The 72,089-nt window shown below is 42.9% G+C and overlaps 1 protein-coding gene across 4 annotated transcripts; it reads right to left on the bottom strand.

Annotated features, from left to right (window-relative positions):
- Positions 1-20,034: 20,034 nt before the first annotated feature.
- ELOVL5 (ELOVL fatty acid elongase 5) lies at positions 20,035-59,545 on the bottom strand. Of its 4 annotated transcripts, none has more exons than XM_066547305.1 (8): positions 59,468-59,545; positions 36,652-36,720; positions 34,625-34,812; positions 27,843-27,920; positions 27,031-27,202; positions 25,374-25,498; positions 23,404-23,538; positions 20,035-21,934 (listed from the first exon to the last, which is right to left on the bottom strand). In XM_066547305.1, the coding sequence occupies exons 2-8, from the start codon at positions 36,707-36,709 to the stop codon at positions 21,803-21,805; spliced, it is 888 nt and encodes a 295-aa protein (XP_066403402.1). In that variant the 5' UTR covers positions 36,710-36,720; positions 59,468-59,545; the 3' UTR covers positions 20,035-21,802. The 4 variants fall into 4 exon arrangements, with proteins under 4 accessions (XP_066403402.1, XP_066403405.1, XP_066403404.1 ...); XM_066547308.1 differs by having other exon boundaries at positions 36,652-36,717; positions 59,468-59,490; XM_066547307.1 differs by lacking the exon at positions 59,468-59,545 and adding an exon at positions 58,230-58,303.
- Positions 59,546-72,089: the final 12,544 nt, after the last annotated feature.

Below are 72,089 nucleotides of genomic sequence, written 5' to 3' on the forward strand. Positions count from 1 at the left end.
CACACAAAAAATGTTCAAGAGAATCATACATATTTAACTACTTGCAGGCAAAGCCTTCCACTACTTATTTCTCTAGACTCTTGTGCTACAGCATTGCTACTAGTGTTGCTGTGATATGTCATGGAAGATGAACACTAGGGAAGACAAAGTCAAAAACATAGGAAAGAAATAATATTTGAAGTTCTGCTATTTAATTCTTATTTCTATATAACATCTGAGATGGGTTACAATACATTTAGAAAGATATTTAAGCCATATATTCTCTAACTTAACTAGCAAGGATTTGGAAAATTTCCTCTATCTTCCTTACAAGTACTTGGTGCTGACCATTTAGGAAAAGGATTATGAATTTTTAAAACAAATGATGTGTATTACCAATTTACATGAGCCTATAGGTTAAATTAATTCAATATCATCTGTGAAATCTTATTTGGAAGGACAGTCTGGCAGACCATAAGCACAGATAGATTTCAGCAGTTCTTCAGCAACCATCTACAGCAAGAGACTGAGGACTGAAAAAGCCCTGGAGCTGTAAAAGGCCTCTTGCACTCAGGCTCCTGCTCTGGAGAGGGCTGTGCAAACCCTGAGAGCAGCCCCGGAGGAAAGCAGCTGTGCCTGTCCAGCTGCCAGCTCTGCAGTCCTGCTGGCTGGCAGCAGGAACACGGGGATGTCACCTGTCACAGGGCAATCTCCAGGTCAGGCTCCTTCCTTGCATCGTTTCACCAGCACACAAAGAGGGTTCTTTAGTCAGTGCTTCCATCAGTCTTCCTTTTGCTCTTTGGTGTCATCTTTCAGTCATGACAACCTTTAAGTGACGTCAGGTGCAGTCAGTGGAGCTTTACCTGGGCTGAGTTACCTGTCCCACCAACAGCCTATGTTGCACTATCATCCATGGCTGCCTTTGTGCCTTGCCTCAAGTTCATGATTTTCTCTGACACTGCAAGTTTCACCCTGCTGTGGGAGCTCTCCTGCTTCACTGCTGCTGTTTGCCTTTGCAAGCTTCTCATCCCACTTCTATTACTGCAGAGTTTCATGGTGCTGCTCCACAGGAACCAAGGAATGTGCATATTTATATCAAGATGCTACTGATACTCCTTGAGGAATATTGCTCCAGACTGGCCTGACTTTTTTTCTTTTTTTCAAATACATTCTGTAAACTTAAAAATAAAAACAAGTTTATCTTCCAGTTCAGCCTTTTGTTTGATAACTGTGGCAGCAGGATGAAGCAATACAATTATCCCCAGATGTGGAGTATAAACTCACTGCAAACAGATGTGTCATTTAAAATGAGAAGACAGTTTCTGCCTGTGGAAAAATGCACTCACTGGGGATGCTGTGTATTTTCAATAAGGCAAGGAGACAAACTTTTGTTTTCAGATTGTCCTGACATATCCTCAAGTTGGCTGCCTCTATATTCAACATCATTGGAAATGCTTATGCTATCTTCACCATTCAGTATCCAAAAGTGGAAGCTTCTCCCCTGTGATCTGGGTCTTAGAAGGAAGATGGACGTATTTTGAGACAGAAATACTTTTAAATCCTTGATTTTGTTTATACTTTGTTTCTCTTTAATTCTTTTCTCAAAACTGTTATTTTAATGGCCCTTGAGATCTGTAACAGATGATGAGCTCATATTTTTGTTCGGTTACCATACTTCTGAATTCTGGACTGCTCTGGATAAAAAGTCAGTTGTAGGTGGTGTAGTTCTCCTGGCTTTGCTACTTCAGTCACATTCAGTGAACAATTTTTAAAAAATGCTTTTAAAAACAAGTTTTGGTTTCCTACCTTTTCCAAACATCCTCTTTCTAGAGCACTGTCTCAGGTGACATAGTCTGCAGGCTTCTCTGGTTGTGACATCATGTAACAGAGACATATCTACACCACAGACTGTAAACCAGACAGATTAGCACAGAGTTCATCTCAAAGCTCAACCATTGATTCATGTCTTGGCCTCCTTTTTCTTACATCACTCCTGCCCTCATGGGCTCAGTCTACTACTCAGGCACTCAGGGTGTCTCTGCCAGAGTGCTTGGGAGGTGCTGTGTGTTTCTGCCTGTACTGCACAGACCAAGGATGGACACATGGACCATCTACGGAGGGCATATTCAAATCCTGCTCTTGGGATGGTAATTTCTTGAACAGCTCTTACTCAACTGCCGGCAACCATCTTAGTTTTTCCTCTGTGTCAACTGAACAGTCATTTGGCTGCAATATTCTCATTTTTCATTTTCTATTTTACTTTTCTGGCTATTTCCAGAGAGATGCAGCTGGGGGCATGATTTTTCAGAGGCTCTGCCACATGAGGTTCATGTCCACACACTTGTATTGCATAGGGTAAATATTTTTGCCAGGCTTCTCAGTCAAACTGATATCCATCCACATCTGAATTAGCTTCCAAGCTGTGTTCACATGTTCTCAGCTGAGAACCCAGTAGTTGAACAACTTACTATTGAACAGAATAGTATCAATACTCTGTTAATATTTTTTTCTTTTTCTCCAGGACAGTGTTTTCCTATCAAATTCTAGGAATGTGTCTTTTTCTGCTATGTGAAGAACATAGCTCCAAGTGAAAGGTTTGAGGCCTGAGCTCATTTTAATCATTGTTTGTAATGCTTGAGTATATAAAAATACATATTTCACTTTATTTCTTGATATCATGTTATTAAAGCTGTGTTCTATAAATCTTTGGCAGTGAAGTCTAGGTTTTTATTTACTTTATTGATCTCTTTAATTTTTCTGTATTAACATATCAGACACTCTGCAAAATGTGTGATGCTCTAGACATCATATTAACTTACTGGGATAAAATTAATGATAGCTATTCCACAGAAGCAAAATCACCAGGGCAATATATCAGAATTAATGTTTTGATGCTGTAAAAAATGTAGGTCTGGGTAAAATTTTGGCTTAACTTGTTCATCTGTCTGACCATATAAACTATCTGTCCTCTTTTGTGGGGTTTGTTTGTTTGTTTTTGTGAGGTTTTTTCACTAAGATCATAAATTCACATGCTTTAGCTGGAATCGCTGGTTTCTATGCATCTAAAATTTTAGTTGGAATACTTTTTGTAGGTCATGTTTAAAAATTACAATCTCTTAGCGACAGTATTATGATGCAATTTAAAAATTACCTTAGTTTATGGACATTCTGCTTTCTTATTTTGCTAGTTTCAAAGAATAAGGCATTCAGTCCTTTTGTTTCTTGATCTGATATTCCATTTCTTATCTTGCCTTTGCATCTGGTATAAATACATTTAATTTTGCAGTTCTGCCTGGCATGAACATCACGTGCATGCAAAAATCTCATTTCAAGGATTGACACTCACTTACTGAATGCAGTGCTTTTCCTTACAATTCTGTGATTTTCCCTTTTGTGATTTAAAGAATGTGTAATTGCTAAATGAGTTGTCTTTCACGTCCCTCTGCTTCAGAACAGGAATTTGATATGTCACTGTGATTGCTGTTTTCTGTGTTCCCACTCTGTTGCTGCAATATGCATTCTAATTTTTGAGTTGTTGGAGCTGACTAATTTCTGGTAGCTCTGACAGCATGCTCTGCTTTTCTCCGTGGTCAGGAGGAGTAGCATATCTACTAAATCCATCCTCAGCTGCCGGTAATTCCAAAATAAATTCCTATCAGTTAACCATGCCCTAGCTTCAAACAGCCAGATTCTGGGATAATCAGCTGCTGTGGAGATCCTGTGTGTGTTCCTCTTTCTACTAACCATGTTATCTCACAGATTCAACTGTTCAGGCAGAACTGTAAAAGTTTAACTAATTTGGTCTGCCATACTTTCAAGAATGAGAGGCACTTTTCCACAGCCTGAGCACTGGAAGGAGCTCTGTGTGGGGAAACTGAGCTTTGTTCTGGTCACTTCCTTTGCAACAGAGCACAGCTTTCTTTACTCCTGAGAAATCACAGCTACTCTTCCTATCGGGCTGGGCTCAGTATACAGCAGGCTGGTGGAAATGTTAACAGAGACACAAGATCAGATCTTTTACAATTTGAGAAGTGCCAGATTACACTTGATTATTTATTTGGTTCCAGGTCCTATCTCTGTTCATTTTAGGAGAGAAGAATCCCAGCTATAAGCCCAGGTTTGCCTGTCTGGTGTAGCTTCCTGACACTGTCACACCCTGGAATTTCTCAGCTCCCTCCATGCCATTGGTCTCATCTGCTGCAACCCAACAAAAGCTCCTCCAATACCCTGTATTCAAAAATTTTTTCCTTGGCCTTCATGGCAGTCCCCAGCAACTATTTTTGTAGATTGTTCACAAACTTGTAAAGACCAGCTACATTTCTGCCTTATGGAAACTGGTAACAAGCCAAATCCAGACAGATCTGTCCACCCACATGGGCAGTCCCTGCTTGTACTGATCAGGTGATAATAATTGCATCTTTGTCAATATTATGGCCAGCATGTCCTTTTCTCATTTGGTGCTTATCTATCACACTAGTGCACAACTAAGCTATTTCTTTCTCGAGACTGGCTTGAGAAAAATGTCTCTTATAAGTTTTGCCTCTCTCTGCTATTGTATCTCCTCCAGGAAAAGGAACACAACTGAGTTTCCCAGGCTCGTGATCTGGTCTGACACCTACAATACCCCTGTGGGTGGGACTTCACCCCCACATTTGCCTGTGCACCTTCCCTGTATTTTCCTCTGGTTCTATCTGTGGTAGCCACGTTGCAGACACTGGCAGCATGGATTCATATTAGGATACCTGTAACTCCAGTAATGCAATCCAATGGCACAAGACAACACCTTGTTCTCTGAAAATACAGTAGACTCTCTACTGCAGCTAAGGTCCTCACATGCTAACAGATTCCCTTCCTAGAAGTGATGACAGCAGCACTGTTTTCCATGTCATGCTCCTTTCCTCACTTTCTTTCTCCATTCACACTCACCTATTCCCCAGCTATCTGAAGAGTGCACAGTAAAGTGCACGACAATGATCTACAATCTACAACACCTACACATTTTCCAAGTAGTTTTTTTTTTTAGTATAGAATAGTAGGCAGCAAAACTAGTAGCCTAGGATGCCTGGTTTGTTCTTTAGCTGTGAGGCTGACCTCTGCTCTTGCCTGGATTGAATCATGTTTGCAGAATGACTGACTGACTTGCCAGGTACTCCTACAAACTGATCCTCCACTCCACCAAAAGTGGGTATGCCTCCATAAAGCAAGGTAGCTGGTCAGGCACTGGAAGCTGTGCAGCTACACTACCTGGCTGCTCTGCCGAGGTTACTCAGCTCTGCTGGCTCTAGTTTGTACAGCCTTGCTGTAAAAGCCCAACCACATGAGTGGCATGGTATTGCAAGTTGTTCTGAGACTGCTCCAAAGAAACCACTGCCCTCTCAGGAGATGGACTGTGCATTTGGAACTAGATACAGTACAGTTTTCAGCAGATCTAATAACACAGAGCAGCAATGTTCACGTAATCTGATGACACACTCCAGTGTCTGCCTGAGTATCTGCTGTCATGCTATGGCACAAACTGCAGCAGGAGTCTGGAAGCACCACTGGGTTTCCTTACACCTCCTGGTCCTCTCAGCACAGAAGGACAAGCCTGTCTTTCCTTTTCTCTTCATTTTGCTTGTCCATTTGTCTTTCATGAAGAAGAAGCCCAGCAGCTTTTTCTGCACTGCACTGCACTGAAGTCTCTGGACTTGTATCTGTCACAGCAGCGAGGCAGGGCACTGTGCAATGTGGCCCAGGTGCCACTGGCCAGGGACCTTGCTACTGGCATCAGCATGGGAAAGCAGAAACCAAGGACAGAAGTTACAGCACAGTGTCCATTAATTAGAAGCAAGGTGTCATTGACTGTCCTGAAAACCCAGACCTTGTTTTCGTGGGGCCACCAGAAACAGGAAGGCAACAAATGAGAGGCAGCAGCAGACAGGGAACCTGTGTGTTTGGGCAGAATCCTGCAGGGACACTCACAACCTATGGCAGGAACTCCTACTTATTTTATGGTGTTATTTATACATCTTAACCTTATGGAAACAATGGGCCTGGGGTGCTGTACAACTCACTTCAAAGCACTGAGACCAGAATTATTTTACTGCTGTTTTCTGAATTACCTTTTTTCCTGCTGCCTTTTTAGCTCCTTGCTTCTCTGGGGATCATCTAATTTTGTGGCAAAAAATGCATGTTTTTAATTGTTGTTGATAAATAAATGAAAATTGCTTTTTACACCCTTTCCAATTACCTTCAAAGCTGCTAAGCAGAAGTTCTTGCAAAGTCAGAAAGACAAAGAAAGTGGGAATGTTCTTGTCCATTCCTTCCACAGTATATGCATGACTCCACCTTGACAAAGGCAGCAAACTGATCTGGAAAGGTCCATATGAAGAACTACAACTTGAAGAGAGCTGCTAAAATAGTGTCCTAATGCTCTAACTGGCAGCAGTTTTCATGCCTTCTTCAAAAGCTCACTGCCTGCACCCTGCTGCCTGCTCAGAAACAAATTCCTACTATCCTCTCTTCATCTGGTGAGCCTTCTCTCCTTTCCACATGTATTGACTATGGTTTAGTCCTCTGGCTTTGCAAATGATGATTTCCATTCTTAGCTGCTGCTTAATGTTGCTGTTCCTTCTCCTCATTTAAAATGTAAAATATTTGAACTATGTAAGTTTTAAGTAAGTACAAGCAAGAGATGCTCTTATAAATTACCTTGGACATAAAAATGATATCTTCTACCTTTGCTGCTATTGTGCATATTGGGATGCACAAAATTACTAATATCTCTTGATCCCTTAAATTAAATCACAGAAATGAATCTCTAGAAGATTTTGTACAGGAAAATAGAGAAAAGCAACATCAACAAAAGGGGTAATACTGGCTACTGGCATTAAGATTTGGTCATGCAGCTTCTCTGAGGAACATGTGGAAAAGTGAGGATTGAGTATCACTTTAATGAGTGATCATCCCAGAGATGGAGACTGCTGCTGACAGCAATAGCTGAGCTCACCAAGGCTTTTTTTTTAAGCCATAAAATTCACTTATCTATATACAAAGAATTTGTGCAAAGGGGCTTTTCAGCCATGATTATAGCAACAATTACAACATCTATTAGTCACGTAACAGCAGAAAAAAAAAAGCAGAAACATGAAACTACTTGGAATGCAAAGTTTAAGCTGCTTCTTTCACTCCTATTCAACAAACTGTTCAAAAGAAAAAAAAAAAACTTGAATTAGTCATCTTATTCGGAACAAACAACTTTTTAGGGAAAATAATTTAAAAATTGGCTGGATTTGTGATAAACATCTACTGTTAGTATCATACCCACCATGTAATGAAACACAGAGGGAAAACAGAGGACAACATGGAAAAGGGCCTTTGTGCAGGTCCAGGATGCAAAATGCCCTTACACATTGCTCTCATCCATTTTCTGTCTCTGTCTTTGACAAACTATGGAAATCACAAAGTGAAGAGACTTCCAGCCACCTTCAAACCCTTCTTTGGTGGAACAGCCCCAAAGTATTCCCAGGTGAAAGGCTGTGGGGCAGTTTGCTGTGTCGGTTTTCCAGCATTCGTTTCCTGCCACTGGCTCTTCATTGCTAAGAAACCAGAGCTTTGCTGTAGTCTACAGACAGCAGAAGACTTGGCCTGACTTTCAGGATGTTGACAAATCAGCAATTTCTACAGAGATGGAACAGAAAACCATCACCACTATGCTGTGTGTGCTCCAGCATAACTCCAGGAATCACTATGTCACCTGAGCTGCTCAAAGGGCAAGTTCCCATTTGAATCGTGTGGGAGCTTGAGCAACCATTCCTAAGCACAGGTTTGAAAGGGACATGTATAAGGTGTTGAAATTGTTCTCTGGACAGACACTGTCTGCTTGTCCTGGATGTTACTAGCTCCTATTTCATGTACTGTGCCTTCATATTTAGCACAGTTGCATGTAATTTAAAAAATGTTCCAGAAATGTAAAGTTGGGAGTAACAAACTTCAAAACTCACCTAAACCCACTGCTTGTCTGAATTGCTCCTTTCTACTCCAAGCTGTGTGCAGTTTGCACCCAGATTGTGCCTTAGTTTTGCCTTAGGGCGTTTTTTTTAATTTTTATTTTGTTAGAAGAAAGTGCTCTGTAGTGACCTTAATAAGTAAGAGATGGACACCTATGTTACAAAAGGTCCCAAAAATCTCTTTGGGAAGCTTACACTACACAGCCAAAAGATCTCTTATCATCTTCAGCAGTAACTGAATACCAGCCCTAAAATGACTGGAAAATCTCAGGAACAACTTGCCAGCTATTTTCAGAGGGCTGAAATGAGCTGTGCATGCTGAGATCATTAACAAGACCGAGAAAAAATGTATTCAGTGCAGTTTCCCATCTATTAGATTACTTTGCCTCTCCAGCAGTCTCCAGAGAAAGCCCCTGGCTGCTTCTTAAGGTCACTGAATCATTTCGCAGCAGTAAATGCTCGGGCTAGCTGGAAACGCTGGCGGGGCTGCCCGTGCTCGGCGCTGCCGTATCAGAGTCACCGCCCGGCCCCCTCACGGCTGAGCACGCACCGCGCCCAGCGCGCCCCTCCCCCGGCCTTCTCTGCTCCTTCTCCTCCTTCAGGCGCCTTTCCTTTCCTAACAGTATCGAGATCTGTGTCTTTTACTATCTGGGGACGAAATGAGAGCACAGACCAAAAAAAGAGGGGAAAAAAAAAAAAAAGCAAAACCGCACCAAACATGATTTGGGCTCCCTAATCTTGAGAGTCTTTGCCACGTGTAGGCAATTAGAGGAAGGAGTCAGCAATGTTCCTGTGGGGCTCCGGCCGAGCAGGAGAACAAAGTGTCCCAGGGCAGGAACAAAGCTGTCTTCCGCACCACTGAAAGCCCGGAGCCAGCGAGCATTGACGGGACATTGAGAGGCATGCCAGTGAGCTGACATGCATGCTTCAGCACACCGTGTAATCAGTAACAGAGGGAATTGTACGTGCCATCAGCCACCATTCTGTCACAGAGAACAGCACCATCTCCCAGATGCAATCCAAGAGAACACTGATGAAGAAGGCCAACATGTCTTTGATAAATGCCTTTATTTCTGTCAGTAGGGGATAGCAGGCTGTTCCCTTGGTGAAAGAAATTCCAAAAAACATCACCTGCAAGCCCTTGGTGATATTTTCTTTCCTTATCCCCAAGTGTGCAACACATTTCTCTTCCAGCTTTGCTCTTTTATCTTTATAACTTGCCTTTCTTTAAGGCTTGTTCTTCTATTTGACTGAATCCTTGTAAGAGAGAGGAACAAAGAGGCACCACTGGCTTACTAATGGGTAGCTCAGTAGTGCTGGTTACAAACCAGGCTCTCTCTCAGTCACTCTCAGAGTTCGTCTATGCAAAGTTCATATGCTACAAAGCTGTCACCAGCCTTCCACTCCTGTTCAGGCATGCTTGGTTTGGGCTGAGTCCAAGGCACTGTGTTTCCACTTTTTCAGAGTAGTGATTTTATCACAGTTGCTTCCCTCCTGTAAACTAAATCTCAGATGTCTGTCTCTGTCTCTCTGCACAGACACAATCACAGAATAATTTGGGATAAAGAGTCTCTCTGGAGAGCACCCACGTTACAGCAAAGCTAATTTCAAACTTATGGTAGGATGCTCAGGGGCTGAGACATTGAACATCTCCAAGGATGGAGATCAGCCTCCCTGGAAAGTCTGTGCCAGTCTTTGACTGCTCTCATTGTGAAGGATTATTTTCCCATATGCTTAATCATAATTTCCTTTGCTGCAACTTATGCATTTGTCCTTCCATTGCATTTCTTGGTCTTCTTCTGTGCCCTGCCAAGAAGACTCTGCCCATCCTCCTCCTTATCACCCCTCAGGCAGCTGATAACAGCAGTGAGGTGTCCCCCTCTTTACTCTGCAGCTCCCTAAATCTCAATGCTCTCTGGCAGACAAAGGACCCAGAAACACAGGTGCTTTGCCAATAGGCATCCTCAAAAAGTGAGGACAACTGAAAGACTTCAGACATCTTAGGTACAGACAAGCCACTTCCAAATATCTCATTTTGCCTAAAAGTACAGTGGAGTTAGTAAAAAAGGTCATCCTCACTGAACATTGGTGAGCAGGGTACACAGCCTCACTCAATTAAAAGTTAAACCTGGGATGCTTCCTTTACATATTCAGTTCTTATTCTCCTAAAGACCCAGTCAGGATTTGATCTGGGGTCTTCAAGTTTCAAAGGACAAAAGAGTCAAGTCAGAATGTCCTCTAATTTTGCATCTCGCAGACTTCTTCATTTCTCCACCAGATTATTTTTAGAACTTGTTCAGTCTCCTTATGACCTCGTTTCTTCATGTTATACCTTAAATGATTAATGTATAACCTTTCCCTTGAGAGGATCCTGCATCTCAATAGTCAGAAAAGTTATTACAATTCTGCAACAAAAGTGCACTTCTGGTCCAATCATAAATATGTTTCTGATCATTATTCTGAGAAAAAGTTGCTCCATGGAAGTGAATCGCTCTTTCAGCAGCTGCTGGACAAGGCTTGCTTTTATAGACAGCTGCTTTAGTATGACAAATATCAAGCAGACTTCTGGACACTGAAGGCTGTGTGTTCTCTTTCAAGTTATGTTTCAGTGCTGCTTGTGGAGAGTATTTTTTGTGCTGTGTTTTTCTATAAATCACTTTGACAGAAATGGAGTCATATATTTTTTCCATAAGGAAAAAATCCACAATATTTTGAACAAAATAACTGAAAAATACCATCTGAAATAAAAAGCAAGGAAATGTTACCTTAGGGCCTCAGTGACACCTGGTGTTCAGGCAATGGATGTGATATTCCCTGGGGGAGGGTTCCCAGGGAAGCTGTCAGACCAGCTGTCAGATCCCTGTAGGAGCATCTGAAGGGACAGTATGGTACTGGAGGAGCTTCAATGAGGAGACAGACTGAAAACTCACTCGCAGACGCTGGCCATCTTCACTTCCTCAGGAGATAATCCAGCCCAGCATGGTGCTGGGGATGGGCCCAGGAAGATCAGATCAGAGGGAATGAGGGGAGGAGGAAGCCTAGTAACCATTTTCCTACCTCTTCCATTGCTCCCATACTGCACTGTATTTTGATTTTCCTGCCGGATTGGTCTCAGCTCTTGCTGAGCTCCCATTGCCCAGGACAGAGGTGTTCCCACACAACCCACAAAGCTGCACTGTTAAAGACACTGTTAAAGGGTTAACATGGCCACGGAGATCTGTGGCACTTGTTTCAACACCAGTATTGGGATGCTATTCATGCCTCTCCGATGTCAATCTATTTCTTCCTCTACAGATACTTAAATGATTCTGCTTAGCAAGAGCCATCAAGTCTGGAGACAAGGCTTATGAAATGCTTGGAGCTCCCACTCAACAAAACACAACCAGTGCAGAAGATGCTTGCAGCAAACAGCAACATCCCCATGTGTGGTGGCAGTGCAGCCCCAGGTTTCTGTGCAGAGGAGAGGAGGAGGCTCAGCAGGGTGGCAGCAGACCCAGACTGAGTCATGAGAAGCAAATCCATGCCTGGATGGGGACCTGGTCTTCTGAGGTAAGGCCAAAGGAAGGAAGGAGTAAAGACAGGGAACATATTTTGTAATGCTGCTTGAGGGAAACTTACCTCTGTATCAAGCTGAGCTGTGGCTGCTCTGCAGAGAGCAGGGATGGTTTTGGGTGTTACTCAAACACCTACTGCTGAGAGAGACAGTAACTGTGGCCAGTCAGAAAAACTGATCCGGTGTCACATTCTCATCTCTGCACAGTCTCCCTTGCCTTGCTGAAAATGAGAGCAATTCAGTTCATATTCTCCAGTTTCTCTTCCCGTCCCTCTTCTCAAAACTTCTCTTCTTGCCTGCTAGAGCCTCTCTCCCCATTAGCTTTCTTTCCCAGCATTTTGTGTGTTTTCTGCTTCCTGTATATGTTTTCCTTTGCACTGTTTCCTCATTTTTTCCAAACTAGCCTTCTGTTACTGAGGTGTCAGAGCAGGGAGGATGCTGTATCCTGTAATGCAGATGAGCTGCTGTCCTAGCACCACTCTTCATGGTCTTCTTACAAGGCCAGACATTTTGGGGTTTGCTCTCCTAAATTTATCAACTCTAAAGCATGATGAATACTGAGTGCTCTTAAATAATTACCAGTCACTTGTATGTGCAGGACAGCTGGTGATGTATTATGTTAATAACCATTACAGGGCAAGCTTTAATGAGAAAATACATTTGATTTGAGATTTGGCCTGAGTTTAATGAATTTGTTCTTTTTTTCTTTCCTGCTTTAATGGATAAATTCATCTCTACCTATCAAATGCTATAAAATATTCCTAGGTATCAGGATGCACAGATCAGTATTCTGATAATTCAAAACAAAACAGTTCCTGCTTTTCCATGAAAGCCAAAGTTCCCAAGGTTATTTGTGCAATCAAGGTCAGGTGCATTATAAAAGCCCTTATGTAGGATATGCTTGCTTTTAATCTTCTCTCCCTTTATGATCCCTGTTTCCACACTAGGAAATGCTCTTGATTACAAAGTCTTTGCAACAGTGAAATGAAAGACAACCCAGTGGTTTATTCTTGTACGTGGTATTCAAAAGCAGTCTGATCATCTGTGCTACTATCAGGAACTACTGTGCAGATGTTTCCAATACAGGTCAGGAGCTCTGTTTGTCTAATACTTACCTCTCTGCCCTGCCCTCCTCTTTTAAGAAGGGGCTAAACATGATCTTCAAAGAACACACTACAGTGCAATCGCAAGGAAAAAGTCTCTGGCTGTGAGATCTCTATCTCTATATAGATACTGATCTGCCATCCTTGCCTGTACTAAATGCTGGCATATTTGTCACTGGTGTCTTGCTATGAAATTCTCCTGCTCCGGGTGCAGGAGCAGCAGCGTGTCCCCAGCTGTCCCCTGCCAGGTGTCGCCAGGAGAGGGCATCGGCTCACAGCGCATCCCCCGGGGAGCGCAGCCCCCGGGCATCGCCCACACCCCTTGCGGCCCTGGATGCTCCCGTACTTGCCGGGTCCCGCTGCCACCTCCTCCGCTTCCCCCTCTCCGCCCGCCAGGCTGGCATCAGCCCTGGGTTTAACCAGTCTTGACTCTTGGAGGATTAGGTTTAAAACCCCAGTGCTTGTGCTTACACCGTTCTTGAACCTCCTTAAAATCATCTGCCTAAGAGACAAAACACCTCTGCAGATGCTGTTTAGATCGACTCGCTCCGATTTTGAGGCCAGAAGGCAAAGCTGAACATAGTTGTGTTTGGGTTTTTTGTTTGTTTGTTTAGTTTTAGTATTATCCTTGCAAGGTGAGATGAATGGGGTTTGGTTGTGAGCAGCTGGGGGTGGGTATTTGTCTACTTGGTTTTGGGACTTTTTAACTTTTACTTCAAAAAGTAAAATCTCACATTGACTATAATTTTTATTCTAAGTGCTCTGGATGGATGGAGCCAGGTAGTTGGCCCCATAGTTTTGGAGGTTTCTGAAACCTTGTATGTTGTTCCTTTCTGAGCAAGAGAGAGTTAGCTATTAATTATTCCTATTTTCCTATGTTGCAAGGAAGCTTCTGGCAAATACTGCATATTGCAAAAATACCAGGAAACCAAGCAGAGCATCCACCACCAAATTGCCTGGCCTTGTTTCAGGAGTTCCCACTCATTTAAAAATCTACTTGTACAGCTTTATACAGTAGGACTGGGCAGCAATTCTTCACATCTACTTAGCATGGAAACCAGAGTCAGATGTAAAGACTACTTATTACCTTATTATTAAAACTTCTGAGAACACAAGAGTCTTTTTCATGATGATTTGAAAAAATCTGTACAAACAATTTTAAAAGGAAGCACAGCTGATAATAGTTAGATTATAATAGTTATGCCATCTATATGCATGGGATGCATTTCCTGGTCTTTCTCACAAACTCATCACTATTCTACTGAGCAAAAGTGCATTTGCATCAAAGATGTCTCAAGTCCCTAACAGGCCAGCACACCAAGAGCTGGTCTCACACTCCCTTCCAACCCCAAGTGCTGTGGGAAACAAAGCAACTTGATAAATTAACAGAAGATCTTTCAGTGAGGCAATCCTTTCTAAATATACAGAAAGGTGTTAGACTTAGAAAGGCACTGAAGCATTGAGATGCCGTTGATTTTAAAGGAAGAAAGGCACTTGAATAACTACAAAGCTACAGATTTTTTTTTTTATTTTATTTTCATAAAGCTCTTCTGGTAGGTGAGCTGAGATTCTGATTTCCTACAACATCTGGTAAAATTGGATTGTAGCATTTAGTAAACATTTGGCCTCCAGCAGCAGACAGAACAGCTGATAAAGACATGCTTCCTGCTTGCTAAATGGGATGAGACACCATATGTCTAATCAATTACACAAATAGCACAATACCTTGCTTCAGTATGTTTGGAAAAAAATTCACTTAATTTCACTGTAAGTATTTTTACCAAGTAGTTTATCACCACATAAAATTACCTCTGGTGCTGGCTAATCCTGGTGGAAATGCTGTGAATATCCACTTAGGCAAGTCTCAGGCAGTAAAAGTGCAGTTGTGCCCCAGGGGTTTGCATTCCCCATTACAGCAGCACAGGAGCAGCAAATGCACAGGTGTAAACAACTCTGTGGGATTGCATTTTTATGGCAACACATTCAGTTCACTGGAAGTCTCAGCTGCTCCCAAATGAAATGTGAGAATGAGTATGATTTTGCATTTCTTTTTGTCACGTGGCTGGACCATCCCCGTTTGAGCTGGAGCTCCAGCTGCCTCTGAAGGGTGTGAAGCAACTCCTCTCATGAGGGAATTCAGGATCTTCTGAACACAGGCTTCCTTCACACAGTGTGCCACTGCAGTACCTTCCATTAGCACATGGGAGGTTCCTACACTGCGTTTAAAAACTTTCCAAGAATTATGGGACAGATTCCTGGAAAATGTGTTGCTTTAACATGTGTTAGATCTGGAAAAAAAAACCAAGAAAAAATTTAAAAACCCAAAACAAACAAACAAACAAAACCCCCACAAAACAAAACAAAACAAAACAAAAAAACTACCAAAAAAAAAATCCAAAAAAAAACCAAATCAAAAAACCCCAAAGCCAAAGCAGTTGGTTCACTCCAGGGAGCATATCTTCCCAGATCTACAAGACTGCCAGCTGTACCACGATGGCCTTCAGGTTTTCTGGTGCCTGGTACCTTATGGCCTTTGGCAGATCTTTCTTCTGATCAAGGAAGCTACCTTCTGCCTGGCTGCTGATTTGTGAGAGAACAAAGTGTCCCTGTGGCATGGGGTGATGGGGTGACCTTGGCCACCCCTTGCCAGACACCCACCCAGCTGCTCTCTCCCCTTCCTCAACAGGATTGGGGGCGGAAATAAGATGAAAAGCTTGAGGTTTGAGATAAAGACAGGAAGGTTACTCAGCAATAATTGTCATGGCCCAAATGGATTCTGGGAAAAATAATTTAATTAATTTCCAATTAAAATAGAGCTGAATGTGAGAAACAAAGACAAAAACTAAAACACTTACTCCTTATCCCCTTCTTCCAAGGCTGTTTCACTCCTTCATTCCCACCTCCTCTACCTCCTCCATGCTCCAAGTGCTGTGGGGGTGGTTCTGATCAGTCCATAGCAGCTCCTCTCTCCTCCTTCCTACTCATGTTCCAGTGTGGGCCTTTCCCATGTGCTTAAGTCCCCGAGGCAAAACTTGCAGCATGGGCTCTCCCCAAGCTGCAGTTCCTTCAGGGCACGTCCACCTGCTCCACCACTTGGCCTCCCATGGGCTGCACTGTGGGCACCTGCCTTGCCATAGGCTTCTCCACAGGCTGCAGGGGAATCTGCTCCAGCAACACCTCCTCCCCCTCCTTCCTCTCCCACCTTGGTGTCTGCAGGGCTGTTTCTCACACTTCTGTCATCTCTCCTCTCTGTTTTGCCCTTTCTTAGATATACTTTCACAGAGTACCAACAGCTGCTTTTTGCCACAATGCAGAGCAGCACACCAGGGGATCCCATCCCTGGTTTTACCAGCTTTAGAAGTGGTCAGTGACCCATCTTCAAGCAATCCCCCAGACCTCCACACTACTCTTATGGGAAAATTGCTCCAGAGCCATATTTCACCAAAAAAAGCACTCATCCTATTTCTAGCCTAGGAAGACTCTTGGGTAGCTTATACCAAATTGATTTGTGTCATACACTTAAAATAGCTCATTTTCCTTCACAAAAATTTGAATCTACTGATGTGATACCCGTGTTGGCTGAGGTTACATGCCTTCTCAACACTGTTCTTGTTAAACATCTGTTTTGCAGAACTTCTCCATTTCTTTGCCCATCTCAGTATCTCTTCTGTACAGCAGATCTTTTAAAATCAGTTTTCTTGAGAGCTGATGTATTCATCAAAAGGAAGTCCTGCTAGAGCCTCATCCTCCCATGCTAGCACTTTACTCCTACTGAAAATGGACCAATTAGCAAATAAGAGATTTTTTCTCCTTTTTTTTTTCCCACAGTTGCAGCTTTAAGTTGTTGAAGAGATTATTTGAAATGATGATCTTCCTTCTCTTCAGTCATGTCCACCTTTAACTCCCATGGAAACAGCTGTTACTGGTGCCTAAGGGGGATTTACAGTAATTCCATTTCTTACTCCAGCCATCAAGGTAGTTGCTGTAGGAGATGTAATCTTTCCTGGCACTGACAGTACTTTCTGATGTTGTAATCTCCAAACACTGTTGGAAACAGTCCTGGTTTTTACACCAGGGTTTCTCCTAAAACATTATTACTGGGCTCTGTTCTGGCTGAAAGCATTGAGACAAAGCATCTGCTCATCAGTCTGACCTTGCTTATCCATGGATCCTGTTGCTGGTCACCACACCCTGTAGTTTACATAATAATTTCCAAGATTAAAAATACTACCTATCCCAGAGGGATGGAAGATATATTTCCTTTGTCTACACAGTATTTTTTAATTAAAAAACAATATGGGTCAATCAGATGTGATTACTTCCAGAAAAGCACTGTTACATTTTTCCCATTTTCTTTTTACTTCCTTTTACTCATCCTTCACGTTTATTCTGAAACCTATCATCATATTGAAATCACTGGTATACCATCTACCAGAGATTTTTTACATTCCTCCTATAGAAAATATAGTATCTATATTATATATCATTGAAACACAAGACGTGTGAGTCTCTCCACATCCCAGGTTGACTGATTTAAACATAATACACTTTTTTTTTTTCCACTGGACTTTAGTTGCTCTTTTCCCTCCTTTCTGTTGGAGATTATTTTAATACTTTGACTTAAAAACTAATGCCTCTGCTACTGTTATGTTATGGGAGGCCCTGGGGACTCCAGGTTCCCCTGCTTATACAAATGCATTCAACTGAAACTGAGAAACATATGGACCTTGTTTTGTATATCCATCTATTTAAAGTAAATGAATTAAAATAAAAAATGGAATCAAAGTTTGCTCTAAAAATCAGTTTGTGAAACATCCTGATGATCACAACTAATCACTTTTGCTGGTGCAGGAATTCTTGGCAAGAGGATGACAGTGACAATATAAGTTAATCCTCTGTACCACTACAACTTGGAGCAGCATTTCTCCAACAGATCTCTACCTGTATTTCATCATTCCCTGCATTGCCTCAAAGGGATTCTCTGCAGAACCCTTTGAGCTCAAGTAATTTGGCCTCTGATTTTTTTATACTTCTCTTTGGCATCCATCTTACTTTTACATCTCTTTTTTTGAACAAATGTATATGTTTTAGCACACATTGCAGTACAAGGAACACACTTTACCAACTTAAACACAAGACAGCTACCAAATATCAAAGGCAGAGGCAACCCCCAGAACAGCTCTCTATGAGTTTTGGGGCTATAAGTCCTATCATAAGCTCCAACACTTAGTATCTCTCTTGCATCAAGTAAAATACATGGTCAACCACAAAGATTTCCATAATTGTTCTCTGCTTTTCCTCTTCCTGCCAACCCAAGAATCCCAGTCCCACAGGTGGCTTGCACATCCAGGACACAGCACTCAATGTCAATAGCAGGATCACCCTAAAAAAGCTGCTTTCTGGCATTTGAGCTTACCTATCCCATTCACAGCTGAACAAAAGCTTAACATTTCATCACTGAGGCTGTAGAGCCTGAGTGCAGGGAGGGATTTGGTCAGCTCATGAACTGCACAAGATCTCAACCTAGTGGTTTGTAGCTTGGTCATTCTCTCTGCAAATAACTGAACTGTGTCCTTCTCCTCAGCCAGCTTTACATGAAACCTCTCCATCCTGTTGGCAGCAGTTCATCTTTTTTCAGCTCTCCTGCCTTACAACACAAGAAGTCCTTTCTGAGGACTCTCTCATAGTCCCAGGCACCAATCCCAGCTATTAGGAAAACTACAAGTGATCAGGAATTGAGGCAATGATGCACTGGAAGCTGAGCCAGGTGGGCCAACCCAAGGCTCATGCTTGGGTCCATCAATTATGGCGTGATGTCTGATCTAAACCATCCAGCTCTCACTTTTCAGTTGCTGCTGAGACTGTAGAAGAGTATCCAGGAGCCACAGTTTTTGCCACACAGGTGTAGACACTGCTGATGTTCCCAAGGTCACATCTCCTGCCAGTTCTGGACAAAGTCACTGGGTTTTGTCACCACGTGCCATTAACCTTGAAGGTGAGGTTTGCAGCAGAGCCCCATCTCTGCTGGCTCACACAGGGAGGCCACGTTGGTGCTTCTGCCTTTCAGGTACTTCCTGGAGATATGGCCTAACAGCCAAAGAACTGCATCTTACTGAGCCTTGCTTAGAAACACAATTTCATAGTTGAATTGGCATGTGAAGGAGAGGAAACTGTCTTAGCAACTACCTCAGGCACTCAGAGAACCCTCCCAGAGGAGACCAACAGAGCATGAAACCTCTGAGCCTTTCACACAAAGTGTAAACCCACTTCCCTGGTCTATGTTTTTTGTTTGAAGAGCCTGCAAGGGAAAAGACAGCCAGCCATTTAAGTAGCTCTCTTTTACCAAGTCTGTTGCGGTGTGAAGCAATATCCTGTTTCACCTTTCCCAGTCCCTCATGTGTGCCAACCTCTCCCTTCCCCTCCCCCTTGCCCCCTTGCTAAGTGCTGTCCGTCAATCTTAACATTGCAGCAAGGGCGTGGTCTGGTTGGTGCAGTTCAAAAGATGCCTCTCAGCCCTGGGGTCATTGGCCAGTCCAGGTGTCACTGTCCCCTGAGACTGCCCCCCTCCCACCTGGTTGGTGGCACACCTGCCCCTTCCCCTCCCCTTTCCCTGGGCTTAAAAAGACACAGGACCATGTGGTCAGGATTCTGTTGGAGCTGTTACCAAGATCTGGGGATCTGTGACCATGGAATAAAACTCTGGATTAAACCCTATGACAGAATCCGTCTCCTTTTCCTCTTCACCTCGCCTAAAGCCTTTCCACTAGAGGTAAACCTGAGCTCCTGCTTGCCTGGACTTGTTCCAAGTGCCAGCTGCAGCATCCAGCCAGCCAGAGGTGTCTCTGAGGTGAAACACCACAGCTGCCACCTTTGGTCAAGCAGCAAGGGCCAGAGGAGCCCAGGCACGTTCCATCCGGCAATATTGGGATCATATTCCAATACATGTCCATCACCAGCCTGTCTGGGGTTGTTGCAAAGTTAAACACTGAAATCAGAGAGAGTTCTAAAACAATCACCTAGGGACAAGGGGAGCTAAAAGGAAATTGCAAAAATGCTCTCATTCTGGAGAGAGGTATTATCCTCATTTTATAGACAGGACAGCTGAGGCAGGAAGCCCCTCTCAGGCACATTAAGCTTTGCTCCTGGCATTCATCATCTCAGGCTATTGGGGCTGCTCTGCGTTCAATGAGTCAGTAATCCCAGGGGGAGTTAAATCCATCACACAGACCAGTATTTCTACAGCTAGGCAAGGGAATAGTGTTTAGTAACTGCCAAAGCTTTCTGTAAAGAATGTCTTGCCAAATCTCTGGTACACTAAATGTCCCTGAATATCGTGGTGGCTCCTCCTTGGCCTGACACAGGATGGGGCAATGCATTGAATCTGTACAGACCCACAGAATTCAGGCAGAGATCATCAAAAGTGTTTTAATGATTAAACCATGTCAAACATTAACAATGAAGTATATTCAGATGAGCCAAGAGTTTATTACTAGCACATTTAGACAGCCTATTTTGAACATTATAGCTGCTGTACTGAGCTATGTAAAGACTCTGCAAACCAGTACCTAGAAATGAAGACACACGCACAAGCTTTGATAATGTAAACATAACAGACACTGTCTCCTTCAAAACAAGGAATGAAAACCCACAAGGCTAGTAAGAGAACTTATTAATTCCTTAAGAGATGTGCAAAAATTTAAAAAAATATTTAAAAACAATTAAATGTGTTAAAACTGGCATTTATATAAATATCAAAAAACCAAATAGTCAAACTTGAGCAATGACCAGCAGAATGTCTTGCACAATTCAATTTTTCAGAGCTTAATGGACTCCATCATGGAAGATACCAGAATACCAGCAACAGATATTGGCTCTGCAATTGACTCCTCATATGTGCAAGACAGGATTTTGCAAGAAGGAGTAACTTTAACCAGCACTCAAACCAAACCCTTAGATAACAAGCCAAAACATTACCAGTGATATACACAACTCACATTACAGAAACAGACATTTCCAGCACATTTCAGTAACATTTAAAAAACATTAGCTATGACTTTAACTGTTTAAACTTGCTTATTTGGGAAAAAAAAAATCTTTGTGTTAGGCACATTTTGAAAGTGAATGTATGCTACATGAAGAACAGTTCAGATACCAACTTACACACAGACAATTCCATCAGAAAAGCATCCTTCTGGCTCCACTTTTAAATATGCTTTTGGATATGTCACAGACTTAAACAGTAGCTCCTAAAATACGGATATGGCTATGGTAATAATACTTGAAACTGCCAGTTTCTTATTAAAAACCACTCTTCATTTAGCATTTAAGAATTCTCAGAAATAAGAAAGAAAAAAAAAAGAAAAAAAGTGAAAAGAATAGATGGGTCCACCCTGTATATGCTCTAAACTTTAGAGACAATATTTAAATCTTACTCGACTGTGTAAGCGCCAATTACTTTTATGTTAGTGATGTACTTCAAATAAAAAAATAAGATCTATTAAAAAGGTAAAATAACTTTTCCATCTGTTTTGTGACTGTTGAGTCAATTAAAGCCAAATATACAAAACTAAATGCGCCGTTTCCAATTTCACTGCATCGAGTAAGAGATACGTAGCATTGTGTACCACACACAGAACAGTAAAATGATCAATGCATTCTTCTAAGTGACTTTTTGATAAAAAGTCAATCAACTGAAAAGTTGAAACATTCCCTAATTTTTAAACCAGTAATAAGCTTTGGGCCCTGCTTTTTAATTTAAGGCATGTGTGTTTATCTACCGAAACCAGCATCATACAAATTACCTCTACAATCACATGCATGATCTATAGTTAAAAAAATGGAGGTTTAGATTACAGTGTTTTCAAATTGTGAATCATAATTCAGCACCTATCATATTGACTAGTAAGGCAACAGCAGTGTTGGATAATATGATAATACTCCCTTCCACAGTCTATAGCAGGGTCAATGACAGCCCAGAATTATTTTTAAACTTTAACCTACTTTAATGTTCTGTATACAGTTTCTAGGGTGTTTGCACTGGTTAAGTCCTACATAAATCACACTATTCTAGGCAGGAATAGTTACAGTAGCCATTAGAGTATTAGTGCACAACTCTCATTGTGCTTACAATCAGATGATTTTGTTGTTGGGGTTATCAAAATGGTTTTTCAGTTTGGTCTTCAATCCTTCCTTTGTTTCCTTTGTTTCACATTGTTCTCAAGGGAAGAAAAGCTGTTTGTGTACCCGTTTGCAATGGCCGTAGAGCCATTCTGATACTCTTTCCTCCTCGAGGATGCCTTCTTGTTGTAAGTCTAAAATACATGGAAAGACACATGGTTTTGTTTAATTAGATATAAATAACCACTTCTTCACAGTAATTCTAGAAACACAAAAGTAAACTTGCATTCATCATTTCTAAAGACCTTGTGCCGGTGGTAAGAGTCTAACAAGCTCAACCACTTTTTGTGTATGAGACTACACTTCGCCTTTCATTCATCACAGTGAGAGGAGTAGTTCACTTGAAAAGAAAAAGGCTTGGCAGTATGATGGCAGTGTTATACTAATAGTAAATCAGAAACAAGGGAAGCAATTTTATGAGCAGACTCATAATAAGAATATACTCAAAATGACATGTGAGGAAGTAGGTTTGAGGCACTGCAGGTGACAGTACCTTGAACAAAGCCAGAACAAGAGGTAGGTAAACAATAAAAGTGAAGTTCAGAGATAGAAATGTGATAGGAATTTCCATTGGCTAAGACAAGAATCAAAAACTAACAGGATTGGGGAGACTGTTTAAAAATTATAGACAGTAAAATATACATAATTCTTTTCAAAGGGGCTCAGCTGCCTGACAAAAGCAGATTTCCCCAAATTTCTGTATGAAAGTAATTTAAACAATTAAAAGTTAAAATATGAGCAAAATTGACAAAGAAAATCAAGTAATATCTGGACTATACTATAATGTTTAATTAGCATGTTCATATGCAGCAAGTGATAGAAATCATGGGACTGATTTTAAGAAGTACCAGAAGAACAGACAGGGAAGCCTGCTGTGTTTCCCCCCATGAATAATTCTCACAGGAACCAAAATGCCCAAATCTCTCAAATGACATTTGAATGACATTTGAAACATATAACAGTTTGCTTGACTGGGGGCAGCAGGCTGTTGGTTTGATTTTCTGCAGACAGTAGTTGTACATCTTTGTACAGAGCCCAGTTATGAACTGTTCTGAATAACACATACCAAGTCTGGATCTGTTCAAACATGAAATCAGATTTGTAGAAACACAACTAAACCCACTTATTTTCCGTATGAAAATACAAAAAAAGTGCCTGTAGAAGTGAACAAAATCCATATTTCTGCATGTTGTGAGTTTAGGAAGTTTCCCTGGATAAAAACCAAGCATCTCCCCTTGTAAAAGCAGAAATGAACAATTCCTTCGGGTGCTTCACAGGTTCACATGCTGCTGGTTTATTTCACACTGGAAAGCTTTGTCTTACCTAAAGCTCCTCCTCTCCCTTACCTGCAGCTAAAGTTGCAATAAGCCATTTTTTGTATAACTGGCTCACTGAAATTACTAAGCATTCTGAATGATGGGTACAAAGCATTAGAAGGCTTGAAAGTAGGGAGGGGGTGGATCAACAAGTGTAATACTTCAAGAACAAATGCACATTAGTGAAGGATAGCAAAAGGACATTTCCAGCATATCTTTCTGTCACAGCTTTCCAGTGAGATACAGCCAGCAGAATGCTAGAAAGAGTTGATGAATGTTACTTTTACCTGAATATAGAAATTTGTGAAGAGGATAATCAAAGAAATCATGTAAGAAATCTGAAAATACAGCCAGCCCTGAGGAAATGCACATGGCCAAACAACACCACAGCTGGTCTGGAAGATTGTCAAGACAAACTGAATCTGGGGAGAGAAAACAAAAATAAGAGAAATGGAGCACATTAATGGAAGGAGGAAAAAAAACATGAATGACCAAAACCTAAACAGTTATTTCCAAAACAAGTAAATAGTATGTAATATTGTGTGTTTGGCAAGTGTTTTCTCTGTAAACCTGAGTTAGCAGACATTCAGATTGTGGTATCCTGTTAAGTGTGTTTATTTCTATTTTTCCATTTTAGAACATCAGAGTAACTTAGGCAGAACTGATATATAAGTGTCCCAAGGAAGAAAGACCACGTTCTTCCTAGTGAGAGTTCAGTGGGATTTGACTTTACCATCCTAATGGAGTAGATCTGCATCTCACTGCTTCAGCTGCAAAAGACCTGGGGTCAACTTGGTCTACACACAGACCCCTGCAATCCCTTCCCACAGACAGGAACTGTCTGACATATGGCTCCAGAGGAAGAATGTTTGGGGTAAAGGCTGCAGGGAAGCTGGGGAGCCAGGGAGGAGGATAAGGGTTCAATTATCTTTAATTATCCCTTTTGGAAAAACAGAGTTTGGGCTTATGTGATGCAGAGGGCCTTAGGCAAAATTCATCCTCACATAAAGGCTACCAGATTAGGGAATGTTTATTTTAAAAGGGAAAGACTGTTTGTTCTGCTCTGCTATTTTGCTGCCCTAACAGCTATGCATGCAGAGCAGGCAAGGAAGTGAAAGCAGCTATGACAATAGCCAGGGGAGCAACTGAAGCACCAAGACACTGCACTCTGTAGCACTTGAACAACCAGGATGAAGAACAGAGCCTAAATCTGGAAAGAAAAACAGAAACAAACCTCAAACCAAAGCAAACCTATTCCTCCCATGAAAATAATGAGCCCTTAACTACAATACTTAGCCATCCTTCAGGAAGAACAGTGCTAAAAAAAAACATGTTGAGAATCAACACTGTGAATTGCTGGCAGTAAATGTTATTAATCATCACCAGCAAAGGTTATTAAAACTATTTACAGCTCTAAGAAGGGGTGGGGTGGGGGGGAAGAATATAAAAAATAATTTATCTCTAGGTTTCAGTTTCCCCCCTACAAAATGGGGAAGAGAGAACACTCATGCACATTTCCTTGTGATGTTCTGACATGTTGTACACATTGAAACCTGCTTCTCGTGCAGTATCACTATAGCATGTGCTGTATTACTGAATTTCACTGCTCTTACCACCTCCAGCATACAGTGGTCAGCTTCATCACCACACACACTAGAAACAATGCAAACTGATACAAGGAGTCCAACACGGAATTACAAGAGAAAAATCTGCCCATTTAAAGTGCAGAAAGAGAGCAGAAATATTGAATAGTTTTTAATAAACCATTTGCAACTGCATGCAAAAGTAGGACAGAAAAGGCATTGTCCCTCAGGACTAGAATGGCCCTTGTTAGCTGTGGATGGCATTGCACTCGGTTTCTGGTCTGTCCCAGCCTGACCAACCAAGCACAGGGAAGAGCAGGCTAGCTCAAGAGGGCTTGTAAGAAAAGCCTCCTCCCTGGCTACTGAGCCCCAGAAATCTCAGCACTGCAATTCCCAAATGCATCTAGCCACACAACATGGGGTGGGGGAGAAAGATCCCACAGACCTCAGCACTGATTCATGTACATCCCCAGTCCCCATGGTCCTGGAAACAGAGCAAACAGACGTGCAGAAGCTGGGTTTCTAAGGTGATGTAGGCACTACAAGGTGTAGAAGGTACTAGCTCTCATTCTCTCTTCCTCTATCCCCTGCCAAAATTTCCTGACTTGGTAAAGACAAGAGGACCTCATCATGAATAAAGAGCCTGCTGAAGCACTGAAGAGCAAGTCACTCACCAGCTGCCCCTGAGTGATGTACTTCTTCCACCACAGATAAGGACGCATTGCTGGAACAGCAGACAGTCCGTAGTAGGAGTACATGAGGACATGGATAAAGCTGTTCAGTGTGGCACCAAAGTAAGCTAAAAAAAGGGCAAGGGAAAAAGAAAGTACACTGCATTACCAGGAAGGAACATGCTGTTTCATGGAACCTACAAAAATAACAAGTTCAAAATGTTACTATTTAAAATATGATTTCTCTTAGAAGAAAAGCAAGAGGGTTCTTTTTTTACCCTGTTTTTTATTCTGCCTACCCAATGGAGTAGCTGAGCTGCTTTGCAGCTTTGTGCTTTACACCAGCCTTCTGGTTTTGTTTCCTCAAGTTACTCTTTTTTACATCTACATTATGGTTTCTCAAGGGAACTGAGGAAACTGATAAAAAGGAGGAACACTCACATACCAAACAATCAATAGTTTCACCCATCTACTTTTAGGCTGATTTCACTTCCTTCCAGGCAGGAGCCAATTTTGTCATTTATAACCAAAAAGCTTCAGATACCTTCAGAAACTGCAAGTTAGCTATTTTGTTTGTCCTTGTTCACAGCACCTTTAGTCATTAAAGAAACTTCTAGCTTAACACCAAACTGCATCGAGCTGTGATTACATAACAGAACATAAAGCTTGGAAGAAGACAAACACATGACTAGAAATAGCACAAAAGTGTTTTCAAACCACATGAGCACAAGATAGATTCCACGTGCATGCAGTTTTGATTGCTGTATGAACAAGGGCTGAGTTCCTTGGAGGAGAACGTGTTTCCAGATGCAGACTTTTTATAAGTTCAGTATTACTCACTGTTGTGCTGACAACACAAAACAAATACAAGTTTCTATGCTCTTTGGCTGAGAGACCAGACTCCTGAGGAATGCAGCCTCTTAGTCTGCACTGCCAGTAGCTGACATCCATTGGGTTTGAAAAGGTTTCTCTTGAATGGAGCGTTCAACAAAGCCAGCATCTATAAGCTGCACATCTTAACCACAGCTAAGCCATGATAATGCAGTTAAGAAACTAGATGCCAGCTAAATGCAGTAGAAGAATTGAAGTCAGATTGCCAAAGGTTAGCAGGATTTAGACAACAGAGACGTGGAAATTTTCCACTTAAGATTCATTTGCTCATGTTCATTAGTGCTCAGGGGACAAGATTTTAATTGAAATCATTTGTTATGGCCAGTGGTATAATGAGGTTAAATTAAGAAAGTCATATCTCAAGTGAATTTTACAGATACAAGGACTTAGAGTCACTTTTAGCTGTTTTACAGCTGAAACAAGCTTCTGGCTTGACCTGGAAAAAGGGTATTGTTTCATCAAAAGGTCTGTAACTACAGCAAAAACAGAGAAAAGCAAGGTTGATGGGTATCTGACATGGGCTAATGCACCTGATAAATGTCACACTGCCACAAAAATTCTTCAGTCTACACAGACATTCCTTTCCTAGAGGCTGTGCTGGCAGCTTAATTCCTGCAACCATCTACAACAGTTGCAATTCAGCAAAGCAGTTTATATGGTACAGAACAAGTCTTGCAGCTGAAGGTACCAGAGATGTTTGGTTTGATCAAAAGACCACCAGAACAAAGCTCCTGATGCAGATGTTCCCCCACCATAACCCAGTACTTACAGTGACCACAAGGCACCCAGTTCATAACAAACCACCAGATGTTCAGCATTGTTGCATGGTGGTAGACATGCAGAACAGTGATCTGATGATTATTTTTCCTCAAAATGAAAAAGAAGGTATCCATGAACTCAATGAGTTTGGAGAAATAGTACCACCAGAGGACACGTATGATCTGGAAGGAGGAAACAAGTTTTAGAAGCATTGCACATTGTGGGGGTTTTCAACTCTTATGTTATCTAAGTGATCAAAATTCAGATTCTGTCCTGCACTACTAGGATTGAAGACACTGCTGGAATCTTCTGTAATACTTCTGCCTCAGGTTTCTCCAAGGAGATCGAGGCACAAATCTACAGCTACAGCTGAAAACAGGACGACAAAGACTGCTTCAGGAGGCTACTGCTGTGCACCTGGGTTGTCCTGGGAGAAATAAGAAAATATTTAACCAGAGCTGGTGCTGCAGTGCTCTCTGTAAAGGAGAGGTCAAAAGTGTGACCAGAAGAAATCATCACCACATCTCAGAAAGAGAAGGGGAGTCTCAACACAGAGTGGGTGGATACAGTCTGGACACGAGGTCCTCATTTTTTGATCTGGGACTCTTGAAAATTTGCACATAATTACTCACAAAAATACCAACCATGAATATATCAGAGATGAATTATTATGTCTGACAGTGCATTGTCTATTGTACTGCAAAGGAAGGAAAATAGCTTACAGTTTAACCAAAATGTGCATAATCAATACTGTTCTGCTCTCCACTTACACTCAAGTGGACAATTTGAAACATTTCCAGCTCTAAGTCTCGATTACAGTACCTTCATATCGGCCTCTCCTCCACTGTGTGTATCCTGACAGAAGAAATTGTATCCTCCTTCCAATACTCCCGTCACCAGCTGAGCAAATAAAAAAAATAAAGTGTTACTGGGGAGAAGGCTGAACTCTATGGCACCTGCAAAGCTCCACAGTGGCTCTGCCCAGACATCTGGTGTCAAGAAAATCCTGGGCACCTGAGGCTGGCATTAGGTTGAATTCAAGTTTCAAGCAGTGACTGAATCATAGTGAAGGGTGAATTAATAAATTCTCCCAACTGGGGTATACCAGAATAAAAATAGGAGAAAACATTTTATCCCCAATTATCCCACAGTGTGAGTATTTTCAGAGTGAAGTCTCCTTCTTTGCTGATGATCTCATTGTTAGAGAAAGTACATAATCAAAGTTCAGTAAATACATTTTTCTTCTGATTACTTTTGGAAAGAGCTACATCTTTAAAAAATTTTATACTCAAGAGATGTGCCTACAATTTTTTCAGCCATGTGACAAAGCATATTTTCAGCTTTGCTCTCCTTAAGAGCTAACAACACATGCTTCACTGCATTGCCATTCTTCAAGATCTTTTTAAGCAATTCGCTCATGCCAAGCACATTACAACCTTCCCAATACAAGTGACTTCCTCTGCAGGATATGCCACTGCTTTCCTGACTTCCTGGCATAACAAGTAACACCTCAAACATAACGGAGTCACAATAAAGAGTAATGACCAGCTATTAGTCATGACAGATGACAGGGTGTCTGCTGTGGAGGGGCTGGCCCTAATCTCTAGAGAAACAAGGTCCGTGTCGGATGTTCTCACCCTTTCACAGATGGTAGGAGATGGTAGGACAGGTTGACTTGAATGGGAGAAGGGAGCATGTGCAAAGACATGAACAAGATCCCCTTTAGTATCTCAACAGAAGGGATCATTTTATAAACAATGTTCAGATGTTCTTCCTCTTGGGAATAGCATGAGGAGAGGAGTAACAACTTGAGGCAACTCCCAAGTGAAAAAAAAAAATTGTTCGGTATCTCATAAAACATCTGAAAGGCAGAAGCAGTTGTATGTTTTTGGCCTTATCTATCTGCAGGATAAGAAATAGCTTTGCAAAGCCACAGTAGAAATTCCTTATACTAAAAGTCATTTTAAAAGATCACTTGATTAAAGGACTACAATAACAGGTATGACTAAATGCTGCTCAGAACTGTGAACAGGAAGCTAATTTTAAAAGGTTCAATGAAGATTATCACTTAAATGATCTACCTTTCCCCAATGTTATTTCCTTCATGCCTCATTTTACTCCTAAATTAGCTTTTAAAATACTCAGTCAGCCTAGGTCATTATTTTTGACCTTCTGAGATAGTATTATTGCTGTGATTTAGGGGAAAAAACGTACATCTAGTTATATAATAATATACAGATCTGAAAGTATCTCTTGTATTAGAGATAAATCAATAGCAGCCTCCCACAGCAAGGGCAGGGCAGCCGTGCACATCAGCAGCAGAGCCAGGCACTTCCCTACCCAAGCAACAAAGGGAAGGCAGGCATGCAAGGACTCCTCTCCTGGCTGCAGGGCTCTGCAGAGGACACCAGTTTAGAAGTGGTACCTTGCTCAAGGACCAGCTGTGCCCCAGAGCAAGCTCTGCACCAAGCCACCACCAGGCCCTGAGGGAAAGACTGCGCGCCTTGCAAGTGCCCGCCAGTCCCTCAGACAGAACACCACATTGTGCTGTGATCATGTTAAGAGCTTACAGATGTTTTCATACACTTCTCATAGTTCAAGGAAGTGTTAGGAATAGAAGGATAATCACATTGTTTACATTGTAATTACTCCATCATTAATGTGCACTCCATAAACCTCTTCCCAGTAAAGGCTGGCATAGTGAATCTACAGCTCTTTTCCTGCAAGCAGTACAGGTTCACCATCTAAAGTGTAATGCAACCAAAGGTGTCTCCATGGATCCCACCTCTCTAAGGGACAATGGCATCAGTGTGGCTATGAGCAGTGGCTTCACCTCAATCTGAGTACTCTCTTCTTTACAAAAGAATGTATTATTGTATGCTAGGAACTGTAATACTCTCACAGCCACAAATGACATGACATAAGAAAAGCAACCTTTGTAGGAAATGTCAGCATATTTTATCATATAAATAGCTAGTAGAGTTACAAAAATAATTTCCTTCCCCACTTTCAAGAAGGAACTAATTGGTTAAAAGCTGCTACAGCTGCCCACAAACTGCTGTTGCTGCCCACAAACCTTACTCAGTGCAACATACAACATGTAAATAATCTTCCCCATTTAGCCAGCTGCTCCTTTGCCTGGCATCATTATTTCTTGCAGCCACAATGCTTTAATCCCATGCTGGAAGGCTTCAGAAAACAAAACCAAGAGATCACTCTGAAACATGACCACAAATGGCTCCATTATGCACGTGTGTACAGTCCCAGGAAGCTGCTTCCCTGCCACCCTAAAAGCAATAAGGAGGGGTGGGAAATTTCCAGCAGTGCATTTAAGTCCTTGCTCACACTTGATGTGGGCTGCTCCCTGGATGCCAGTGTTTCCAAGACTCCTTACACCACTGTACAGTAGGTGTGAAACCTGCCCAGAAACAGAGCAGTGGCTCCTCTGCCCACACAGCCCTGGACTGCCTTTCCTTCCTTGCCCGCTCTCTCCAGAAGTCCTTCATCTTCAGGCTGGCAGGAGTCCAGGGTGCTGATGGCACTGCTGATGGACAACCACAGGAAAATCTTCTCTTGAGAAATTAACATGTCCAGAAAAGGCCAATTATAGCCATTTGCACTTGAGCAAACCACTTCACATGGTTTCTAAGCAGCACAAAAAGACAGTTCATAAGCCAATTTAAATGGTACTCAAACTCAATGTTAAGCCCCTCAGCTCAGGGGAAAACCTGCAGCTCAAGATTCCATTTGTGCTGAAACAACCCACACTTTCTTCCCCTGCAATGAAGTTTTCTTTTTTCCTATTGCTTTCATTTTGTAATTCTGTTGCTGAATTCTTTGAAATGCTGTGGCACATGCTTTTTTATCACCTCTGCTACCAAAATAGGCCAGGACACTTATGCCAGTCTGACTGGGTGGAGGAGCGGTGTTACTGTGGAGGACTTGGTTTTTTTCTCATGATAAAACTAAAGTCTGAGACTCACTGGAGAGGGGCAGATAAGGGACCTAGCACTGCATCACACTGTCAAGGCTGATGGGTTTACAAGGCTCAAAACACAGCTAGATTAGAATGAAGAGAAACAGAAGTTGAGGTTGATCAAAGAAAGCAAATGCCTGCACAGATACAGAATTTTATCTTTACGTGAATGCAGTTACCCCAGGGCAGAGATAAGAGCTTCAGGAGGGTGGAGAAAGAAAGGGGAGAAGGAAGAGCAGCCTAGCTGCCACCCATGGCTCCTGTGACACAGCACCTCTGCACAGAGTCCCCTGCAACACCTCATTCATCAGGAAAATCTCAGACTTTGCTCAGGCAGATTCAGTAGGGAATTTTTCAGATGAAGAAAGGAGACAGTAAAGAGATCACTTAATAAAGTGAGCCTTCATCATTGACTGGTTTTCTCTAATGTAAGCCCAGGTACTCCAGATCACTTGGCCAGTTTTGCTAACAAACTCCCCCAAAATAACACAGGTCTGTGTGCAGTGTAACTGGGTACCTGGCACTCCCAGCTGAGACTCAAGCAGAGAGGCACAGGCCCTTGCACAGGCATGTGTCACAGCATTGTGATCCCAGCACAGAGCAGCAGCACGGGGGAAGCAGGGCTGCTTCTGCTGTTCCAGCTGCTCCTGCAGCTCCCCCAGACACAGCCATGCCAGCCCATATCCTCTAACCCCACTGCCAGCCCCTGCTAGGCACCTTCTCCACCACGCAGGAAGCCATTCCTTGATGCCCCTGCCTGAGACATAAGAGTGTTATTCCTCCTTAATGTCCAAGCACTGTAGATTTTTACAGAACAAAGCATTGTTTGTCCCTAAAGAACATCCTGTCCTCCTGAAGTATGTGACAAATTAGACAAAAAACCTCTCCAGCTCCCCTAGATCTGCCTTGTCTGTTACATTGTCTGGGACAAGAGCAGTCCTCTTCTCTGTGAGTACCAAAACCGAGCTAAGTCATTAAATATCCTAATAAAAAAGGTATAGCAAGCACAGACAGAAGCTATTAGGAATTCCACCTAACAGGTCTTAAATTTCTAGTGATTGTAGACCGAAGTGCACAACACCTAGAATTACACAAATCCTATGATGCCAAACTTCCCCATGTTACTGTTTACAATCATTCAGACATAAAGGTCAGAAAACCAAGTAGGTCATCCTTTTCATCCCAGCTGGGAGGATACCTCACTTTAACATCTTGTTTTGGTCACATAATATGCAAACTGAGCTGTGATGCTATGAATCATGACCTGAATCACCATAGCTGTAACTCAGGAAAAACTTCAAAGTAGGGTTTCAGGTGTACTGTACACAAGCTATTAAAGCAACTTCTTTTCAGACACGCTACTAAACAAGTTCATAAATGGTGACATTTTATGATTTTTCCTCAGAGTAGGATTGAAAATATTTAATCCAACTGAAACTCAAAATGGAGTTTTGAGAGTTCCTTACAACAAGGAGGAGAACAGGGAGTTACTCAAGTTTTCTGAATGCTGTTCCTCATCATTCTGTCTTAAAAGCAAGTAAGTGCACTATGAAGTCCTGATATATGGCTAATCCTTCAAAGGAAAGTTTCCAAGACTGATGAGATATGAGCAAGGGTATCACATGCTGTGCAGGTACTCCAGATAGAGAACATACCTAGAGGTGCAAGAACCCATTTTTCCCTGTGCCCTTTGGTTCTCTCCCTGCAAACATCAAGCAGTGTGGTGTTATGTCAGCATGGCTCTCTGCTTTGCAGCATTTTTATGGGATCAGTCCCTTGTTGCAGGGCATCACTTGCCCTCAAATTCAGCTCGTAAGTGCTGCCAACCACATTTTATTGCCACTATAATGTGTTTAATCATCTTCATAATGCTCTAGCTTTGTGTATGCCCATTTACAAGGAGAAGGTATATTTACAATACTAACAAACAGTTCCATGTGGATAATACTAGATTAAGAGCAACACTCATTTTCACATGAAGTATTTCATTATATAGGAAGGAGGGGTCTTAATATTCACTGCATTTTAGTTGTGTCATTGCTCCACAATATAAAAGCTATTTATCTGGTTACAAGTATGAGGACTTCTTCAGCATACAATGAACAGTCCCCCCTTGGTAACCAGTTTATTGTTAGCAAGAAAAAGACATTTATAGGATCAACAGTTTGGGTATTTTCTCTTGTTTAAATTTACCAGCAGGTTTTGTAACAGAGCAGAATATTACAGTAATTTAGAAACTATGAGTATTATTCCAAGTATTCACACTTGGTACAACTGAAGAAAAGCCTGCACTTCTAAACTCTCAATAACATTACTGGAGGTTAAAACAACAGATCATTATATAACTGTAAATAATACCTGCATCAAATAATGCAGATGGACATTGAAGTCAACATCAACACTACATTTAAACAAATGAAACTGATCAACACACATATTTTCTGGATTAGAACACCCTGACAAGGAGTTTAGAAATGTAAGCACATCAAGAACACAAGTAGTTCCAAGTACCTACTGAATCCAAAACAGCTCCCAACCGAACAATTAAGTATCAAATTTCTTAATAAACCAACCCAATAAATTTTGAGTAGACAATTCACTACACAAGAGAAATAACATTGAATTTAAATCACTTCATCTCTAAAACACTCACCTTGTAAAACACTATAGAATTAACTACAACATTAAAGGAGAATCACAGCTTATATACACTTCTAAGCTCATGCAAAAAAAAAGAGATTAGTAGTTTTAGTCCTAGGCTGCATTTGAAAAGACTGTAGTGAAAGAATTGAAAAGAGGATGCTGAAAATGAAATATCTCCTTACAGAAAGAAGAAATACTTTGGTTAAAAGTGTGCCAGAATATTCTGTCCATTAAAGCAAAAGAGTAATTTTCTGACCACATCATTATTTACACTACCATAGTTCTTCATTTTCACTTGAACAAAAACAGACAGTTCTGAGTATAAGTAGCTAAAGAGATCTTTGGGAAGTAGGGACTTTACACTGCCTAAATATTTGTGTTTTTATGAAAGGAAATAAGTCCACAGAAAGTTCAATTCAGTCTGAAATCTTTTTGTATGTTTAGATTTTAAGCTCAAAGAAACAGATGAATCACAATGGCATTGTTTCAGCAACATTTTTTCTCAGCAAAACTAAGAGGATGCAAAAGAACCTATTGCAAGCTTACAGACACAGATGCAAGGAGTGCGTGCATGATTAAACACGAGTAAATAAAACATTTTGCCCTCCAAATAAAGCCACAATTTTGCTACAAAGTACTTTGTACAGTCCACCAGCACAATCGCATTGAGCAAGGAGACATTACTGAAGGAGTAGCCAAGTTCATGCTGAAAGATCAAGACGTCACTTCCACTGACTGAGCAAAGTGCATTTGAAACATTGCTGCCCAAGGTCAGCAGAGATGTTTAAGGCAAGGCTTGTTTCACACCATCCTTAGAGGTAACATTACAATTAGGGTTTTCTCCTCAGACAAGTGACATTGAAAATGGTTGCACCATTTCTGCAGATGCTTCCCGAATTCAGAGGCACTGCTCTACTTTCAACATGAGCCAATGTAATTAAAACAGACACTGCAAAATAAGCCTGAGCAACCCTCTCTCTCTTACCTCATAAAACATATACAGAGAAAGCAGCGTAAGTCCAAGGTTGTAGATCACTAGAATACCCCTGCACGAGAACGGCTGCTTATTTCGCATGTACTTTGGTCCTAGCCACACAATTAGTAAGTACAAGGCAGAGAAGATAAAGGTAGGTGTATAGTTCTCCAGAAGAAGCCATCCTTTTACTCTGGGGTCTGAAACAAACAAACAAAAACATACAAACACTTAGATTTTGTAAGGAGAGAATTCAATACAACTAAAAATAGTTGTACCCAAAATTATTCCAGTGCTGGAACACCAAAGAAAGACAAAGGAAGTGCAGCAAGCCCTTTTACTAATGGCCACGTTGCTAATTACAAAAAACATTTTATTTACACATTTAAGAAAGCAGAAATAATTCTTTTCCTAAGGCAAAAATATTCTTAAGTTATTACCACTATTATTTTTAAATACTCATTACCATTCAGAACTGTCACCCACTTGAATACCGCAGATAATTATAAAGAAAAGCTTCAACAAATCTCTCCCCTTTATTTTCTCAAACCAACCCTTCCTGATGGTACACATCTTATTTCCTAGAGTCAGCAAACTTAGGAGTGAAGCAGACACCTCTGTAGGTATAGGTGATGATCCTGATAATTATTTTCCAGTCAATCCCAACACAATTAGACTTATGTATGTGCTATTAGAAAGAATTAAATTTTGGAGTCCTTGTATGAGCAATGGAACACAGAGCAGTCAGTCCTGCCTGAGTAACCAGTCTGGCTGGCAATGCATCAGCTTCTCAGGAAAAGCTCAGAGAATTTTAGGGACCTACTTGGAACATGAGTGTGATCCTTTTGAACCACATCTGTGTTGTCCACACCCAGCAACAGCACAGTACCTCACTCTTCTCACTAAAGTCAGCCCAGAGTACTGAAACCAAGTAAACCAAACTATGAATGAACAATTCAAGTATTGCTGTCATTCACAGTCTCAACTTAATTTTAAAGGAGTCATACATGGATCCTGAATGTATGAAAGGAGGCCTTAAAGCTGTAGGTTGGAAAGTAGGCAGGCAAGGCAGGGAATTGTTTGGATTTGCCACCTTTATGGTTCATGATTTTTCTCATACAGCAAACAGAGACCATATGCCAGCACATGCAATATGTTAAATTGCCTGGATGTTCTGATATAAACAGGCTTAGTATGGAGAGAGAGGCAACAAGGGCACCGAGATACTAATAAAAGCAAACAGAAAACACACTTAGAAGAATCAGAGGCTTGTTCCATCTCCTGTGGACTTTCTCCTGAGAAGGGGCACCATCACTGGATCTTGAGTGGGACAGAGAAAAGGCATTACTACAGCAGTCAAAAGAAGAAAGCACATGCCACTGAGCAGCACTGCTCTGCACGCTCTGTGCGGGATGCAGCCATTTAATCCCCCTGGTCAGAACCAGGTGGAACTGGACCATCCTAACCAAGCCCGCAGCATGAGGCCACTGCTTGTCCTGGTTCCTCAGTCTCTGGCTTCCTCACACTGACCAGGACTGCAGTTCTCCACCAGCAGAGTTTTTCCCTGGGTGAAACCTACCAAAACTATTGCTTCTTCAAAAAAGAATGGTTTCAAAGAAGCAGTGTTTCCCAAAAACTATAGATATTTTTAGTGAAAAATTCCAGAGATCTAGTTATGAAGGCAAGAGTATTTTTAGAGTGGCCTTTTTAGAATAAAAGCTATTACTAAATTTAAAAAAAACCCAAAAAAGCAGCAAAGATCTGAGTGAGGTAAGTCACCCACTAAGACAAACAACATGAGCTTAACTGATAGCAAGAATGACCTCTTCAGGTCAAAAGATCAGGAGCATTGAATAGACTCTTATTTATTACACTGTCAGACATTTTGATGCTTTGCAGGTCCTAAAGAAAGTAGTCACCTGTCAATGTCAAGTTAGAGGAAAAATGTTTCTTATGTTCTAATAAGATCAGTTTAATTTATGTATTTATTATATTATTTTTATTTATGCATTTATTTATTAGCTTTTGAGAAATCTTACCTCTGGGTCCAAGCCAAACATCAAAGTAACTATTGATTGTTTTATCCACAAGTTCCATTATACAACCTACTGAAATGGAAAGAAAAAGAGAAAGTTAGTTTTTCTGCTCAGGAGAATAGTTAGTTTTTCTGCTCAGTTTACTGTTCAGCATCTGAACACATTCTGTAAGGGTTAACAAAGAAAATACTAATATGCAAAAATTCTAGCAAACACAATGGACTTTCTCAGCATATAGTAAGTACATGAAGCTTATTCTAGTCTCAGAGAGTCATTGGTGTACGAGCTACATTTCCCACTGAAGTTATTAATCACAGTCATAGATGCACAGAAGCTTAAAATAATTAGCTCAGATTAACCTGAAGTTCTTTCTAGTTCTGTATTTTGTACACACAAATAAAAGCTGGTATCTTGAAAGATCCCTCAATGAGGAGGAGGACTGGACTTTGAGAAAGCCAGCAACATTGAAATTTTCAGATAAAGACTATGAAGCTATTTTAACAAAGAGTCTCAACTAGCAAGGCCAGCTAGGGAAGAGGAGGGAAGGAGGAAAAAAGTAAACAGTGGCTCTGCTATCACCTGCAGATAGGTGACTGATTACAGCTCTGATTAACAGCCCATAAAACCAAGAGATCAACAGTCACCCAGTGACAGAGAGGGCTGCAGAGTCCAGGGAGAAAATACAGCATCTCCTGGCATGAGCATCTCCAGTTCCAGAAACTGCTTACTGCTAAGACATTACCAGGTAAAATTCATCCAACATCAGTAGAGTGATCAAATGTCATCTGTCAGGTCCTCACACAGCCACTGTTTATGGGTAGCACCTGGTCTGTACATGGAGGCACCCATGTTGTGGTACCTCACTATGGTTAAAGCAGGAAAGAAGCAGCAACACTGTCCACAAGCAGGGACAGCTGTGCACAAAGCTGTTCCCAAGAGAAGAGGAAGTAATTTTCTTCTTGATTAAGAAAAAACAAACAAAAAATAACCACCAAAAACCCTAACCAAAACAATAACCCCCAACTATCCCAATTTCCTCTTTTCTATCCAGAACTGTACTGTACTTTCACTAATAAAATTTTATCCACTTCTAACAGAATGGTTTTCACTTTGTGGTGTTTCTCCTTTCCTAAAGTATTAATATTAGGAATAATTTTTAGCTATGAGAAAATAACATAAGCAACACAAGCTGTCAGTATACCCACAGCACCAGCCAAAACAATTACACAAGCTTATTTGTACTTGTTAAGAAAAAAAAGTTAGTATTTTCTTTTTTTTTTTAGTTTTACCTAAATAAATATTTCCCTTCCACCTGTGCAAATCCCGTCTCTAGGGGATTTCTGATTTATGCAAGTTAAATTAATCATATATCCTCTGGTTTTGGTCAGCTGGGACTGAAACCTCAATTTCATCCAGGTCCAACAAGAAAAGCCAAGCAGGATCCAAATTATGCTTTCTCCCCAGTCCCAAATGGGACTGGGAGCCAGTGCTGAAGGCCTGCAGGGGCTTTGACTTCCCATGGGACCAAGCAAATACAAGGGGCTTAGTCATGCATTTCCACTCTGTGGTCTTCTTCCCCTCCACTGCAGGGCCCCAGGCAGGAGGAGGCCAACAGGCTCCCTGAGCTCCCTGAGCACTTCTGCCTGCACCACCAGCCACTGTGCCCTGCAGGGCTCTCAGGGACACACAGGAGAGACTTTCACTTCCATGTCATACTATTGGGACTACAGAAAGCCACAGGAACATCACTGGAATCTGCTCAGCAGGCACAAACAAAAGGGCTTGATTGAAATACCCAGAAGTGTTAAAAGTGTTTTGCAGCCCTAATTCTTACTGGTTTTATTTTCTGACTTAACAAGCCCAGCCCAAGAAAGCAAACACTTCAGAATAAAGTGCATTTTTGGGATTATGTCACCTCACCAGCTATGGTACTATGAGCACTTGTGTGAATGGCCACAGCACTGGCACAATGGTGTCCCAGGAATAAGGAAACATAACTTGTGTCACCAGAAGCACAAACATCAGGAAAGCTGTGAGAAATGAGTATATAATTACAAGGAGAAAAAAAGATATTTAGAGAAAGCACCTTTTTTATCATCTCATCATTTTTTTTCATTTGTCAGCTATTAAATATTGCCACGAAACCCACTCTGCTGGATGATTCATTTTGTTGTTTGAGATCCCCACTTAAACAATTTGTTGCTCTTTTGATCCAGTACTAATTGGCCTAGTTATGCAGCACTGCATCAGGCAATAATCTGCATCTGACTTTAACCTTGCTTCTCACAGGCAAAGGCTTCAGATGGCAGAGGCTGGTACAAAACCAAAGGTTTGTTGTACTAAAATATACAAAAAAGCTCATGCCAGAAGTGACTTGCTACATCCATTGCTACATTCACTGTACACTAAAAATGCATATATGTAAATCAAACAAGTTAGAAACCAGAAACAAACTCTGCCTAGCTATAGTAAAGACAGCAAGAAATGAAAGTCCACATTGAAGTTCTCCATAAAACTGAAAGAAAAAATCATTCCCCAAGAGGAGGAGGCCTCTACAGAGGTCTCAGCTTTTTTGGGCTGGTACCCCAAAGCAGCTTTGTGTGGCAGCATTATCCGACAGCAGATTGTAAAAGACACAGCAAAGGAAAAACTACTCCTGGTGTCGATTTCCAGAATTTGCAGAAAAAGAAATTGTTTCAAAAGGAACTCATTTGTGTAACAGAAAAACAGAAGGAAACAATCTGCTTTTGTTCGAGAGGGGGTCATGTGAAAATGCATCAAGTCTCCTGCCAACAGCCACACAACATTAAACACTGCTTCAACAGCAGCAACTACAAGGGTTCTTTTTCAATTAGAATAGTTTCCCAATTCAGAGAAACATCGACTCCCAGAAAAATTAAACCAGTGGCCATTTGAAACACTGTGATTGGCCTGTTTCCTAATACTGAAAGTAAGGTAAGCAAATTCTGCACCTGACTGCACACATGAGAAGATCAGCAGCTCCTTTACCTACAAGTCATCCCACAACAAGGCACACTATTCACAGAATCATGGAATGGTTTGGAAGAGACCTCTGAAGCTTATCTAGTCCAACTACCTCACCATCTTCCACTCAAGGTGCTCAGAGCCCCATCCAATCTTGGAAGTTTTTGTGCATGGGGCATCTATCACCTCTATGACCAATTTGTTCCAGTGCTCCAATGTCCTCACTGAAAAAACTTCTTCCTTACATCTAGTCTAAATCTGCCTTCTAGTTCAAAACCATTGTCCCTTGTCCTAACCCTACAGTCCCTATTAAAAAGTTTGTACCCATTTTCCTTGTAGGCCCCTTTTAGGTACTGGAAGGCCACAATAAGACCTCCCGGAGCCTTCTCTTTTCCAGGCTGAGCAGCTTCAACTTGCTCAGCTTGTCTCCATAGGGAGAGATGCTCCAGCTCTCTAACCTCCTCTGGATCTACTTTAACATGTCCAGGTCTTTCCTGTGCTGAGGACCCCAGAGCTGGATGCAGCACTCCAGGTGGGGTCTCACCAGAGCAGAAGGGCAGAACCTCCTCCCTCATCCTACTGGCCACGCTGCTTTGGATGCAGCCCAGGACACAACTGGCTTTCTGGGTTGCAAGCACATGTTGCCAGCTCTCCTCTACCAGTTCCCCCAAGACCTTCTCAGCAGGGCTGCTCTCAATCCCTTCATCCCCCAAACCATGCTGATGGTTGTGGACTTCCCCAGCCCAGGAACAGGACCTCACACTTGGCCTTGCTGAACCTCATGTGGCTCCCAAGACTCACTTCTTGAGCCTGTCCAGGTCCCTTTGGATGGCACCTCAGGCATGTCAACCACATCCCTCAGCTTGGCTGTTGCCAAACTTGCTGAGGGTGCACTCAATCCCACTGTCCATGTCACTGATGGGGACACTGAACAGTACTGGTCCCTCCACGGACCCTGAGGGACACCATCAGGACTCTGAGTCGCTGACCATTCCTCTCTGGAGGTGTCATCCAACCAATTCCTTTTCCAGTGAACAATCCACCCATCAAATCCATATGTCTCCAATTTAGAGAGAAGGATGTTGTGGGGCACTGTGTCAAAGGCCTTGTAGAAAATGACTGATTACATGAATAGCCTTATTCAGTACCTACAGTCAGGGAAAAAAGACCCAATTGGGCCACACAATGCTTTTTAAAACATGTACCTCTATATACACCAGTTATTTTTTCCTAACCCGCCTTTCTACAATGGAAAAATAAATCATCCTCTCTGCCACCAATTTTTACCAGCGCAATAAGGCACTTGACCAGGGCAAATTGGATCAGAGTCTGGAAGACATTTCAGTCCTCCAAGTCCAAATATCTAATCCAGAAAAAAAACCTATCTGATGCTTTAAACAAACAAAATTACTGGACTTTAATTCTGCAACACAAACATAACAAAGGGTAAACTTGCACCTTGCCCCAACAAATTGAGCAACATCATTGTAATACTACATTTTCAATAATCCTCTGGATTTTGACAGACAGGTTTTTTTTGGATCTTTTGGCATCCTGGGTTCATTTCTGGCACTATGAGCTGAGACAGCCACCATGCTCCAGCAACCACACAAATATTTGGGCAGCAGATGTGAAGCTCTGTCCTACTGTTTAGTCCAGGCATTGATAGCCCTGGTGCTTCTTGGTGTAACAATCAAAAATACAGTTTAAAGCCTACACAGAAACATGCTTGTCTTGTAGAATACACTTCAAAAATTTATTTATAGAAAGTGTTTCATACAGGCTACCAGCACTGACAGCCTGCTCTTCTAATGCATGTAAACTACTCTCTGAGGAAATGGCTACTACATACTGGAGGACTTAAACCAGTTTCTGCCCTTCAAAGGAAATTCTCCCCTACGCTTTCCACAAAAATGCATTCTAGAGGGTTTATGCTATGAAGTAATTTAAGAATTCTTCATCACATTTTGATGGTGTTTCTTGAGTTTCTTCCTGGAGTAATTTTCCAGGTGTAAAGATGATGCACAAAAGTATAAAGGTTTGCTTTCTATCCCATGGCACCCTTTTTAAGCAAATCAAACAGCAGCAAAAAAAACCAAAAAATTTTAAGCTGAAAGCTCAAAGCACTGGAGAGCCTGCTCCCCTTCGGAAGCATCCTCCAGCTCTCACCCAGCTGCTCAAGAACTCCCTGAAACAGATCCCAGTTTTCACAGCTAAGTGCCTGAACTTGAGTTCTAATAAAATCCCCAAAATAGGCATCTAAATAATTGTTCTGGCTTCTGAGAGAAATGTGCTGTCAGGCCTGGCTGCTCAGCCTATTTGGAAAACAGCCACTTTCTGTTCTTAAATTAGGACTTCGAAGCCTAACTTTAGGCCCTTGCTTTTGCTTTTGGAAATCTTGATTTGTGTTTTCTCTTTAAAGTAATGTTTCCCAGTCCCTGCCACTGCAGAGGTGACTCCTCTTCTTCCTCCAAAAGTACAAACTATCCCTCCTCCAAAAACCCAGTGATCACACTGCTGCTTGCATTTGTAGCTGTACTGGAATTGAAAACGTTCGGCTGCTTGAGAACTGGAAGACAACACTGATAATCAAAGCTGTCACCGTTTTCTGTCCATTGCCAAAGCTGCCCAGTTTCTCCTTTCAATTCCCCAAGCCCTAACTGCCCCTTGAATGTGTTCCCTTTGCCTTTCAGCTTCCTGCCAACTCCAGATTACCCTTTTCTTCCTTTTCTGAACACCCTCGCAGGGCCCAACCACGCTTAATGTTAGCAATAGAAAGGACGTCAGAATAAGCTATAGTCCATATTGATCTGAAAGTGGAGGTATATTTATTTTATGGGAGACCAGGTGAAGCATGAGTGCTGCAGATTTTGCACTTAAATTTTGTTAAAATACAACAAGATATTTTTAAACTTTATTTTGAATCTCTATCTTTAGCAATGTGATTCAGGTTTTTGGCCTCCTGGCATCAGCAGCAAACCCTCCAGGATCCACAGTGCTGAGCTTTCACACTCACCAGCAGCACCAGCATAAAAAAAGTTTAGAAATAATTAATTTGTATAAAATTCAGAGAAGTGTAACAAATGTGGGGCAAAGGAGAGAAGTTAGTTTCAAACAGTTAAACCTCAGTGGGATTTCAAACCATTTGAAAATGCATGGTTTAAAGAAAGACTTTGGGAAGGGGTGTATATAGGGGGTAATATATAGGAGAAATGATGTCATGAAATTACATATATATATATATATATATATATATATATATATATATATATATATATATATGTAATTTCATGACATCACTTCTCCTGTCATTCCATTCCCTCAAATCCTTCAGTAATAGTTACCTTATTACATAAACAGAGATGTGGTAGGAAAGTATTTTACAGAACAGAAATAAATACAAGAAAGAATACTGCAAAACAGAATAACTAATTGCACTCAGTACATAATACCTCATGAAATCAGAATCTAATGATCTTCAGGTAGGCAAGTTAATAGAAATGATAGGTTCTTGCAATTTTATTTACACCTTCAGCAGATCTAAAATAGCTCAAATTAGGATTCGACTGTCCTAGGATTAGAACACTCACACAAAATTCATCCCCTTGCACTCAACAGCTCTCGATATGGCGTGGGATGACTTCAGACAGAGGGAAAACACCAAGGGTGATGGCCAAGCAGGATGAGCAAGTTAGAAACAAGCACATAAACACACTCATGGAAGTATTAAGAATCAGAGAAAAATGGTTCATGACTGCCTCTACACGCCAGAAGGATGTATCCAGCATCCATCTACAAACAAGGACATTTCATGCTGCAGACCCCCCTGAGCAGCAGCAGATCTGGCATCACTCAGCACTATGGTTTTCACAAGAGGATGCATTTCCTTGCAATGAAGTGTCCAGGGGGTATATCCTGTGCCTGCACACTGTGCCCATACCCCAAGCACTGCAATCCTGGAGACCTCCTCACTGCTGCCAGCTTACAGCCCATGCTGTGAGAGCAACACAGCCAAGACTGAAGGAGCATCTACAGAAATAAAATGTGGAGGAAGAAAAGGCAAAGCATGCAGGTTTATTTCAACTGCTGTAATTGTAATAATTTCGACAATTGTAATTGTAATATTGCAAATGCAATTGTGATTGCAATACAGCAATGACACTGCAGAGAACTTCTGCCTAGGGTTTAAGAACTGCTTCCTTTTTATTAAAAAGAAAAAGAAAGTGAAAACAGAAGAGTGAAACAGAAGAGAGTGTCTGTAACAAACTAGGTTAGATGAAATAGGGGGAATATGTACATGGCACAAGAGCAACAAGGCTGACTTTTTGTAAGAAAAGCCAAAGCACAGCATTTGCTAGATAGCTTTGCTCAAAGCCCCCCTCCCAAAGCACTATGGGCAGTGTTTATTAGCAGCTACTTTTTGAATCTGAAGCTCCATCTTTTTACAAAAGCTGTGCTGGTATTGTAATTGAGAACTTGGGGGTCCTGGCTGATGACAAGTTGAGCCTGAGTGAGCAGTGCCCTGGCAGCCAGGAGGGCCAATCCTGTCCTGGGGGGCATCAGGGACAGCATGGCCAGTCGGGCAAGGGAGGGATTGTCCCGCTCTGCTCTGAGCTGGGCTGGCCTCACCTTGAGCCCTGGGGGCAGTTTTGAGTGCCACACTATATAAAAGATATTTTAACTATTTGAGAGCTTCCAAAGGAGGGCAACCAAGATGGTGAAGGGCCTTGAGGAGAAGCTGTATGAGGAGAAGCTGAGGTCACCTGGTCTGTTCAGCCTGGAGGAGACTGAGGGGAGACCTCACTGCAGCTACAGCTCCTTGTGAGGGAAGGAGGAGGGGCAGACACTGATGTCTTCTCTGTGGTGACAGTGACAGGAACTGAGGGAATGGCCTGAAGCTGTGCCAGAGGAGGTGTAGGTTGGATATTAGAAAAAGGTTCTTCACCCAGAGGGTGGTTGGGCACTGGAACAGCTCCCCAGGGCAGTGGTCACATCATAGCCTGACAGAGTTTGAGAAGTGTCTGGACAATGCTCTTGGGCACTGGGTGTGACTCCTGGGGATGGTCCTGTGAAGGGCCAGGAGTTGGACTTCATGATCCTTGTGGGTCCGTTTCACCTCAGCTTATCCTGTGATAACTGCAGCTCACAACTGAAAATTAGCCTCAGGAGGCCTGGGAAGCTAAAGACAGTTGAGAAGATGAAGGGAAAAAAGCTAAGTCCAGACCTTTCATTTCTGGTTTCATATCTTTCATTCAAAAGCCACCTGCAAGAAAGTCTGAATTTTTTTTCTCTCCTTTAATAATGGGATTCCTGTAATCTCTGTGATTACAGAGGAGAAAAATAAAGGTACATTCCCCAAAGCCTATTTTAATGAGCCTTCTTGGTCAAAACATTGCATTTTCTAACAACAGAACCAATGAGACTACAGTCAGTAAGACCAAAAATGGAGAAGCCCAGCTTTGCAGGACCATTGCATTCGAGCACTGTGTACTCAAGACAGTAAGCTTCAACTTACCTCTTCTTTAAATGCCCATGCCTCATAACTGCATAATAAAATTTAAAAATAAGTAGGAAAAAAGAGTGACAAGTGGGACTTTTCATCCACATGTCCCTCATTTCCTCCAACACCTGCAGCTGCACCACCAAATCTGAACACCAAGAATATTTGTCATCCACCTGCCCACTTCCTCCTGCCAAAATCCTGCACTCAGGTCTGAACCCAAGGGACATCTCAAGAGTAAAACTCAAAGCATGGAGATATGTAACTCTTGGTTACCTCCTTTGCATTTAGTAGTTTGACACATGAAAGTTTGCCATCTAATTTATAAAAGTACTTAAAATTCTCCTGCACGTGTTAAACACTGTACAAAGCAAAAAATGGCTGTGTGCAGTTATTCTGTAAACAAAGCTTAGCTATAAAGAGGTTATCTCAGGTTCACATGCTGACTAGATACAGCAATCCAATGAAAACTGGAGGAATTAGAAGACCATGAAAGCTGAGCATGACAGTCACAAAGGTAATGCTACACCATGCAAATCTGACTTGTACAGGGATAAGAGTGCACATAAAACCTGAATTAAGATGCCCTCCTAAGATGTGAAACTACAACCCCTGTGTTCAGGTGGGTAACTGACACCTTTCAGAGGACCACTTGTGTTTTGGAAAATAGATCACACTGAAAAAGCACACAAACAAGTCACCCTTAGGCAAGCTACACTATGTTAAGTATTTATTTATGTGCTTACTCTATTTCCAACGCTTGTGGGGTTGTACCTGGAGTGCCGTGGGAGAAGTGAAATTCTCTGGAGAGCCCCAGCACACAAAATTGCATGCAATACACTGAAGTAGTTATACTCCTCAATACAAATTAATTTCTGTAATTTTACCTAAAATAAGAAAGGATGCATACTGGCACTATAAATGCACCCCATTTCTTTATACAGTCACCCATCCTATGAGAGGTCAATCTTAAAACTTTTCTATGTTCTGGCTGTACACCTGTGAGACCCTGTGTGGCTGCAGCTGTACCAATACTTGGTGCCTTCATTTTAAGATGCTAAACATCATAACATCATGCCAGACTGTACCATCATACGTAAGTAAACAGTACTAACAGAGGTCAGGTAGGTATGAATGACAGCTAACTTTAAATAAAAGGTACAAAAAAATTTCCTCGTTTTCCCACCATTCTGAGAAGAAAAAAAATTTGAAAAATACTTTAGGTACAAGTGTTATGCCATGGCATTGTGCTGCTCAGGACAGAATCCTCACCATTATATGCCCTGTTAAACCCCCTGTCTTCAAAACAGTAAAAAAAAAAAAGGCTCATTATTCAGAAAATCAACTACCTTTAAGATCTAACTGCCTTTCTAAAGGAAAAAGGTGCTAACACTATAGAAAGCAAGTTTTTTGACCTTGTTCCTGCCCAGGTTGCAGAAGGAGTACTGAAAGTGAAGACAACATGTCCTGGCATGGGGATGGAAAACAAAGAGACAGGAGATTTCTTACAGGTGCATATGTGCATTTGTCAGATCATTCCCCCACAGCTTTCCCTTCTGGTACAACACTTCACACATCTGTAAATTGCTATTGTTGCCAAAGCCATGCAGCCAGCTGATGGCATTTCTGTTATAGAAGCTCAGGACTGCAAAGCCTGGTGAGTCCTGAGGAGCCGAACATCCTTGCCTGCACCAGACCCATGTCAAACCAACTTCTGCTGAGAATTTTTGGGGTACCAAACCATTGCTGTAACAAAGGCCCATGAAAGAGGACTGAGTCCTCGAGAAGTTAGAAAATAAAGCATTGGTACCTGCACATTTTCTTTGTTTGATTTTGGCAGCACTTTCTGAAATGTTACTTCATCAAAAGACCCTGCTCCAGGAGGCAAGTACTGCAGTTTCTTGTATTTTATTATTTGCTTTAAGGGTAGAAAGACCAGCCAACCAATTAAAAGGAAATTCTGTAATGGTACAGCTGTGTGTGATTTTATCACTTGCTCTTTCTATGAACTTTAAATAAGACTACTGGAGGAAAAAAACTCCACATATCTGGCAACTTCCAAGATGTTTTCTGCAAGCTCATAATATAAAGGCTTCAGTTACTTGCAGAAGGCAGGCAGTGAATTCTAGGAAAAGGTACCTTTCCTCCAAAGTTTAGCCACTCTTTTCTTTCAATAAGAGGTATCAAATTCTTGGTGCAGTGAGAACCCTGCTGCCATTAAAGTCTGTTCCAAGGAAGAACACAGCTAAACTGAGCCCCCAGCTCCAGCACCAAGATGCAGAAGGTTTTGCTTCCTACTTTCACAAGCACTGAACAACAGCAGGGTCAGCACTGTAACTTGATGTAATATATCTGCTTTAAATACAGGGACAAAGCAATATCCAGCCAAACAGCAGGTGACAGGTTTCCTTCCCAACCCTGCAGCTATCCTATCCCATTCTCTGCAGGGCAGCAATCCCCTCGAAAGTGGGGCACCAGACATGCCTCCTCTGCCTCACAATGTGTGTAAAGCCTCTTAAACAACATCTTCAGCAACTCACTCTCCTAAAGATATGCATCTCTATCCATCCACTTGTGATGCCAGCTCATGCCCATCAGCAGCCCTCAGGCTCAGAGTCATCGCATCACCTGATCCTTGCTCTGGCTTCTGCATTCAGCCTGGCCCACTCTATAACCATAACCACATAACCATCTATGCTGCCATACCCAGGGCGTGTGCAGGAACAAGGAACACACAAGAACAGATGTGACACAGCTGCAAGGCTGCTTTTATTCCTTCCCTACTCTCCACCATGCCTTGGTGGAAGGAACCTGAAAAACTGAGGTAGCCCCAAAGAAACCAACCAAGCAAGAAGATCAGCTTTCAGCTGGGTCCATTGCACTGCTGATTTACTGCAGGAGAAGCAGCAGCATGATGAGAACATGTGGGTGATGAAGAGGTCTTACACGGCTGAAGATGAGCACAGCCAACACACTGCACCCAGCAAGGAACCACAGCAGAAAGAAAGGCAAATGAAACAGACAGACAATGGAAGATGCAGAATGTCTAATGCAGAACTCTAAAATGCTATTAAGAGGAGGCCAAAATAAAATGCATTGCACAATCAACATTTTACATAGAGGAATGGTTCTAGTGAAAAGTACAAAAACTTGCAGAAAAAAGAAAGCACAAAGTAACAAAAGGTCACACAGGATATGTCAGGCAGAGCTAGCTTAGAAGATTTCTTAATTATAATTGTAGCAGCAGGAACTGACAGATTATTGCACCGGAAAAAGCAAACAAAAAAAAACCCCAACCTTGATATGTTCAAACTATGAAAGAGACAGATCTTAGGATGTGTTAGCCTGTTTCTGTCTTGATAACTGCAGGGCTAAGGATGGTCTCAAGGCAAGTTAGGCAGGGGAAGGGGGAAAAAGGTAACCATCAAGAGACCAAACACATGAAGAAACAACAAAACGTTTCTTTCAAGGAAAGATAACTTGAATGTTTCATTCAATCTAAACACAGCTAAAGTATTCCAACAGAAATGGGGCTAATGAAAATAAATACACAGAAAAAGACTGAAATAAAAAGCTAAGCACACAGTGAATATGATGAAAACCTCTTGCTACACCCTGGCCTGAAGGGCTTGAGGACAGAAGGGAAGAATCTCCTTTATTTCACAGCTTTATATGTTATACTGTAAGAAACATGTTGTGCTGTAAGAAACAACAAACAACAACCCTACCAGTGATTTGAGACACATCTTGAACACAGTAACCCAAGACTAAATTTCAGTTGGAAGTTTGACTTTCTGATAATACTAAGTGTTTTTCACTTGATGCCCAAAGCTTATTATTAAATTTATTAGATGACAAAAACACATTGCTGTGCAATTGGTGATTTACACATAGGAAACAATGCTGACTGCAGCAAAGTGAAAACCTTACTTACAGTGTATAAGTGCTCATGTTCTGCCAGGAGTGAAAGGACAGAATCAAGTAGTGTTTCATCAGCAACACTTGTAAAGCAACTCTTTAAACTCTGGGCAAAAGATGTGCTTTTTAGCCTCTATATTAAGACTCTATGCATTAAATATAAAAATATCAACATATTAGAAATTGCTCAGCAAGTAAACCCTGAGCACATTCTGAGTACTATTCTGAGTGTACCTATTTCATACATGTTTTGTACAGACTGTGTAGGATACAGAATAATGTTTCAGACAATAAAATTGCTCTCTCATGTCAGCAGCTGTCTCAAAGTCTTCCCCTCTGGAATCTCACCACAACCACATCTCTATTTTTACTGTGTGCTAAAAGTAAAACATGTTTTTGTGCAAAAACCTCTTTCATTAAGCAATTTTCAAGTGCCAAAACACCATTCCTATAGTTGCAGGTTATTTTTCCACAATGTTCTTATCTCTGTGTAATACAAGCCCTCCACACAGATGTGTCATCTCTAAACCAAACAGCAGCAAAAGTACCCTTCAGTTAAACAGACCTGTTATTCTTGACCAGGGAGTTAAATGCTCAAGCTCATATCCCCACACTGGAACTAGTATGTGGTGGAGGAATAAGGGTGGGGTAAAAAACAAAAATTAAAAACTATCAAAAACTTTTGTTAATATTCTACTCTCACGTTAATGACTGACAGCTTAGGTGGGAATTTGATAAGAATCTTAGAAGAGCAGTGATGCTGTAAAGTGAGGATGTGCCAGAACCACCAATGGCTGATGAAGCTTCACTGGTTCAGTGCAAAACCCAGCCTTACTCCTCTGTTCTGCAAAACAACCCTTCAGGGTGTTGGGTGAGTCAGAGTTTAAAACCAAAGACTGAAAAAGAGATACAGACAGACATACAAAAGTGTGAAAAGTGTGTTTTTGCAGCAACAAAAAATTAAGTAAGGAGAGGGGTGGAAAACCACATCACACCTCTGCTAGGCTTCTTCACACGTGCAGTTGGCCCCTTAGTCACTGCAGGTTCAAAGAGGGTCATCTCCTTCCAAGGCCATGCATCTCTCCTTTGAAGGCAACACAACACTAAAGGATGTAAATAAAACACTCCAAGAGGATTGTTTTTCATAGACAGTAAAGTGTAATTAAAATCTGGAGACACTACTGTGTTCTCACAGAGAAACATCTCTGTTTCTCACCCTTCAGGATCCAAAACTGTACTTTAACAGCTTCCTAAATGTATATTTTAAGACCCAAAGTTAATCCCACAGATGCTTAGAAAAGTGCACTGTGCTATATGCAACCGATACCTGAGCTGATGCATCGTTTGAGCCTGACGTGTTTTGTGAAGCCAAGAAGCATTCAGTCTGCACAACTGGAAATTCATCATAGCTCTGCAATTGTTCAATGAGAGTTTAGATTTGAGTCTCTGATCTAAACAAGTGGAGCACTGAATTTAGAACGTTTGAGCCAATTAAGACAGACTTTAAAAAAAAGAGAAGCATTTGAAAACAACATTAGCAGTCCCTTCCTGCACCATAATGCAGTCACTTAGCAGTGGTGAAGGAAGAAGAAATCAATACAAAGAAGTACCAAAGGATATTATTTTTATTCTGCAAGGCATGACCAGACTTGCAGCCTGCTTTTGTGTGCTTCAAAGGGAGATGATGATGGTTTTGAAAGGGCTAAAAAAAGAATAAAGAAGTTAGAGGTTCTGGGAACCTGTCAAGTAAAAGTGGAGAATTGGGTATGGCCTCTAGAAAAATTACTGGGAACCTAATGAGGGCTGCAAAAGCAGAGGACAGAGTGTCATGGTTTGACCCTACCTGGTAAATAACACCCCACAGCTGCTTGCTCACCCCTCTGCAGACCTGATGGAATAGGGGAGAGAATCAGAAAAAGATAAAGCCTGAGTGTTAAGAACAGTTTAATAAATGACTAAAATTATCAATTACATAAACGACAACAATAATAATAATGAAAAAGGAGATAGAGAGAGGGAGGAATAAAACCTAAGAAAGACAAGTGATGCACATTACAGCTGCTCACTACTCATTGACTGATGCCCAGCCCATCCCTGAACAGCATTGGAGCCTCCAGCCAACTCCCCTCAGTTTACACACTGGCCATGACATTCTGCAGTGTGGAATATCCCTTTGGCCAGTTTGGGTCAGCTGTTCTCCTGATTGTGCTTCCTCCTGGTCTCTTATGCATCTGCTCACTGGCAGAGCATGGAACACTGGTAAGTCCTTGATTTAGAGCACACTCTGCTCAGCAACAATTGAAACATCAGTGTGTCATCAACAATATTCTCCTACTAAACCCAAAACACAGCACTGTACCAGCTACTAAGAAGAAAATTATTCCAGATGAAACTAGGACACACAGCTCTTACTATTTAAACTCACATGACAAGTGGTCTGACACCATCAACTCTAAAAATGACTTACAGCCATGCACAATTTTTACTTATAAGAAAGTAGAGAAAGAAAATTGCAGCAACAATTCATGCATTAGCAGGGCAATGATCTACACTGAAACACACTGGCCTTTCTGTGATTACCTGTATTACTATTATTTTACTCCTCCTTTTTCCTTTTTAGCTGAACAAACAAATGCAGTACTCCTCACTGACTTGCTCAGTGCCATCTCTCTCAATCTCTGTGTAAGGATCTGCCACCCTGTATTGCTGGTGTTCCCTCGTACTTGTGTTCTCCTCTGGTCCTTACACTGTGTTTTAAGCTCTTGCAGATGGTGATGGAGACACTCACATAAACCTTCCCAGCCCATGGCTGAGGCCTGGCAAACCCACCCACCCCTCCTACAGCCAGAGCAAACAAGAGGCTGCAGAGGCAACCATGGTCTAAGCTGCACCTTCTGGGTGGCAAACAAGTCAGAATTCAAAAAAATACTAAAAAACCTGCTCAAATCTTTTGAAAGAGGCTTTTCTGCTTAGGCATCTTACAGACCCAGCGAAAAAAATCTGTAAGTAACCAGGCCTACTGTACTGGCAGCTTACTTTCTGTCATTCTATCACATATGTTGATAAAAAAAGAACATTCTGCACCATACTGTACAAACACAAGTATTTTCCCCATTAATGAGGCTTTATGCATGCACAAAGCCATGCTCACAAGATTAATGCAAACCTTAACAACATGCCAAAATGCCACTGTACACCAAGTGAATCAAGGGATAAATGTAAAATGCAAGGGATAAATGCATGACCCTAATTTAGGACAACCAGATGAGTCTGCACCAGTTCACAGGGTCTGTGATCAGCTAAGAGCAAACTCTCCACATCAATACTGCAAAACAAAAATGAACCACCAAACCACAATCAGACATTCACCATAAGCATCTGCTGCCCTGCAACCCACAGAAGCACGTACATAAAATGCAAGCGCAACTTTCACTGTGTCCTCCAAAGCCAAATCCAGACTGGTGTGCCTTTCCCAACAGTGGCCCTTCCTCACCAGCAGGTGAGCAGCCATGTGAATGAACTGACCCCACAGAGCGTTTCCAGCAAGCACACAGGCCATGCCCCTGAAGTAACATGACATTTGAACTTCAGCATGCAAAAAGGTTTCTCAGGTTTCTTTTTCTAAAGGGCAGGACGATGTTAAACATTGAAGAATGTCGTCCTCCTAACCAGTTAAAGGTTTAATTATTGTTATTTAAGTCAAAGGTTCTCCCTACTGTTTGGCAAGGAGATGATTCTCAAAATGATGATTTGAAACACTAGTATTTTTAAAAGTAACCCAAGAGCAAGAAATATTCCTTCAGGAAAAGGTTAACTGAAGGTTTCTGATTCAATTATGTGCACAGAAGTAACATATCTAAAGGGAAGCCTACATAGATCAAGGTACAAAAGCTTATAGTTTCCCAAATCTTCAATGTCTCAAGTGAACCCAAACCTGAGGACACAGGATCAGCTCAAGGACTAGACCTCTACTTTCAGACCACTATGGTGACGATACAGTAGTGGCAAATGTAAATTTCTTTTATTAATTTCTAAGAGCTGATTTTAACTCAGCAGAAGAGCTGCTCCTCCACAAAGTTGTGGTCTGCTCCAAACCTTAACTGTGTGGCATCTAAGGGAAGAAGGTGTTTTCCCACAACTAGCACTTGCTAAGGGCTCTTTAGGCAACACAAGCATTAGCAGAAATACTGCTTTAACTCAAAATGCTTCCCAGCAAACTTTTAACAGCAAAAAGTGAGGGAGGAAAAAAAACCCAACTGGTAAACTTGCTTGCTTATGAATTAACTAGCTAAACATATGAGGTGTATTTGGTTTAATAAACTAAACTACATTATTCTGCAAAATAATACTTGTTAGTTATTGTCTAACCCTGATAACATCCTTAAGGTGACACAAACAAAAATTCCCACTGGCATACAGAAAAGCTGGGTTGTTACCTGAAATCAAGACTACCTCCTTTTTGAAATCAAGTAGATGTTTTAAAGCAGAGAGCCTGAACATGTGCACAGGAAGAAAGCAATTACCCTCCAATGACTGCAAAGACAGCTGGCAAGAAGAGAAACAGTTTTCTCAAGGTCAAGAGGGAGAGGAGCGCTTCCAAGTGATAACAGAAGAGCAGTCACTTTGCTCAAATCACTGACCCAGAGTCTCAAAGAGGAGGGTTATGCAGGGATCAAAGTGCAGGGCACAATTTGAAAATGCAGGAAGAAAGGTTTATTCCACATTTGCTATATTGCACAAGCAAATTTTATCTCCTGAAAATTCTAGGGCAAGTCAGCATATTTAGCCACTGCCCGTAGCATATCAGTTGGCAGGCATATGTTTGATACAAAGTTTTGACATAGAGGTCAATTAAACACAGACAACTTTAGCTTAAATACAAGCTCATGAAATGTCTGTATAATTCTACCTGCCCAGTATGCCATTGGTCATTAACAAAACTATCATTAATGAAGCACAAACTCTACAGTTAATAAAGTTTTAATAAGGGCATGAAAAATATCCAGTTGCAATGGGATGTCAACTCACAGCACTGAGCTCAGCATAAGTAGGATGATTCATTTCTTCATGGAGAAGTGACAATTGCACTTAGCAGCACACATTTTTTGTAAAATCTCTACACCTGGTAAGAAGGTTTATTCCTGTTTCACACAAGTCGACTATTTCACCAAGAAAATAATTCTCCAATGCATCCAATACAGCAGGAAAGCATTTACCAACCACATACTTCAGACAAGTTTGCTCTTGTGCTCTTATTTGCCCTGTAAGATAATATGTTCTAAATGCGAAAACACAAACAGAGAAACCAAGGCAATAAATTTCAGGAGATTAATTTCATTAAATAGATATAAGGAGACCCAATGCATACACAGTCGACAGCAACTTTACAAGTTATTTCCATAATAAGACTGAAGGCAGCATTTATTTGATTTGTCAATCAAAAAATCAATTCATGTCACTGTTTGCATTACCCTCATCAAACAAAGACCTAACTGCTGTTCTGTTGGATGATGGGAACAGGCTTTGGTGCCCTCAGAAACGCAGCTATAAATCACTTTTACCAATCAGCACTCAGGAACTGCAGGGATGTCAGCCCAAGCAATGCTCTCTTAACTGTATTGCTGCAATACCAAATTTAAACAGCCTTAGGAAAGGTCATAGCAAAGCAATCTGACCTGGAAAAAAGTTTTTAAACAGACCAGCTTCTGTGTAATTCGTTGATTATTCTTTTCATTTGTCCTTGTGTGTTCTTCCATTTAAGGGAAAAAGCATTTTCAATGCTAGTGTGCATCAACTGCAGGAATCTCTGCATTTTTAGCACATTTAATAATCACAAAACAAATTAGCAACTACATTACAAAGATTATAGTCAGTTTTTTGAAGTGTCTGGATGCACAAGGAGAAGTGTGCTCTGAGTATCATGCAGAAAGCATCAGATTCTTTAGTCTATTATACAGCAAAACAGCTCTGAAAAGCTTATGCTGCAGTCTGGAAGAATGTAATTTTGTACATTGTAAAAACAGAAAAACAAAAACTGCAAGAGCTGAGGCCAACAGCCACCATGGTATTCCTGTCTAAACAGTTTTATAGATCTCATCCCCACACAACCAATTCAGGACATGGTAATGGCAGAAGGTAACAAAAGAGGATTGACATTAAGAAGACAAAATGAATAAGTTGTTATGCAGGGGAGGTTACAGTAAACAGCATAATTACCTATACATGCCTTCTCACCCTAAAGGAAGAGCTGCCAAATCTAAGTGGAACTTTTGTAGCTGTGAAGAGCCAACATTTTGCTTGTGATCCACTTTAAGACAGCAGGAGTAAAACAACATGCCAAGAAAGAATAGGTAGAGGTATTTGTGGCTCTTCTCTTCAGCAATGAAAGAGCACCCCTGCCTCTCCTAGTTCAAAGTCAGAAAACAAAACCTCCATGTCCTGAACAAAAAAAAAAAAAACAAAACAAACCCAAAAATCCAAAAACACACCACCAAGAGCCCATTCACTCCAAAGGACTTTCTCAGTCCCAAAGAGCCTTCCTGGCATGAGCTGTCACAGGGAACACAGCACAGGCCCTCTGGCTTCCTGCCCTTGTGGTGGAACCCAGACCCAGAGAGCTAAGTCCCTGCCGTGTGGGCAGCAGGGTGACACCTGAGATGGCTCTGAGCCCACCCTGCCACACCACCAGACTGCTCCTGCCCTGCCACGGGGCAGGCAGCAGCAAGAGTGAGTGCTCACTGCTGACATCCTTTCAGCACCAGGTCCGAGAGGATCGGTCACAGGGGACAACAGTACAGAGGCACGACCCTGTTTTAACAGGGCACTCTAGGCAACTGCTGTTTCTCTCCCAACATTTTTTCTCAGGTGGGATGCAGACAGCATTAACTGGGAGATTTGCTTTGTCTGCCACGGAGTGAGGGTTGCTGAGACCACCAGAAAAAGGCAGAAGACAAGTATTTTAACCTTGTGCTTTGTCTGGGTGTCTTTTTTTTCCACCGAGCTCAGCAGAAACAGAAGCTTTTGATGTTGCAATGTTTACTGCCCCAAAAATGAGGAAGGTAAAGGAATGAGGTCAGCTCAGTACTTGAGAGCATTTAACCAATTAGCAACTGAATGTCCCTAACAAGGAATATGCTTGCAAAGGGGCAGTTCTGGATCACTTAGGCTGGGATCTCCATCTGTGGCTGCTGGACTTGAGCACCAGATCAGTTTGAAATCCTAAAATATTATCAATTCCACCATCATTCCCAAAAATCTGAATCTTCAAACATATTTTCAAAAATCTGCTCCTAGCAAGTTGCAAAAAAAGGTGCAAATAAAGGAACTGTCCAGAGGCCTGATGGATCTACAGTACTATTTCAAATTTTTTTTTTGTTGTGTTATCTTTCAGTTAATTTCTCTTATAAACAATACAAAATGAAAGTCAACAAGGAAAGAAGAGATCACACTAGAGAATTCAAAATATTTTATTTCAATTCTGGCTGTACTAAAGACAAAGAATGTAACAAGAAGAATTCATGCTGAGAAATTTAAGAACAAGATCAACTTAATAAAAATACTGCAATAAGTAAACCCAGAGACTGGTCAGACAGCACATAAACTAAGTATTATTAATGATGCTATATTTAAGTACCAAATATGCATGAGTTTTAATCAAAGATAGTCCATCTGATCAGCTGCTGCTAGGTAAAGGCTAACTTAACTCACATAGTGCATCTGTTTTTTAAAAAGCAGCATGAGTCACAGAGACCATCAGGCAGACCTTTGCCAGCTTGCAAGACAAAGCCACATTGCATATTCATTTCACTGTTGCTCTCCCTAGTTGCATTTGAATGCTAAAATACAGGAGACTTAAGTCAGAACATATGACAAATTCATTTAGCTACTTATGAATAAAAAACACAAAGAGCTTCCAGCATGCATTACATATGTAATGTGTGCTTTGTATGAAATTCAGTAAAGTCAAACAAAATTCTGGCATCTCTTCTAGTGCTCTTGACCAATATCAGCTGGCACAAACATCCCTGAGAGCAAATCCAAGCTTAATTTCAGCAAACTCAGCACAGTGGTCCTTTTCATTTGCTCCTAAGTTCACATAAAGTTAGGAAGGGATCTCCGCCCAGCTGACCCCAGCTATCTCCAGGTACCACAAGTTTAAGGTAAAATCCTCCCTCTGTGCGCAAGAACAGCTGCCTCCAGCCAGAGTACACGCACTGGCTACATGCTGCTCCGAAAGCAGACTATGTCTCGTGTACGACAAATACATGAATACTCATATTAAAAATTCCAGCTTTTATTGCTAAAGAGCATCAGACGATCACGTGTGCCACAGGCTGACTCTCCCCGACACAGCTTCAGTTGCTGTTAGCAGCGGTGAGCCTGCACCAGGACTTATCTCTAGCTATGGAGTATTTCAACAGCAGAGGAAAATCTCGGGCTGTGACTTCACCAAAGGAGCGAGAAGGACTTAGAGTGAAATACATCGCAAAACTCCTCAGCGTTATTCACAAATTCTTACTTAAACCAAATAAATCCCCTCTCTCTATGCTAGCAGCTTAATACTGATGCAGCAGCACCACTAGCCCCCATCTACAAAAACCTGGCAGCCGCCAGCCCTCCACCCAGCCGCGGCCAGCGGCGATAACTCCAGCCGCGGCTGCCAGTCCTGGCAGGAGCCGCTCTGGCAGAGATAACCTCACCCTGGAAGCAACCTGGCCCAAAACTCCGGCGAAAGCGGTGCCGCCACGGGAGACGCCTGCACGCTCATCCTCCTCTAGTTTCAGCTGCAGGGCGTGTTTCCATTTGCACAGAGCGGTTTTAGAGACTTCCTGATGGGAAGCATCCCAAGTGCAGCCATGCCCCTGCCTTGTTTTCCTCGCCATCGCTAGGAGCCGGCTGAGCTCTTAGCTGGAGTTTTCTGTCACAGCCACGAGAACTCGGCCATGGCACAGAATCCCACGGCATCAGAGAGCACCCGAAGCACTGAGAATACAAAAGAGCCGCGCGGGGCACTGCCGTTCAGCGGCGGCCGGGGCACGGAGCGGGCAGCGCACACGGCTGCCGGAGGGAGGGAGGGAGGGAGGGAGGGAGGGAGGGAGAAACGCGTCTTGTCTGCCAGGAGCCCCATTGCTGAGCAAGCCAAGGTGCTACTGCTCCTGCTCAGGTCTGCAGAACTGACCTTTTGTCTGCAGACTCACAGCACAGATCGATAGCGGAAAGCTCTCTGGAGCGGGATCCTCAGATGCTGCATCCCTGGGAATCAGGGGAAAGGAATGAGGGCAGAAAAGCAACAAACGCAGGCAGAGAAGGAGAAGACACACTGCCCAAGAGAATACTTCACATAACCCCAGGCACTGCTTCTAATGCTGCTGGTACCCGAGGGCTTCCAGGAGATGAAGAGATAAAAGCAAAGTCATAAAGTTTTTAAGGAAGTCCCTGCACAGGCATCTGACACACTGACACATTTCTGTCGTCTGCCCTTTCTTTTCTGCTCATTTCCTAAGGCATGTACGCTTTAAACACCTAGGTTTCTAAACGGGCCGGCCCCTTTCAGAAGCACTGCACATCTCCAGGGCTGAGCTCTTTCCTGGTTTAACGCGGCGTCTGCCCTGTCCCACACTCAGACCCGCGAAGTACCGAACTGCCGTGGCAGCGGCTCCAGTTCTAACCCAGCAAGGCGGTCAGGGGCGCTGGGCAAGAGCTCAAGGAAGAAGGAGAAGTAACAGCCTTCCCTTCCGAGGCCGACGAGCCCTTCCGCTGACACCGTGCCTCTCCGCCGGGCTGCTCTACCGGCCGGCAGCGGCCGCCTCAGCGGGCCGGGCCGGCGGGATGCACACCCCGCACACCCGCCACGGCGGAACAGGACGGATCAAGGCTTCTGTCCGGAGCCGTGGCAGCGCTCAGCCCTCCGCGAGCTCCCCGGGAAGGCAGCTACGGCCGAGGACGGGGCTGAGGTGCGGGGTCTCCTCCCTTCCTGCCCCTGTTATTTCACCCCACCCCGTGCCCCGCACGGCGGAAAGCGCTGCCGCCGCCGCCCGGGATGCAGTATCCATGGCAATGCGGGATTGCATCATGCTTTTGATTAAACCGGGGAAAAGACGCTCCCGGCGAGAGCCCCGTCCCTTCCGCCGCCCCGTCCCCTCCCTTCCCCGGCCGGCCGGCCTGCCCGCCACTGCCGGCCCCGTCCCCGGCCGCAGCCCCGCCGGGCACCAAGCCCCCCCCCCTCCGCTCCGCGCACGGCCAGCGCTGCCGCCGCACTTGTTGCACGCCCCGCGGAGCGACGCCCCCCGCCCGCCGTGCCCCCCGCCCCCCTCGTCCTCCGCATCCCCCTACGAGCCCGGGCGGCCGCGCCGCATCCCATCTCCGGGCGGGGAGCCCCGGCGCTGCGCTCCCTCCCGGCCGGGGACGCGGCCCTACCTGGCGGCGGCGGCGGCGCTGGGGGCGGCGGACGGCACCGGCTGGTCTGTCCCGCTGCGAGCCGCGGGGGCGGGGCCGGGGGGCGGGCGCGGGGCGGCGGGCCCCGCCCCCCCGCCGGCCGTGGGCTGACGGTGACGTCAGAGTGGTGCGGGGGGCTCACGGGCGGCGGCGGAGGGGCGCTGTGACGTCACGGCGGCAGAGAGCCAATCGGGCGGCGGGGGCGGCTCGGGAGCGGCTCGTGCCGCCCGGGGCTTGGGGCCGGCGCGTCCAACAGGTCCCGGGCGGGACGGGGAGCGCGGAGCCGGGAGCCGGGAGCAGGGAGCCGAGAGCCGAGAGCAGGGAGCCGGGAGCCGGGCCCTGAGGGCTCTCAGCCCGGCCATGGCAGCGGGGGGCCCTGTGAAAAACAATATCGGACCATGTAATTAAAGACTCTCATAATGAGGTGAGCCGCGGGCCTACATTAACGGTCCCGGGCAGATGTACTTGGCGTTTCCTGTGTTTTGAAGTAACGGGCTTCGCAACGTGACAGCATTTTTGAATGTAAGCTCTGGCTGCAATTAAGTAGATAGTATTTTTAACTCAATCATATAATAAACCCGCTGGTTTTGCTGTGTAATTTACATGCATATGCTGAGCTGGTCCCCACAGTGTCAGATGTCTGAGGAAGGAATCTCAAAGCACCCTCTTTGGCTCCTTTCCAATGGCAGGGATGCTCAACAGAGGAAGAAAAGTTCTGTCCATGCTCTCCAGACACTTCGTTGCCTCCCCGAGGTGCTAACGGGGCAACAGTGAGGGTTCTCAATGTTCCTATGGCCAACAGGAAGAAACCAGTTTATTTCTTTCCCTCTCTCATGTATTCCCTTGTGATGGAAGATGACCTTTTAATTTTTTCCCCTCTATAAGAGTTTGTTCCATCTCTTTGTTAATTAAATGAAAGTGCTACGTAAATAAAGAGCAGCTTTGCTTTGCAAAGTAGAGGAGTCAAGCAGCAATTTGCATGGGGTTTATTCAAGATCAAGTATCTCCACTCTATGGGAAGCAGTTAGCAATTACCACATTTGGTCACCACAATATAAAAAGGACATCAAGCTATTTGAGACTATCAAAAGGAGGGACACGAGGATGTGAAGGGCCTTGAGGGGAAGCCATATCAGGAGTGGCTGAGGTCACTTGGTCTGTTCAGCCTGGAGGAGACTGAGGGGAGACCTCACTGCTCCTTTCAACATCCTCATGAGGGATAGTGGAGGAGCAGGCACTCATCTCTTCACTCTTGTGATCAGAGGCAGGACCTGAGGAAATGTCATGGAGCCAAGTCAGAGGAGGTGTAGGTTGGATATCAGAAAAAGGTTCTTCACCCAGAGGGTGGTTGGCACTGGAACAGCTCCCCAGGGCAGTGGTCACAGCACAGCCTGACAGAGTTCAGAAAGCATTTGGACAATGCTCTTGGGCACATGGTGTGACTCTTGGGGTGCCCTATGCAGGCTCAGGAGTTGGACTCAATGATCCTGGGGAGTCCCTCTGACCCAGGATATACTATGATTCTATGAGTACAATAATGCAGAGTGTTTCCCAGTGGGATCAGAAATTATGTTCCTTAAGCTTTCAGGGATAAGACAAAATCTCTCACTAAAGTAAGCACTGAGGCTATGCCACTTGTTATGAGTAGAAAAGTTGTCCATTTTTTTTTAAGGTTGCAGAGTTAACAGGTTAAACCAATTGCTGCTAAGTTGGAGTTTTAACTATTTGTTGTTAATAATTTCATTCTGTAATCACCCTTTGTTAATACTTTTTTCTTTAATTACCTGTTGTTTATGGTAAGAAATCCCTCTTCATCAAGTATCACCCTGCTCCTTCCTGGAAAATGGCACCCGGGACTGTGAGGAGGAGGTGACATCGGGGCTGGTATGCAAATGTAGAAACACCTCACCAAATCTAGCAGGAAGAACCCCTAAAACAACGAGGAATTAAGAGATCTAAGTGATGTCTAGAGGTGAGGAACTGAATTCAGTGTCTGATGAGATCCTTTTTACCTTTCACCTAATCTAAAGGATGTCGGCTAGAAAGAGGACCTCAAATGTCAAAGTGAAAAAGTGGGAATCTCTGGCTGCTGTCATGAGGACAGAAGCCCCAGCTTTGCTTGCAGACCTGGGTGGACACAGCTGCACTCTTCCTCCTCCTTGACGGCGAGAGCGCAACCCGTTGGTTGTCCCCACCCAAGCTGATTTTTAATAAAAGCATTAAAAAGGAGAAAGATCTTCTGTCCTATTTATTTCACCACTGTTCTTTACTCTTACTTCTTTTATTAGAGTAAGATGTTAGGAATGCTCTTTGATTGATGTTGCAGGAGTTTTTCTCTTTTTTTTTGTTTTAAAGCTCAAATCTATATTTCCCTGAAGGACCAAATCCTTGCCTATGTGTTTTAACACTTTGGAAAAAACCCCCAAACCCTATGAAAACCAGCACAACTGTCAGGTGAGTGTGCCTTGCTGAAGGCCCTTTGCTCATGTTCGTGTTTTGGATGTTTCTGAGGCATCCCTTCCTATTTGTGAGAAGTCAAGCCATCTTAATTATAAAAGGTGCAAGTCCCATTTTTTCTCACTGGAGCCAAAATGTGCTGAGCTCACTGAAACATGACCAGCATTAGGTCTTTTCACATCTTTCACACTTTATTTAAAGCCCTTTTCAGTGTGCTTTAAATAAAATTCCTTCCCAACAGGCATTCACATTTGTTTCCATGGTTTATTGATGAGAGATGATTGCAGTGAGTGTTACTTTCACAGCCAAAACAGCTTTCTAAATCTGGAAGGTGCTTAAATAATTAAGACTCAATCTGGCTGTTTAAAAATAAAAAATAAGAACTTAAGATGCAGGAGGGGATGGAGTGGGGCACAGAGAGTGTAGCTGGGCAGTGAGCAGCACCCTGTGCAGGAAGGGGATGTGCTGATTCCTGGTCCCCACACTGCATCCCACAGGGAAGCATGGGAAGGGCAGGCAGGGAAGCATGCCCCAGGCCCACCAGAGGCTGGCACGTTCCTGCTGTGCTTCCCTTCACTGTGGAGCTTGCTTTTCATGTTTGGTGGTGGGGTTTTAATGAGACTCTGTATGCCCAGTGTGCCAAGTAAGTGGCACTGGAGAGGGACGATACAACAGCTGATGGAGGAAACGATGAGGCTGGGGGCTGAGATTTTGGGTTTGCCAGCCCAGCTCCAGTGGGAGACTCCCAGATGGCCAGGTGGTCTGCTGGTTCATCCCTCTCCAGGTCTCTCCAAAGCGCTCATGCTGTTACCAGTCAGAGAGCAAGAGCAATGTTCAAGCATGGGAAATGTCATTCCAGAATTACCCATTTGGGAGAACTAAGCAAACAATGCCAAATGTTTTGGGACTAATGTTTGGCATTTAATAAGGGTAGGAGCTGACCAGTGTCATTCTGGGCTGCAGATGTACTGGGGCCCAGCATCATCCTCGTCTTCTTGCAGCATCTGCAGGTTTGTCAGGAGTGAAGACATTACCATTGACCTCTCCACTGAGCACTGATGAAATTGCTGCTGGTATGTTTGCTCAGGAAGGGCTTCAGGGTTCAAAGAAGGACAAATGAAACACTATGCAGGATTTAGACAGAAGGATTGCTAGGGCTTATGTAAAATAAGTTATACCTTGCATATAATTTAACCTGTATCTCATTGTATTGTACTCCTGCCTTTTGAGAGAGAAGAGGCAGAATCTGAGCACTGTGGAAAGGCAAGTCCTAGGTGAGCCAGCCTAGGCAGTAGTGGCAGCAGCAGCAGAGGTGACAAAGAGGCCTCAACAGATAGGGCTATCCTCACTTGATCAATGGTACACAAAGGGACAATGTTAAATAGATACTACTGTTTGGGAGTATGGGTAGGAAGAGAACAGCTGGAACATTTGGAAGTAAAGTGAAAAATCAGTGAGAGCTGCAGCACTGAGAGGACAAAAGAGCTGGGAATAAAAGACCCACCAGCATGGTGTTTGAAATTAGCCTGGATATAGGGTTAGTAGTGTGTGGTCCAGGGAAACAAGCCCAAATGGTATTCTTTTGGGGGGTGAGTTACCAAATCTGTCTTCTTTTTTAAAAAAAAAAGATTGTTAGAAGTCCTAGCTATGCCTATGTAGTGGTGGTTCATCATACACACTGTAATGAATAGGTCCTTGTTGTGATTAGAAACAAATTAATCCAGATTTTCCAGAAGTAAATTAACAAATTGATTAGAATAAATAACCATCATTTGCCACTCAGTCATCTTAACAGGATTTTTCAGTTCTGCCTGAGTTTGCCTTGGCATCCATCCAAACTGACTGTGGCAGCTCCATATTCTTTATCAGCTCAGTAAATGGGATGTGATTACTGTTCCTAGATCAAACACTGGACTAAAGAGTCAGGCTTAAACTGCAACATCTATTTCTTCTGAATATGGTGTTTTCTTCTGTTGTGCAGATGACAAATGCCTCATGCTGTGTGTACAGCTTTGTCTAACTTGTAAGTACTTGACTGTTGTAGACAAAGCTTCCAAGCAAGTCTTTCTTCACAATTTTGTATTTTCAGGACTCATAAGCAAGTGACTGGATGAAGCTGCTGCTTTGAGACTCTAACACAGAACTGGGGTGAACACATTCACTTTCTGTTCTGAGGCATGATCACGTTACAAACTGCTCTTAGCTTTTTGCAAAATTCATACGGGCTAGAGTGGAAAAAAATTCTTGGTCCTGTGTTTGAATCCATTTTTGTGCATTTTACATTAACAGTAGTTACTATTCTGCATTTCCTCTTCCTCTTATGTCTCCCTGCAGTGTGCGGTACTGTAGGCAAATGATTGAATAGGATTGAAGACCTGCACCAACTCACCAAACTTTCAGTGTATTTTAAGAGCCAGATTTACCCCAAATAGTGTCCCACAAGACCAAAATATTTTGTTTCTTGTAAAATAGGTCAAATAATGATGGAATTTTCTCTGTCACTGGTGTTAGTATGTTCTTCTTTCTCATGTTCATAATTTCAGAGGGAGAAAATGTGATTGAAGTCCACCCTTGTCAATGCTGATACAGCTTTAATTACCCCAAGTTCGGAAAATAATGAGTCCCAAGAATCTTGCCACTATATAACAGCTAGTTTGCTCCTATGGCACTTCTGGGGCTGCTAATAGGAGACACAGAAAGAATGACAAGTACTTCCAACATGGGCATGAAGAAAGAGGTCACTTAAGGCAGAGTTCCGCAGTGATTAACACAGCTAACGTGGCCAGTGCCATCCGTCTGTCCGTCCGCAGCCTGCTACCTCTTTCAGCGGCTGAAGGAGAGGTGGAAATCAGTACTGGCTTGTTTATAACCCTGCCCACAGGATTTTGAGTTGTTTATAACTCAACCCACACCTCTGTCTCTGGGGCAGAGCCAGGCTGTGGCAGGGCATGGCCCACCTTGGCCCACCCAGGCTGGTGGCTGCAGTGTGCCGGGCAGGGGCAGCACGGACAGTCACCCCGGTGTGCTGCTGCCCCATTGCCCCAGAGCCCCATGAGCCTGGCCCAGCTCTCTCCTTCCTGCCTGCTTTGGGTATGCCCCTCAAAATCTGGGCACATCTGCAGGGAAGAGTAGAAGCTCTTTAGGGGGAAAGTTTATTTTCACTTCATACAGCAAGCAGCTTCTGCTGGAGGCTGGAGGAGAGTGATTTTATATGAGCTAAGTCTAATCACAGTATGGTGAACAAAATATAAACTGCATTGTTTTGCATTAGTAATTGGATGCCTTGCTCCTTGCCTGTTCCTGCTATGGTGTATTTTTGTTGACTTGCTGAACGGATTACAACATCTAATCCTTCAAAACAATGTGTGGTTTTCCAAAAATCATAAATCCATCATTGTCCATTGCAGCCCGACAACAATTTTCTTCTTAATGTCTGAACTGGGACTGGGATTTGGACCTGTCATATTACTCAATATAAAGGAGCTGGTAAGAGAGCAACACTGTATTTCCATGAAGAGTATTAGGTGTTCTGATTTAGAGAATCGGTTAAGGGCGGCATTTGCAATCCCTCTTCAGTGCTCCATGCTGCTATCCCTTTTCTCTTTAATCACAACCAGTGTAAACTGTTTGAGATAATCCTGTTGTTGAGAAAAAACAGTGTCTTACTGCTTAGAGCAAACAGTGAATCATGTTTTTAAAAAAGAGATGAGGGAAAGTATTTTTGTAAGTGCTCTGGTTTGTCTGAAAACATGTAATGAATCTGAATGGTGGTCATTACATGTTGGAATTTTTAATGTATTAAATCTATTCAAACTGCTTTGTTGGTGGACCTCATGGTGCCAACTCCTGATAGTCAGGATAGTTATTCAGTGATCACTGTCATCGTGTTTTTGAGGAGACTGTTTCCCTACAGAGCACTCTGATCCTGATATAAGTCCTTTCCTCTTTCAGCTTTAAGTGTGCATAGAAAATGTATTGTGCATTTTGAGAAAACCATTATACCTGGACATTTGCCCTGAGTTAAAACTATTGTATACTGTTTCAATAGTGTGTTTTATTGAAGTTTCACTATCTGTGCAGACCAGCCTGCAGCCTGCCTTCCTGGCTGCAGGAGACCAAAGCCTCAGTACACAGCTCTGAGCCCTCCCCTGCCCATCTTCCCAGCAGAAGCTGCAAATCCAATGTGCTGTCTCTGCTGCTTGCTCAGCTAAAGTGTTCAGATATCCTTTCCCACTTTTAAGGATTATTCTAGCTCTCACCTGGGAAGGCAGAACCTGCCTTTGCTCTGTGGTCTTTGCAGCTTTCTTGGGACCTCCACTTACAAGGCCTGGGAAAAAGGGAGGTTGAGAATGTATTTTACAGGCAGTTGGAAAAAAAAGTCAAGTTAAAAATGAAACATATAAAATAACTGGTGTTAGGGAGTTTTTCCCATTCTCACTGATCATCTTCAGAGAGCCCTCTGGAGATGTGCAGCTGAAGATTGAGCCACTCAAAGCAGTGACTGCTATTGACCTCAGGAGAACTGTGATGGGGCTCTGGGGGGCTCCTCAGCTGTAAGCTATCAGCAGCAACCTGCCAGCTATTGGGAGTGATCTTTGGTGAGTGATACAGCAACCAATCCTAGTCAGGTTTTGTGTGGGAGGTATTTTAACATAACCCTGCTTCTTGTCAGATGAAAAGTATTTTGTCTTTCCCTGGGAAGGATGGATGGTTTGGTTTTTATTCTCCTAGGAATGCAGTTTTTTCCCAGCTGTGAACAATACAAGATATGGGTAGACAAAAATGGTGGATATTCCTCTCTTCCTCCCTCACTCTTATCTTGTTTTGACCACTCTCTCTGTAAACTCAGGGTGGGGACTCTTTCCCACTATGTGCATGCATAGTTCACTTCAAATACTTACATGGGAGAAGGGTATAGAAATGTCACATACCCTGGAGCAATTTTGATAATGACCCAAGGAGCTCTAGGGAAAGACTGGGTACACTCCTGGTCACTATCCAGAGCAGCCTCATGGGCTCATCATGAGGTTGTAAGCAAGCAAAAGTCTTAGAGATGGCTGAATCCATTCCCTCACCCTTAGGCAGACTGAGATTTTCCTCTGCATATCCAAAGATACTGAACTGTTCCTGCTGTGCAAGGTCAGCAGCCAAAAAGAACATCCCAGCCCCACAGATCCTCACGTCCCAAGTGTGTAGGCTGGGACTGTGCCTGCCAACCAAAGCCATGTTAAAGACCACAGAAGGTCGTGATGGGGTCCTGGGAAAGAAGAGTTCTTGCTTTAAGCAGAGGCTGCAGTCCCTGGGGACTGGTCTTCAAAGAAGCAAGCCTGATTGACACTTTTGAAAATAAATTATATTTGAAACAATGCTGTGGTCAGTCTCATTAGTTTCTTGTGTCTTGCCTTCCTCACAACTCTTTTTGAACAAAGTGTCTACTTACTTCAGCATGAAAATAGTACTTAAAATACTTGGGTTTGCTTCCAAAACATTTTTTTAATGCTGCTGATGTAACATTTCTCCAGACTTGTCTTTTACGTATAAATACATTTGAGCTTACAGTCCTGTCTTTTAGTTTTATGCTTTTTTTCATTAGGCCTTACACCTATTCTGATGACACCTAACATTTTTTCTGTGCCTCTGATACATAATTTGGTCTGTAGTCTTCTTTACCACTTCCTGCCTTCATAATTTATTGCATTTTTAGCATTTTCAAGCTGCAGTCTGCTAAAACCTGTTTATTTGTCTGCTGTAATTTTTGTTTCCAATCCTTTGACACAAATTTTCATTTCAGTACTTGAGCAGCAATATCTGACTAACAATTGTTAGGGTTTATTTTGTTTGTTGGTCTGTTTTAAAAGGAGGATGGCATGATTACACTATTGTCAGAATCTACATAGTGACCTTTTACATCCATATCCATCCTACTTAGCTTCATGGCACTGATGATGTGATGGATGTAGGTCATGTTGACTGCTTCCCTGAATAGAAGGTTAATGCATCCACACCCCTAAGCAGCCACCTTTATGAAAGTATTGGAATTATGAGAACCAGTCCTTGTTTTTTGTCTGTCCTTATTTCTCCCACATAACTCCATTTTAAATGAGACAAGTCCTGCTTTTTGAGTCCTACCACAGTTTTGTCTCTTGCATTTAAGGTTTATCTTTTCCATGATTTCTGTGACAAAGTATTTTGTTTCTGAACTTGATCTCATTTTCTGCTTCGGCTGTATCACTGTCTAATTGCTGTACTCTTATGATTTGATACCTTTAAATACCAAATTTGTATCTAATTGAATTTAGAGGCATTCTGTATTCTTGTAATTGTGTTTTTCTTAACTTAATTTAAAAGGAAGTGCTTTAGTATAGTTGGACTAAAGGCTGCTTTTATTTTATTGTTGGAGTAATTTTATTCACTAAGTTATTCTAAAATTGAAAATTTAGAAAACAAGCTGTGGCTTGTTCACTGCTGCCTCCAGCCTCTGCATGAGAATGGCTGTTGTGGGATGTCCCTGCACCCTTTCATCTCCAGGATGGCTTCTCTGTGTCAGGACAAAACAGCTGGAACTCAGAAATGCCAAATTACTGGTCTTTAATGAATTACCACATCAAGCCACAGAATTGTTTGTGCTCTTACTTTCTGTTGGAAATGAGAGAGAAGCGCATGAGTCTAAACCTTTGCAGATCAAAGGTACCATGCTATGCTTTTGCTGGGGACTGAGAGCTTTTAGTTCCTGCTTCTGCACAGGCACTTGGTCAGCTGCAGGCACCTGAGCCCTTAGGTATATTTTAACAAGAGCTAAAGTAGTGCAGTGTATGCTGAGGACACTTACTACTGCTACCAGCTCTGCTCAGCACCAGCAACTCTTCTAGGCATGTATATGAGAGTGCCTCTGTTCTCATAATTATAGTATCACTACCAACATGTTAAAATTAGACAAGTTAAAAATTGTCTAAGCTGAAATGCACTCAACTCCAGATGCAGTTATCACTGAGAAAAACTGCTTTGAAGCTTTAGCTCCAGATAGGTGATATCCTGACACCCTCCTCACCTTTCACTTGAACGAAGCTTTTTGCACAGACTTAACACACATGGATAGTCTTTAAAAACAGCTCTTCCTGTCTTTTTATTGTACACCAGTAAAGCATTAGAGGCTCAATGGAGTGTATTTTTTTACATAATTCCTTTATGCCACCTGCCAGCCAGGGAGTTGTTATTTTATTACAGTAGTTTCTCATTAACTATGTGCATTTTCTGTGTAGGGGGCTGCATAAAACATCCTCTGAAACTTGGAAGAATAATCAGTTCACTCCTTTATTCTGTATGAGGTGTCCATGCTCCTTGTTTCTTACCTCTTGCAGATAGTGGGTGTGAGCCCTGCACAGTATGGACAAGACATTCTACCTTTGAACTGCTGCCAAATTCAATGAACTGTCACCTTTGATGTATCCTGGTTTTTTCAACCTACTTTTATGAGGAAAAAAAAGCATCACGGAGTCTATTTGCTTTTTTGTTATAGCCGCTCCTCATATCATTTTGACAAGGTAGTTGCCTTGTTATATCCCTTGTATGGATCATTGATTGTGTCACTTTTTATAATCATTGCAGTTTTGTTCCAGCCCTGCAGTGAGAGCACTGTCAGCAGAGAAAAGGTAGTGCAGAGCTCAGACTTCTGCCCTGTTCTCACAAATGCAGTAGCAGGAGATTCATCATCAGAGGCTCTTATCCCCCATTCTTCACATAGTTTTGGAGCTCTTGGCAGACTTTCTCCTTCAACCCACACTGTAAAGACACGTCTAATAATGCCAACAGCATGAAGCCCATTAAGATCAGAATGGCAGAATAACTGAGTCCAGCTTTGCCTTTTAATAGTGGAGAGTTGTCTTTTTTAAAGGAAGGCAGGTAAGTGTGCTTCAGCTCATAAAGCTGGCAGATTTCTGACACTGAAGCAGCAGTGTATGTTTGCCCCATGAGTGCCTGGATGCCAGGGTGGGTTGAGGCAGCAGATCTCCTCCTCAACTGTGTTTGTATTGTGCCTGCTGCAGAGAGGTCCTGCCCCATCCACAAGGAGCTCCATGGGATGTGACCTGTGGGCAAGACTACTTACCACCCCTCCTGCTTCCAACACATAGCTTTGTTATACTTGGATGCTGTGTTTTATTTCAAGGTGCTTGCTGTTCCCTTGCCCTTTCCTCAACCCCAGTCTCTGCCAGACTGACTTTAAAAGCTGCAGTCATCTGATTTCTTCTGGAACATTGCTCTGACAAGGAGGCTTAGTGTTCCCAGTGCTGCAGCTTTAAAGGATGACTATCCCCAAGGGTGGCAGGATGGGCCACACAGGCACTGTGGGCTTTGAACTCCACTCTGTGTATTGGCACCATAGACTAGTGCCTCTGTTTAATATAGTTATCAGTGTTTCTTACTGCACCATTGTACTCTACAGTATGTAGAATTGATTTGACATGAATCAGCAGGGGAAACTTGCAAATCCCAAATGAATGATGTGCAATGTTGGCTTTATAAAATACTCATCCCTCGTTGCTGCTTGCAGCACAACATTGCACACCTAATTGCCCACATGTAGAACTGTGTCAGCAACCTGCCTGGGTAGGATGCAGTTAACTAGCCTAGCTAAGGTGTGATGGGTTTCTTTTTTTAAAAAGATCATGGCAAAGTGGGAAAGATCTGGTTTACATTTTTACAGAACCAGAATCCATCTTCTTCTTAAACTCAAATTGCCATTGATTCTAACAGTAGAAAGAATGAGCCTCATATTGATTTTAGACAACAACTAAAAATTGGATTTTGTGTGGAAAACTGTTCTTGGATCATGACTAATTACATCACTTCGGGTAAAAGCTATTTTAAACCCCTATAGTTATCATATTTCCTTTTAAATGCTGTTTTATCTGAAAAAAAATCCCCCTGTCTTCTGAAGGGGAAAAAACCCAAATTCTGTACTCAGTTCAGTTTTAGTTACCAGACAAAATTCTGCATTCTGTAAAAACTGTAAGCGGAGGAGTGCACTTGCAGATTCTAGGGGCGAGGGCTGGGAGCAGGGCGCCCCGGCTCTGTGGGGAGCGGGGCGCCCCGGCTCTGTGGGAAGCAGCGCTCCCATGGCGGGGAGCAGCGCTCCCATGGCGGGGAGCGGGGTGCCCCGGCTCTGTGGGGAGCAGCGCTCCCATGGCGGGGAGCGGGGTGCCCCGGCTCTGTGGGGAGCAGCGCTCCCATGGCGGGGAGCAGGGTGCCCCGGCTCTGTGGGAAGCAGCGCTCCCATGGCGGGGAGCAGGGTGCCCCGGCTCTGTGGGAAGCAGCGCTCCCATGGCGGGGAGCAGGGTGCCCCGGCTCTGTGGGGAGCAGCGCTCCCATGGCGGGGAGCGGGGTGCCCCGGCTCTGTGGGGAGCAGGGTGCCCCGGCTCTGTGGGAAGCAGCGCTCCCATGGCGGGGAGCAGGGTGCCCCGGCTCTGTGGCTCCCCGTGCTGAGGGGAGCAGCGCTCCCATGGCGGCACCCCAGGGCAGCCGCGGTGACTCAGGTGCCGGCTATGGCCCAGCCTTTGCCGGGAAGCTCGTGTTTTATTTTCCACAGTCAGTTCTGCCTCAGGATGTGCTGCTGCGGGCCACTCCCTGAGGTACTTCAAGGCGTGGGGCTTTTTTGTTGCTGGCAAGGCCAGGGAGCTTTGGCTAAAGGCATGAACAGGTTGTGCTGGGCTTGATTCATGCTCGCTCCTCTTCTGGGAGTGCCTGGGGAGGTGCCCGAGGGGCAGCTTGAGGTGCTGATAACATCCCAGCAGATGTGTAGGGACTAATTATTTTATGCCATGCCCTCTTCACATTGCTTTAGCCTTAGCTGAGGTGCAAATGTGCCCTGCCCTGGCCAGGGGCAAGGGGCCCAGGCCGCAGCAAAGCATCTCTCTGGTGTGTATGAGATGGGAAAGCAGCACAGGGCTCCCAGAACCGACAGGAGGGGTGAAGTCCTGAGCATGGCCTTGAAAAGGAAAATAAGGACTGTAGGGGAGGTGTCTTGTGCCTTAGAAGACTTCTTCAGCAGATCTGCTGGACCTTAAGGGAGAAAATCAGTTGGCATTATTTGGAGCCCTCTCTCTGGGCATGGTATTTGTACAGTAGCTTTGCTTGGTGAGACACCTACAAG

The sequence above is a fragment of the Molothrus aeneus genome, chromosome 3, assembly GCF_037042795.1.
Source record: "Molothrus aeneus isolate 106 chromosome 3, BPBGC_Maene_1.0, whole genome shotgun sequence".
Classification (NCBI taxonomy): Eukaryota; Metazoa; Chordata; class Aves; order Passeriformes; family Icteridae; genus Molothrus; species Molothrus aeneus.

Excerpts from the sequence above, each read along its gene's own strand:
- ELOVL5 (XM_066547305.1), bottom strand. The coding sequence starts at position 36,709 with ATGGAACTTGTGGATAAAACAATCAATAGTTACTTTGATGTTTGGCTT. Across the intron at positions 34,813-36,651 it reads TGTTTGGCTTGGACCCAGAG|ACCCCAGAGTAAAAGGATGG; the intron begins GTAAGATTTCTC and ends TGTTTGTTTCAG. Across the intron at positions 25,499-27,030 it reads CTGGGTGCCTTGTGGTCACT|CTTACTTTGGTGCCACACTG; the intron begins GTAAGTACTGGG and ends CCCTTTTTTTAG.